A 70,651-nucleotide genomic window follows, 5' to 3' on the forward strand; every position below is an offset into this window, starting at 1 on the left:
AGGAGCTATACCCATAGTAGCTATACTCATAGGAGCTATACCCATAGTAGCTAAACCCATAGTAGCAATACCCATAGTAGCTATACCCATAGTAGCTATACCCATAGTAGCTATACTCATAGTAGCTAAACTCATAGGAGCTATACTCATAGGAGCTAAACTCATAGGAGCTAAACTCATAGTAGCTAAACTCATAGGAGCTATACTCATAGGAGCTATACTCATAGGAGCTATACTCATAGTAGCTATACCCATAGTAGCTAAACTCATAGGAGCTATACTCATAGGAGCTATACTCATAGGAGCTAAACTCATAGGAGCTAAACTCATAGTAGCTAAACTCATAGTAGCTATACTCATAGTAGCTAAACTCATAGGAGCTATACTCATAGGAGCTAAACTCATAGGAGCTAAACTCATAGTAGCTAAACTCATAGTAGCTATACTCATAGTAGCTAAACTCATAGGAGCTATACTCATAGGAGCTAAACTCATAGGAGCTAAACTCATAGTAGCTAAACTCATAGGAGCTATACTCATAGGAGCTATACTCATAGGAGCTAAACTCATAGTAGCTAAACTCATAGTAGCTAAACTCATAGGAGCTATACTCATAGGAGCTATACTCATAGGAGCTAAACTCATAGGAGCTATACTCATAGTAGCTAAACTCATAGGAGCTATACTCATAGTAGCTAAAGTCATAGTAGCTAAACTCATAGTAGCTATACTCATAGTAGCTAAACTCATAGTAGCTAAACTCATAGGAGCTATACTCATAGTAGCTATACCCATAGGAGCTATACTCATAGGAGCTAAACTCATAGTAGCTAAACTCATAGTAGCTATACCCATAGTAGCTTAACTCATAGTAGCTAAACTCATAGTAGCTATACCCATAGTAGCTTAACTCATAGGAGCTATACTCATAGGAGCTAAACTCATGATGATTGGTTTAATATGTAAACGAACAGTGATACTTAGACTATGCCATCACAGGTCCCGAATGGTCATCATTCTCTGGGGCCTTTGCAATGTTTGTCTTTCAGACTGTCTGGGTAGGAAATGACGGAGACAATAAAAAAGAGGAATTGACCTTGAGAGAGAGAAAGAGAGAGAGAGGAAGCAGAGTCTTGAGGAAAGTTACTGAGATGACAGTATTGGCCACCATGCAGTGCAGTGCCACAGGTGTGATGATGTAATCACAGAAACAACCAAGACGGTCTCCATTTCTATCTTTTTCTCTCTATCCTTTTCTTTCTCTCTCTGTCTACCTTTTCCCACCTCTGTTGATCCTATGGTAAACACTTGTCAGAGCCAGGGTGCTGCAAGTGCTGCAGACAGGGAAGTAGTTTAAATAGGACATGGATATATTAGGTTTCCCCAATAAGATCTATTGTCTGTAGGTGTCTGCATGGCTTCCTTTGTGGTGTTATTCTATTGTGATGCAAACACATTCCCTCCATTATGGTTACCATCCAAGTCCCTTCATATTCTAGGATTGGCTGCCCTGGTGGAACGACGCGTGCCTGTGTGTGTGTGAACCCATGAGTGTATGTCTATACAGAGTGAGATTGTATGCGCATGCGTACGTGTGCATGCGCATGTATGCGCGAGCGTGTGTTGGTATTGGGGTTGGGGGGAGGGGGAGAGGAGAGGAGAGGAGGGGGGTACATTTCCTTATCTGCGGGCCACAGGCGGCTTTGAGAGCGTTATCAGTAGCCACCACATTGTACTAGCACATCCTCTTGTCCAGTGGGGAGCGGAAAAACTCTCCTTGCAACGAAGTTCTCTCTCTCTGTCTCTCTCTCTTTCTCTCTCTTTCTGTCTTCTGTGTCTCTCAGTCTATCCCTTCGCTCTCTCTCCCTCTCTCTCTCGCTCCCTCTCTCTCTTGCTCCCTCTCTCTCTCTTGCCCCCTCTTTCTCTCTCTCTCTCTCTCTCTCTCTCTCTCTCTCTCTCTCTCTCTCTCTCACTCTCTCTCACCTCTCTCTCTCGCCATCCAACTAGAGCTCTGTCTCTTCCTGGCATGGAGGGAGAGGAGGGAAGAAAGTAAAGAAAGAGAGATTGGGAACTAGAGAATGACATAAGAACACGAGTACGACATGGTCAGCATCACCTTGTCAGCTTGTGCGCCTTCGTTCAACAGAATCACCACAAAGGACTCAAAAGGGCATTATGTTAATTTTGTTATTCCTTGACCAATTTTTGACTTCATCTCTTGGTCTTTTGGATTTTTGATATTACATATTTTTTTTAACATTACTGGAGTTCCCAATTTATTTAAGGAGGACGGAAAGTAGATGTGCCATGTGCTACCTTACCTATGGTACTGTAGGGTCCTGTGGGTAAACAACTGTACTGACAGAGCACGCTGGTTTTCATGCTGCGTAGGTGAGTAGGTCTGCACTGGTCAATTTAAATATTACTGTATAGGATAAATGCTATTGAGTTCAAAGCCATTTATCGTAAGTTATTGTTGTTAATTTATTGCCTGAAGCTATAGTTCATTTTTCTTTGTGCAAATGGAGGAAAACCTGTTATGTGTTTTTGCCTGTTCTTTGATCAAATAAATAATGTAGAAAACATTACAATAAAATACATGTTTTTTGTATTTACCACAGCTATAATAAACATAACATCATATACATAAAAATACATATATCTTTGCAGCCATACAGATATAAGACCACCAAATTATATTCATAATTTATGACTTGAAATGAACAACAAATGAGTGCATTGAGTTTACACAAAAATACAATATGATTTTTGTCTCATGTCAAAGGAAACAAGGAATATCAAAAAACAATTCTGAATCATTACGAACATTAATTAAACATGATAATTTGATTGCAAATAATAAAATATTACAAAAAAACACGTAACAAAAAGAAAGACTTCAACACATCTTTGGGAGTATTTCTTCCATTGTCGTTTTTTATTATTCAACTTTTCTATGAATCAAATGTTTATATTGAAAGCTCACCTTGCCTGTTCTCTCTCTCAAGATATATGTCATTTCTTACCAATGATCTACACGAAATACCAACATGTGTTGTTAGATGAATGAAAAAGTAAACAGTAATATTTCTTGATTAGATAAGTATTCACCTCCCTGAGTCACTACACGCTAGTAACACCTTTAGCAGCGATGACAGCTGTGAGGCTTCTTGGGTACGTTTCTTTACACACCTGAATTGTGCAATATTTGCCCATTATCATTTTTAAAATTCTTCAATCTCTGTCGAGGTGTTGGGGATCAAGGCTAGACAGCAATTTTCATGCAGATTTAAGTCAAAACTGTAGCTTCACCGCTCAGGAACATTCGCCGTCTTCCTGGTAATCAACTCCCGTGTAGATTTGGCCTCGTGTTTTAGGTTACTGTCCTGCAGAAAGGTGAATTTGTCTCCCAGTGTCTGTTGAAAAGCAGACTGAACCAGGTTTTCCTCTAGGATTTTGCCTGTGCTTAGCTCTATTCCGTTTCTTTTTATCCTAAAAAACTCCCCCAGCCTTTGATGATGTCGAGCATACCGTTGCCATGATGCAGCCACCACCACGCTTGGTAATACAGAGGCAGGTACTCAGTGATGTGTTGGATTGGTCCCAAACATAAGGCTTTGCATAAGGAGAAGAGACGGTTGCACAATCCAGCCATGAATAATGAATCATCCAAGTCTTGCAGAAGCAGAACCTAGAAGACAACTGTGAACTTCCTTGAAATGAGGAAAACACACACGCAGTATGATACCAAACAATGGACACCCATGACAACCATGTTGAGCCTGTCATCAGCCCGTGAGAGGGCCAGGGATACTAGATTTAGCTTTGATGTAGATTATATATGGAAAAATGTGTCATTTTAATTTCCTAATTAATTCAAAATTCTTAATCTATCTTTATTTTATATTCACCACTTCCAGAAGAAGAATTATCACTGAATTGCCAAAGTGAATTATTGTAATGTTTGTTTATGTGCCAATTAATCCATTAAGGGATGGGTTGCCAACTGGTGATTTGACAGGAAAATAACATTTAATTCATTCCAGTATTTGACCCACTAAATCATGTAAAGCAAATGTGTCTTATCTCTTTTGTTCTACAGGTTTGAAAACCGTCCAATCTTTATGCACCTGGGACAATGTGGATTGTATGGACAGTTTGATTCATATCCGAAAAGACAGACAGACAGACTGGGGGACTAATCAACAGTGTCGGCCGATGGTGACTCATTCAAAGACAACGTACTTGGCTATTCTTCAGGATGTACTATGGGAAAAAGACGTCTAGACTACTAAACTTAAAACCAGACCAACCAGTCTGCTGTGGAGCTCCAAGAAGATCCAGAGACGCCTCGGTCAGACCACTAGTAAACACTGGCACATGATTATTGATGTTAGCATCGTCTGCCCAGCCACTGTAGATTGGACACAGCCTCTTGAGTGGGGCCATGAATGCAAGATCACACTCACACGCTCTCTCCTTTTTTTCCTTCTCTCTCTCTCTCACACACACACAAACTCACACACACACACTCGCTCTCACACACACACTCGCTCTCACACATGCAACAGCCCTCAGAATGAGAGGTGACAATAAGACTGGACTGAGCCAAACCCGAGGCCATCAGCCTTAGCTTCAACACCACCCACTGACACCTGACCCCTGAAAACCCAGGACCCAGACAGCCCATCACAGACATCTCTGGACTGATTAATAACAGCAGTAGACAACCCGTCGTTCAGGAGGACCAGGGGACTAACAGCATAATAAGGAGATATTATCTGGAGTAGCCGCAGAGGACCGGGGCTGAGAGAGGTCTGTGGAGGTCTATAGGCGTCTAGCAGCAGCAGCTAGTGGCCGAGACACTATGCTGGGTGAGAGAGACAGAACAGCGGAAGGGGTGAGGGGTGCAGTGGTGGGGTGCCTTCCCACAGGTACCATGATGGAGAAACTGAACCCCCCCTCTGACCCCCTGTCGGAGTCTGAACGACTGAGCCCTCAGCAGACCCCCTCACCGGCTTCACTTGACGCTAGCAGCCCACCACCGGATAATGAAGCAGGGAGTCCGGGAGACAGGTTTGTCCCACCTAGCCCCCCTGCCTCCCCTCCTCCACCTCCAGAGTCCGCTACCAAGTTGCTTGACCACCCTGCCGCCACCAACATCGCACCTGAACCACCGGTCTCCATGGAAACAAACAACACCAAGGGAGGAGGTTTCATTCGCTCCTCTCCGAAAGCCCCCTCCTCCTCTCCGCCTCCCCTCCTCCCAGCCCCAGTGTCTACATCCACTACCCCTGCCATCCTCCCCCCATCCTCCTCCTCCTCTTCTTCCTCCTTTTCCTCTATTGCCCCCCTCCCTCCCCACATCCCTGTTATTAGTCTGGGACACAGTAAACCCCCCCACCCCCTCTCCCTCCCCAGTAACACCCCTCTAACCACCCTGCACCCCATCCCCAACCACCCCCACCACCATGACCCTTACCATCACACCCACCACCACGGGGCCATCCGCCTCACCCAGCTCACCTCTCTGTCAGAGACCAGACCAGGGGCCCCACCCATCCCCTCCCAGGGCCCCCTGCTGCCCCACCAGTACCTGCCATCACACCACTTCTTCAGCAGGTGATAGGGAAATGTTTCATATTCACATTATATTCCATTATCCAGTGGAGGCTGCTGAGGGGAGGACAGCTCATAATAATGGCTGGAATGTAGTCAATGGAATGACATCAAACACGTGTTTTCCATGTGTTTGATGTCATTCCAATGACTCCATTCCAGCCATTATTATGAGCTGTCCTCCCCTCAGCAGCCTCCACTTGCATTATCATATTTCATGTTATGACTGGCTTGCTGATACTGTATGGCAAACTGTTTCACTATAACTGACAGTTTCACTACAACAACTGACTGTTTATAACGTAGATTTCTCTTTCTGCTTTTCCTAACCCTTAAATCCTAACCAATTATTAAACTAGAACTACTACTTCCCCATAGAGCCCCATTTCCTAGAATCAGTATGATGAAATATCCTTCTTCCTCTTCATTTTCAGCAGGAACGTTGTTCTATTCTAGCAGCATGTCTCTGCCAGTGTCAGCCCTAACGAGAGAGAGCCTGCTGACAGCATGCACACTCCATCAACATCCCAAACATAATCACCATACAGATCGCTTTGCTCGCTTTCTCTCCCTCAGTCAATTTGAAATGTTTTTTTTTGCCATTTCAAATCCATTTAACAATTTGAAAACCATTTAAAATATGATTACTCCCCTGAATAGCATCGTTTGTACTTCTACAGTTTATATTATTTTATTGCTTGCATACTTTTGTTTGTTATCTTTCATTTCCAATGAAAACTCTCTCACGTTCCTCCCTCTTTGGACGCCACTATAATAATGTTTCATAATGTTTACATACTGTTTTACCCACTTTCATATGGTTATACTGTAGTCTAGTCAAGGCCATTATATTTAACTTTTGCTATACATATACAAGTCTATCCTACGTATTCTTCAGATATACTACATATTCTATCCACAGACTGTCCACAATGTCTACACGTCCCACCACGAATAAACACAGTTGAAGTCAGAAGTTTACATACACCTTAGCCAAATACATTTAAACTCAGTTTTTCACAATTCCTGACATTTAATCATAGTAAAAATTCCCTGTTTTAGGTCAGTTAGGATCACCACTTTATTTTAAGATGGGAAATGTCAGAATAATAGTAGAGAAAATTATTTATTTCAGCTTTTATTTCTTTCATCACATTCCCAGTGGGTCAGAAGTTTACATACATTCAATTAGTATTTGCTAGCATTGCCTTTAAATTGTTTAACTTGGGTCAAACATTTCGGGTAGCCTTCCACAAGCTTCCCACAATAAGTTGGGTGAATTTTGGCCCATTCCTCCTGACAGAGCTGGTGTAACCGAGCCAGGTTTGTAGGCCTCCTTCTGCCCACAAATTTTCTATGAAATTGAGGTCAGGGCTTTGTGATGGCCACTCCAATACCTTGACTTTGTTGTCCTTAAGCCACTTGGCCACAACTTTGGAAGTATGCTTGGAGTCATTGTCCATTTGGAAGACCCATTTGCGACCAAGCTTTAACTTCCTGACTGATGTCTTGAGATGTTGCTTCAATATATCCACATAATTTCCCTGCCTCATGATGACATCTATTTTGTGAAGTGCACCAGTCCCTCCTGCAGCAAAGCACCCCCACAACATGATGCTGCCACCCCCGTGCTTTACGGTTGGGATGGTGTTCTTCGTCTTGCAAGCATCCCCCTTTTCCCTCCAAACATAACGATGGTCATTATGGCCAAACAGTTCTATTTTTGTTACATCAGACCAGAGGACGTTTCTCCAAAAAGTACGATCTTTGTCCCCATGTGCAGTTGCAAACCGTAGTCTGTTTTTTTAATAGCGGTTTTGGAGTAGTGGCTTCTTTCTTGCTGAGCGCCTTTCAGGTTATGTCGATATAGGACTTGTTTTACTGTGGATATAGATACTTTTGTACCTGTTTCCTCCAGCATCTTCACAAGGTTCTTTGCTGTTGTTCAGGGATTGATTTGCAGTTTTCGCACCAAAGTACGTTCATCTCTAGGAGACAGAACGAGCCTCCTTCCTGAGCGGTATGATGGCTGCGTGGTTCCATGGTGTTTATACTTGCGTACTATTGTTTGTACAGAACGTGGTACCTTCAGGTGTTTGGAAATTGCTCCCAAGGGTGAACCAGACTTGTGGAGGTCTACCATTTTCTTTTCTGAGGTCTTGGCTGATTTCTTTTGATTTTCCCATGATGTCAAGCAAAGAGGCACTGAGTTTGAAGGTAGGCCTTGAAATACATCCACAGGTACACCTCCAATTGACTCAGATGATGTCAATGAGCCTATCAGAATCTTCTAAAGCCATGACATAATTTTTGGGAATTTTCCAATCTGTTTAAAGGCACAGTCAACTTAGTGTATGTAAACTTCTGACCCACTGGAATTGTGTCATGCACAAAGTAGATGTCCTAACCGACTTGCCAAACTATAGTTTGTTAACAAGACATTTGTGGAGTGGTTTAAAAACTAGTTTTAATAACTCCAACCTAAGTGTATGTAAACTTCCGACTTCAACTGCAAATATACATTTGTACTCCGGACTCCAACATTGCTTGTACTAATGTTTCTATATTTCTTAATTCCAAGATTCATGTGTATTGTTGTGTATGTTAGATATTACTGCACTGTTGGAGCTAGTAACACAAGCCTTTCGCTACACCTGCAATAACATCTGTTAAGTATTTGTAAGCCACCGTTAAAATGAGATTTGATTTGATTAGATTCTCTCCTTCTCTCTCTCAGTTCTCATCTTGGTCCCTCTGGTAACTATGGAATCTTTTCCAGTAGAAGCATCAAGAGACGGTCCTCCTCACACTATGAGTTGGATCTCAGTGATGGTAAATAGAAGATAAACTGGTGTGACTGTCCATGGACTACTGACCAATACCAGCATATGACAAATCAATGAGATACAGTTTATGTAGTGTATGTATGTACACATACACCACAGGAGGCTGCTGAGGGGAGGACAGCTCATGATAATGGTCGGAACGGAGTAAATGGAATGGCATCCTGGAAACTATGTATGTGATGGATTTGATACCAGTCCTCTGATTCCGCTCCAGTCATTACCACAAGCCCGTCCTCCCCAATTAAGGTGCCACCAACCTCCTGTGATATACACTGAGTATACCAAATATTAGGAACCCCTTCCTGATATTCAGTTGCGTGCATGTACATGTGCATACTAGTAGGTATGTGTATTTAATGCACTGTGCCTGTGTATCCTCATCCAGCGGGCCCTCCTCAGAAGCTGGCGAGGCGTGTGTTCACCAACAGCCGGGAGCGCTGGCGCCAGCAGAACGTCAACGGGGCCTTCTCAGACCTCCGCAGGCTCATCCCCACCCACCCTCCGGACAAGAAGCTCTCCAAGAATGAGATCCTCCGACTGGCCATGAAGTACATCGACTTCCTTGTCACCCTGCTCAACGACCAGTCCCAAGACAAAGCCAGGGGCTCGCCTGAGGAGGAGACCCAGGATGAGAGGGCCCAAGCGGGGCTGAACAACAAGGATATGCACCCACTTTTCCAGGGTGACACTCCCTCTTCAACTATGGTCTACCACGACAGAGGAGACTCCACAGACTCATCGATCATCGCCTTGGCAACCTCCCCGACCTCCAGTTGCTATAGCAACACAGACAGTGAGGAGAACCTGGGGGGCGGGGCTAAGAGCTCAATGGTGGTGCCGCGGGGCATTCCGGGAAAGGTCAAAGGTCAGATTCGGACTGCGGTGACACTTGCCAACGACCAGCGGTGACATGACATGTGACGTCACAAAGAGGACAAAATTGAATACCTGGTAGTAAATAATATCCGACAAACTGACAGAAAGGACAAAAATGTACAGTATACTTACTACTCTACCAGCAATCTATGAGACTTTTGGAATCGATGTAGTTCTTTCAATGACATGGTATATCTGCAAGGTCAGTTCTGAGTTCTTGTAGCAGTTTGTGGTAGTGTTTAACTGCCCCTTGTGTCCTGCAGTGTGGGACTGAGGCTTTCTGGGTAACGTAAGCTGTTTCATCCGAACTGAGGCTTCTATAGGGCTACCTGGGAAATGTAGGCTTGACTGTTTGTACATCCAGTCAGCACAGTGTCAGTTGCCCTAAAACCTCTGAAGGAGCCATGTTGACCTCATGGCTTTGCTTCCTGAAGTTTGAGACATCAAAAAACATCAATGACGGTAACCTTCAGCCAGTAGTTTATGTGGCAATTTTTGAAGTTTCCTATTTTCTTTCTTTAGTCAGATGAAGAAGATGGTCCCACCCTGCCTCCCTTAGAGGACAACATTGTGACACAGTTGTCCCAAATGGCACCCTATTTCCTGTTTAGTGCACTACTGGTCAAAAGTAGTGCACTATGTAGGGAATAGGGTGCCATACGGGACATTGACCGTGCTAGCTGACCGAAATAAAGAGTGTTTTAGTTCTCTCTTCCTTATTCAACATCCTCTTATTGCACTCCAGAATACATGCAGCCCTGTTATCAGCACAATTTCTCAACCCATACAATTGTTTCGCTGCTGTGTCCAGTTTGAGAAACAGACAGTGTAGTCGCTGGCAAAGTATTGTTGTGTGAATGGGTGAAGATGTGTTTTTGTGTTCAGAAAATCAACCGTGCTTATTTTATGGCTGTAAGTTGGTTTGTGATCCTATAAAAAGTGTGTTGTGAGAAAGTGCACATAAGAACATTTTGTATTTTTATTTATCTAATACGAATGAATTAATATGAACCCTAGCTTCATGTCCACATCCCAGTTCAACCCTAACCCTAACTTCCTGTCCACATCCCAGCTCAACCCTAACACCAACTTCCTGTCCACATCCCAGCTCAACCCTAACACCAACTTCCTGTCCACATCCCAGCTCAACCCTAACACCAACTTCCTGTCCACATCCCAGCTCAACCCTAACACCAACTTCCTGTCCACATCCCAGCTCAACCCTAACCCTAGCTTCATGTCCACATCCCAGTTCAACCCTAACCCTAACTTCCTGTCCACAGCCCAGCTCAACCCTTACCTCCTGTCCACATCCCAGCTCAACCCTAACCCTAACTTCATGTCCACATCCCAGCTCAACCCTAACACCAACTTCATGTCCACATCCCAGCTCAACCCTAACACCAACTTCCTGTCCACATCCCAGCTCAACCCTAACACCAACTTCCTGTCCACATCCCAGCTCAACCCTAACACCAACTTCCTGTCCACATCCCAGCTCAACCCTAACACCAACTTCCTGTCCACATCCCAGCTCAACCCTAACACCAACTTCATGTACACATCCCAGCTCAACCCTAACACCAACTTCCTGTCCACATCCCAGCTCAACCCTAACACCAGCTTCATGTCCACATCCCAGCTCAACCCTAACACCAACTTCCTGTCCACATCCCAGCTCAACCCTAACACCAACTTCATGTCCACATCCCAGCTCAACCCTAACACCAACTTCCTGTCCACATCCCAGCTCAACCCTAACACCAACTTCATGTCCACATCCCAGCTCAACCCTAACACCAACTTCATGTCCACATCCCAGCTCAACCCTAACACCAACTTCCTGTCCACATCCCAGCTCAACCCTAACCCAAGCCATAGCCCATAACCCTAACCCTACCCACTGTGCACAGATTCAAAGTCTATTCCACGTTCAACATGATTTCATTGTAATGACGTGGAACCAACGCTGATTCAAGCAGTGTGTGCCCAGTTGGTAGCTTCATGTCCACATCCCAGCTCAACCCTAACCCTAGCTTCATGTCCACATCCCAGCTCAACCCTAACCCTAACTTCATGTCCACATCCAAGCTCAACCCTAACACCAACTTCCTGTCCACATCCCAGCTCAACCCTAACACCAACTTCCTGTCCACATCCAAGCTCAACCCTAACACCAACTTCCTGTCCACATCCCAGCTCAACCCTAACACCAACTTCCTGTCCACATCCAAGCTCAACCCTAACACTACCCCTATAATACCACTCTGAGAGAATGCCTTGTCTGCACTCAATCAGTCATCCATTACATTTAGGAAATGAGCTTCGTTCAATACATGGTTTCCATCCTTCTGTTTATGGTTGTTTGTTTGTGTTGGTTAGTTACATGACTGATTTATAACCATGAGAGAGAGAGAGAGAGAGAGTACCGGTTTGAAAAAAGAAAGGTGGAAAAATGCTCCCTGCTGATGTCCCCAAGCCGGACATAGCTGACCGATGACAGTACCGTGAGAATCCCGGACGTGGAAAAAAACGGGTGGCGGCAGCTTAAACCTCCAGTCCACGATGGACAACGTGTCCATTCTGTCCCTTCAGTGCAGCTGCAAACGGGTGTGGAAATGGAGGCGTGGGTGGAGGGTAAGGGGGGTGGGGAGGTGGAGGATAAGGGGTGGTGGTGGGGGGGTAAGGGGTGGTGGTGGTGGGGAGGTGTAAGGGGTGGTGGTAGTGGTGTTGGTGGGGGGGTGGAGGGTAAGGGGTGGTGGTGGTGGGGGGGGTGGAGGGTAAGGGGTGGTGGTGGTGGGGGGGTGTAAGGGGTGGTGGTAGTGGTGTTGGTGGGGGGGGTGGAGGGTAAGGGGTGGTGGTGGTGGTGGTGGTGGGGGGGGGTGGAGGGTAAGGGGTGGTGGTGTTGGTGGTGGTGGGGGGGGGGTGGAGGGTAAGGGGTGGTGGTGTTGGTGGTGGTGGGGGGGGGGGGTGGAGGGTAAGGGGTGGTGGTGTTGGTGGTGGTGGGGGGGGGTGGAGGGTAAGGGGTGGTGTTGGTGGTGGTGGGGGGGGGGTGGAGGGTAAGGGGTGGTGGTGTTGGTGGTGGTGGGGGGGGGTGGAGGGTAAGGGGTGGTGGTGTTGGTGGTGGTGGGGGGGGGGTGGAGGGTAAGGGGTGGTGTATTATGCGTGAAATGGCGGTGGAAATGCCTTTATGCGTAAATATTGATATAATAACCATCATATCGACGTAAACTTGGAGTCACACGATGATATGATGTGTGGTCCTCTTGATACACCTTTCCAAAAATGTCTTATTCTGGTGACATGATGATTGGTGCTTGACTGCTGTTTGACAAAATATTCTCTCTCTTAGCCATAATAATCTCATCATGTAGACTAGCCTACCTGCACCGCCTGCATTACCTGCACTGTATAGCTGTTGTTGGCTGGCGCGCACGACCAGAGTAGGCACATATGCTATTTAATGCAACAGTTTTTGTATCACAACTATCGGTAAAAAAGCGAAGGAAACACGTTGAACTTTCAATTTTTATTCAGTACATGAAACCTTAACCGAAAAATACATGTTTTTGTGCACTACGTCATCACACACTGATTTTTATCCTCAACAAGTCAGTTTGGTGGAAACACACCACTGGTGGGAAAATGTGCATAGTGGATGGAAACCTAGTTATGGAAACCTGGTTATGGAAACCTGGTTATGGAAACCTAGTTATGGAAACCTAGTTATGGAAACCTAGTTATGGAAACCTAGTTATGGAAACCTGGTTATGGAAACCTAGTTATGGAAACCTGGTTATGGAAACCTAGTTATGGAAACCTAGTTATGGAAACCTGGTTATGGAAACCTGGTTATGGAAACCTAGTTATGGAAACCTAGTTATGGAAACCTAGTTATGGAAACCTGGTTATGGAAACCTAGTTATGGAAACCTGGTTATGGAAACCTGGTTATGGAAACCTAGTTATGGAAACCTAGTTATGGAAACCTGGTTATGGAAACCTAGTTATGGAAACCTAGTTATGGAAACCTAGTTATGGAAACCTAGTTATGGAAACCTAGTTATTGGAAACCTGGTTATGGAAACCTAGTTATGGAAACCTAGTTATGGAAAACTAGTTATGGAAACCTGGTTATGGAAACCTAGTTATGGAAACCTAGTTATGGAAACCTGGTTATGGAAACCTAGTTATGGAAACCTAGTTATGGAAACCTGGTTATGGAAACCTAGTTATGGAAACCTAGTTATGGAAACCTGGTTATGGAAACCTGGTTATGGAAACCTAGTTATGGAAACCTAGTTATGGAAACCTAGTTATGGAAACCTAGTTAGAAACCTAGTTATGGAAACCTAGTTATGGAAACCTAGTTATGGAAACCTAGTTATGGAAACCTAGTTATGGAAACCTAGTTAGAAACCTAGTTATGGAAACCTAGTTATGGAAACCTAGTTATGGAAACCTAGTAGAATAGTTATTCTGATAAAGAAAAAGTAACTTTTTCACAACATGGAGGCACACAAAGACAAAACAAAGGTGGTACAGCGAGGAGAGATGATAAAGTGGTACAGCGAGGAGAGATGATAAAGTGGTACAGCGAGGAGAGATGATAAAGTGGTACAGCGAGGAGAAATGATAAAGTGGTACGGCGAGGAGAGATGATAAAGTGGTACAGCGAGGAGAGATGATAAAGTGGTACGGCGAGGAGAGATGATAAAGTGGTACAGCGAGGAGAGATGATAAAGTGGTACAGCGAGGAGAGATGATAAAGTGGTACAGCGAGGAGAAATTATAAAGTGGTACAGCGAGGAGAGATGATAAAGTGGTACAGCGAGGAGAGATGATAAAGTGGTACGGCGAGGAGAGATGATAAAGTGGTACAGCGAGGAGAGATGATAAAGTGGTACGGCGAGGAGAGATGATAAAGTGGTACAGCGAGGAGAGATGATAAAGTGGTACGGCGAGGAGAGATGATAAAGTGGTACAGCGAGGAGAGATGATAAAGTGGTACGGCGAGGAGAGATGATAAAGTGGTACAGCGAGGAGAGATGATAAAGTGGTACGGCGAGGAGAGATGATAAAGTGGTACACGAATGAAGAAAACGCAGAAATGGATGAAAATGCTGAAAATAATGTTAGGATGAAGTTTGATTGAAAAGCCCCGTTGAAACCACCTAGAATGTATGTGTTGCCACCCTACCTACGGTCCTGCACTACTCATGAAGCATATTTAGAACTTTTATTATAAAAAAAGGTAAAATACTGTCAAATACCATCATACCGTCAAAAATGTTGCCGATATCTCCCAGCCCTAGTTGGTGTCCCCCTCAACCCTTTCCCCCAGGTTGGCTGCGTGTCTCCAGTTATCAGGTGGCCAGGAAATGGCTCTACAGTTAGTGCTGTCTCATCTACAGCCATTAAGTTGCTGTGGTGCAATCAACCGCTACATGCATGGAAGAGGGGAGAGAGGGAAGGGCAAAAAAAAGAGCCGGAAATAAGAGAAAATCAGCCACAAAGGCCCTCGTTCCCTCTCCCGTTCTCTCTCTCAGACCCCCCACCACACCCGGTCGCTCTGACACAACAGGAAGGACTGGTTACATAACCCTATTGCCTCTGCCTCTAGCCTCCATCTCTGACGTGCCAACCTGGCCCTGGCTCCCTCCGTGCAGGCCAACAGTGGTGCGTTCCACGGCCGGCTCCCTCCGTGCCGCCCAACAGCTGTTACCGTAAAGTAGGTTTTGGCTTTTCTAGGGCATTGTAGATGAGCATAAGCATCTGCCTGTGCTTCCAAAGGGTCAAAGGTTGCATGTTTGAATCCAGTGATATAAAGTTGTTTTTGATATTTTGTTTTAATCCTATGCCAAACCTTAATCGTTGCATGAACCATTCAGGATGAATGCCTAACCATAAGAATTTGGAGTTAACGCCTAAACTCAACCTCAAACACTTTGAAATTTGACGTTTGAGAAACATGGATGAACGTCTAATTCTGACGTGAGACTGTGAGAGCTTGTAGGGTGAACTACGGATGCCCCTGAGGATCAGATCACACAGAGGAGAGGTGGTTGGTGAGGTAGGGGCTGGTGTCCTAGACCTGCTCTATCCAGTCCTACTGATACAAGAGGCCTGGAGGGTGAGGCAAAGCAGTCTGGGACATGGAGATAATACCCCCTTGCCTCTGCCTCCCCTCTGGGTTTTATTACATATTTGCAGGACCAACTTTACATATTGTAGGCCTTCAAACCCAACTGAATGATATTATCATGCAATGTGTTTTATTAGCATTAAGAAACGGATTAACTATATGCACAATAGTAGTTTAACATTTAAAGAAACCATGTTGAATGTAATTTGAATAATAATGATGTAGCACATGTGAGTTATTTAACAAGTCATAATTGTAATAGCTGGAAAAGAAATACAACAAAACATTGAAGCAGTCAATGAGAACCGGTATTTGCCGCAAAACAACTTACACATCAGTATATGTTGTACAATGTTACCAACATTATGTTCACAGATATACAATATTACCAGCATTATTTTTAAGCAATAAGGCCCGAGGGGGTGTGGTATATGGAAAATATACCACGGCTAAGGGCTGTTCTTAGGCACGATGCAACGTAGTATATAGCCATGGTATATTGGCCATATATCACAAACCCCCGAGGTGCCTTATCGCTATTATCAACTGGTTACCAACATAATTAGAGCAGTAAAAAGAAATGTTTGTCATACCCGTGGTATACTGTCTGATATACCACGGCTGTCAACCAATCATCATTCAGGGCTCGACCAACCCAGTTTATAATCACAGATATGTACAACGTCTGCACGGTCACAGGCAATCACCTGTGGATATATATCATAGGTAGAAACCTCTAATCTCTCATAAAATGCTGTACTGTACATCCATATCAACGTGTGTGGATCTGACTCTCTCACTCGGTTTTCAACACCTTGTCCAAGATTTCTCCTTCTATTCTCCCTGTGGCATCTGTCTCTTCTGCTGAGTTCTTTGTCTGGCTAAACCTCCTTCTCCCCACCTCAGTGGCCACAGATCCAGCAGTGGCCCCTATAGCTCCCCCTATGGGCCCTCCAAAGAACACGCCCACCACCCCACCCAGCAGCGCACCTCCAGCCGTCAGCTTGGGGACCTTACTCGCTCCCGCCCCCACCTTCTCCCACACCGAGCGAAGGAGCGACGAATACCATGCAGAAGAGGACGAGAGCGAGGGAAGATTTTCCAATTCCAGGGCGCTCACACTCTTCTCCGCCTCCTCTCTCGTTCTCTCGTTCTCCTCCTCATCCACATCTTCCTCTGTCTCTCTCAAGGGCTGCATGGAGTAGGAATGAAGCGCGTGTCTCTTCACCTCCTCTCCTCTTCCCCTCCTCTCCCTCACTATCTCTTCCTGTCTCTGTCTCACCCTATCCTCCGCCTCCTGGAAGAGCGGACAGGAGAAACACTCTCCTCCTCCCTCTCTCACTGTCTGCTCCACCTTCTCCAATAACTCCCCCACACTCCTCCTCTTCCTCTCCTCCTCCTCTTTTCCTCCGCTCCCTCTCTCCATCACATGATACCGATCCCCACATCGTTTAACCAACTCCAACAAATCTCTCCTCTGGCTGGAGATATACTTCTCCACTCCTTCCACTCCCACTTTCCCGCTCTCCTTCAACCGATCGGAGTGAGTGAAGAGGACCAGGGTGTGGGTCCGGACCGCCCCAGGACCAAAGACTTTCTCTAGGGCCCCTAGAGCCTGTAGCTCTGCCTGGGCTGGTTGGTCCACGGGGACACAGAGGATGAAGGCGTGGGGGCCAGGGGCCGAGAGGGCCACACAGGACGACAGCTGGGAACGGACCACATTGGGAGGGTGCTCGGAGCGGAACCAGTCTGGAGTGTCCACCACTGCCACCTGGAGGGAGAGGGAGGATAAAGAAGAGGAGAAGAGGATTTGTTGAGGTCTGAAATTACTGGCATGTAGCTTGTCATTTGAGGTCACTACTATATTGATTTTACTGACGCAAAAGTTCAACTTGACCCCCCCCCCCACATTTACTGTGAAAGTGTTTACAGTCATTAACACTATAACATTCTTAGACAATACTTGATGGGTTTCAGTTTGAAACAGGTCAAACTGCAGACCTCAATACACCTCAATAGAAGTCAATAGAACTCAATAGAAGTCAATAGACCTCAATAGAAGTCAATAGACCTCAATAGAAGTCAATAGACCTCATATTATTCAATGATTAAGAAAATAGAAACCCAATAAAGCTGTAATAACGGTTAATCAATCACTAACCCGTCTCCCGGCAACGAGGGCCCTGCTCTTCTGACAGTCCTGAGTGACGGCTGTGGTAATGTCTGGTCGAGACACAAACTCCTCCCGCCCCAGTATGATATTACCTGCTGCACTCTTCCCTGACCCTGACCTACCCAGCAGAACCACACGCAACTCTGACTGGGAGGAGGAGGAGGAGGTGTAGGAGGAGGAGGAGGTGGTTGTCTTCTCTCCAATGCTGTTGATTCTGTGGCAGACTGACAAGGACAGACAGTATGTTTAGATCACTCCAAAGCTGTTGATTCTGTGGCAGACTGACAAGGACAGACAGTATTTTTAGATCTCTCTCACATTTAGATGAAATGGGGGAAAGTTAAAGAACACCACAATTGACATTGTCGTGTTACACTGAGAAGTATGTGACTTACAGGTATTAACAACTTTCTGGGCTGGTTTTGCTTCGAGTTCGGACAGCTGTGAGAGTATAGCGCCCTCTAGAGACAAAAAGACAGAATTACAACAAAGGAACAGTCTAGTGAACAACCCTTCATTGCCACACATTACTTTCAGTGTCAAAGTAGTTTGTTTGAGCTTGGTTTGAGTAATGGACATATATATCCATACCGAAGTGTGGCTAGCGGACAGTTTCCATACAAAATGGGTCTTTACCTTCAGTCAGATGGAAACTAGGGATCCTTGTGAACAGTGCTGGACCACCATTCTGGGGCTTTTTTGGCTGCTGCTGTTGTGTTGGTGTTGATTGAAGACAGTTAACCAAGGGTTTCACAGTCACTTTCTCTTCCATATCTTCCCTTCTTCTCCTCTCAATCTCTTCTTCTCTTTTCCTCTCCATCTCTTCCCTTCTCCTCTTGATCTCTTCCCTCTCTTCCTCTCTTCTCCTCTCTATAGCAGAGTTAGGTGTAACCTCTCTTTTCCTGTTTCCCCAATATCTGCGTGTCTCTGTGTTGGTGACGTGTCTAGATTCCAGTTCCCTCTCTCTCCCCCTCGCTTGTTCTTCCACCTTCTCCTTCAGTTCCCTCTCTCTCCCCCTCGCTTGTTCTTCCACCTTCTCCTTCAGTTCCCTCTCTCTCCCCCTCGCTTGTTCTTCCACCTTCTCCTTCAGTTCCCTCTCTCTCCCCCTCGCTTGTTCTTCCACCTTCTCCTTCAGTTCCCTCTCTCTCCCCCTCGCTTGTTCTTCCACCTTCTCCTTCAGTTCCCTCTCTCTCCCCCTCGCTTGTTCTTCCACCTTCTCCTTCATTTCCCTCTCTCTCTCCCTCGCTTGTTCTTCCACCTTCTCCTTCAGTTCCCTCTCTCTCCCCCTCGCTTGTTCTTCCACCTTCTCCTTCAGTTCCCTCTCTCTCCCCCTCGCTTGTTCTTCCACCTTCTCCTTCATTTCCCTCTCTCTCTCCCTCGCTTGTTCTTCCACCTTCTCCTTCAGTTCCCTCTCTCTCTCCCTCGCTTGTTCTTCCACCTTCTCTTTCAGTTCCCTCTCTCTCCCCCTTCTCTTCTCCATCTCATATTTTCTTCTCTTCTCCCACTCTTCCTCTATTTTTCTCTCCATCTCTTCCTTCTCTTTCCTGCTCTTCATTATCTCATCCCTCTCTTTCTTTATCTTCTCCATCTCTTCCTTCCAGTTTTCCATCTCCTCACTCTCTTCCCCTCTCTTGATCTCTTCCCTCTCTTCCTCTCTTCTCCTCTCTATAGCAGAGTTAGGTGTAACCTCTCTTTTCCGGCTTCCACAATATCTGGGTGTCTCTGTGTTTGTGACATGTCTAGATTCCAGCACAGTCTCTTTCTCCTCCTTCACTTTGTACCTCTTCAGTTCCCTCTCTCTCTCCCTCGCTTGTTCTTCCACCTTCTCCTTCAGTTCCCTCTCTCTCCCCCTCGCTTGTTCTTCCATCTCTCTCTGCAGGGTGTTTTGTCGTATGTAGCATCCTCTGTTCTTTTGTACCATGTTCTCCACCTGCAATAAAGCACAGTGCCTCAAATATAAAATACCAACAGGGTGGTTATACGTATTTGCAACATTCCCTGGACATAGTAATAAAGTATTTGAAAGTGATGTGTCAATAAAGTGATGTGTCAATAAAGTGGGCGGGTCCTACAAATTGACAGTAGAAGCACATACAGGCACTACATCAATTGGATCCACTGTCATCACTATCATTATAAGATGGGATGGTTGTCATGGTTACCTTCTCCAGCAGCTCCCTGACCTGCTCCCTGTCCTGCGGTCGGCGGTTGTTGAGGACGTGGTATTGGCCCCCACACCTGTCAATCACCTCCCTGAGCCCAGGGTCCTCTCCCTCCAGGTACTGTCCCGCCCCCTGGCCCATCAGGTAGTCTCCACAGGTGAACAGTACCAGGGTGTGTTTCAACACCCCCTCCCCAAACACCTCCTCCAGCTCAGCGGGCACTCTGTGCTCCACCTGGATCAATTAGAACGATGCAAATACATGGTATTCATAAGCACAATGTGCATCATTAAGTCAAACAAAAGGAAATAACACAGAACATAGAGACTGTTCAGGACTCACAACACCGTGGTAAAACTACATGACAAAACACCAGAGACGCAATAACAAAGAAACATAGAACTTCTCTGAACGATTAGAGAACTATCAGACCCACCTCGGTGAACTGGCCGACAGGAACCAGCAGCAGGAAGGCGTGTGGCCCCGGGGCAGCCAGCTCAAGTGCCCTCTCTGTCTCCTTCCTCACCCCAGCCTCCATGTGGCCCCCGCTCCAGTACCAGCGAGGGGCCTCCACCACAGTCAACCTCCGGCCCTCGGAGGCCCCAGGCCTCAGCTGGCAAAGCCTGGGCGAAGAACCAGAGGAGGAAGGAGAGCCGGAGGAGGACTGGCCCAGGAGGGTGTCTCCTGACAGGGTCTTGCCACAGCCGATGGTCCCTAGGAGGACCAGGCGGAGCTCTGGCTCTGGAGTTCTGGCATGGCTGTCGGGGAGGACGTCAGTCATAGCTGAAAGAGAGAGAGATTAGTTACAGATACTGAAGAGGTATTACTTACAGTATGCCTGATGGTCAAGATGATGTTCATTCGCGTAAATAAATGACTTTGTTCTCCATACCACTAGTTATCAGCGTGGGAATAACATGTAAGGGCGTGTGTCTTTGTGTGTAGCCGCAGGCTTCTCTCTCACACCCAGTCTGTCTAACTGCCATGATGAACACACCTGAAAGTTCAACTGGAAATGTGGGCTGGGTTGCCTCTTGTTTTATCATCTAACCTGGGTCAGTCATCCTGTGGCAATTATCATTCAAAGAATAATCCAGAAGAGGTGTTACAGTGTGTCTGGTGTGTGCGTATCTATCTTTCAATTGGAATGTGTGTGTATCAGAGATGCAAAGATTCAAGTTACAGGTGAGGTATTGTCTGTGTTCACTGATCTGCCTGTGTAGTGTCAAACTCCCCCCCCCCCATCTCTCTTTCCTTGTGTGTGTGTGCATGCATCATGTGCACGGGTGACCAATTTCCAGCCACACCCCCACACGCCTGCCAGGCCTGTCCAACGACATACCCCTGCCAGGCCTGTCCAACGACATTCTGTTCAGAACAACGTGTGGAGTAATACTCAAACACACAATGTACACTGCAAGCTCATAGCACCAGAACATAGAAACCGCACAAACAGTACGACACATGCAGCATATGTAGGCCTACTTCAGTTAGATATGCCCTGACGACCTGTTGTTAATATCCCGTGTTTCTAACCACAGACGAACATGTCCTGTCAACTCTTAACACTCCTGTTCTCCTAGCAGCGAAACTGGAACAGACCTGATCCTGTGCATTATGATCAGTTTAAACAACCATATTGTTTACTGCCTACACATGGCGGGGTGGCATTGCATCAGGGGTTGAGGTCAAATGAAGACCTCCGCGAGGTGTAGGAGAAACAGTACTGTAGCAACAGCTTCCCTTTCACAGGCGTCTTTGATTTAGATTAGATCATGTGAAATATGAAGAAATTCAAAGCTTTTAAATACCTTACAGTCTATGGTCCGTTTTAAGAACCCTCCTGGCTGACATACACGGTACACACATCAACCACCTAAAATCTACTGAGGTATCCCCCTTACCCAGGTAGGAGTTTGTTGGAACGGGTCGCTGGGTTTTCTGTCTGTATCCCTGTGTGTCTTCTCCTTCCTTCTCTCGGATGAACCCAGTCGCTCTGAACCGGCTTGTCTCTCCTGTGTAACCCTCCTCACCTCTATCAGTCTGTTATGGCAACACCTATCCTTGCTCATCAACCTCTAAATACGGCCAAACTACATGGATTAAGGAGTGTCGGTATTAGTGAGTCACCGGTCTACCTAGGTGCACCCTCCCTTTCTCGGTCACACGCACGCTGAAACACACCAACATTCTCTGGCTCTATTGTTCAGAGGCCACCAGGTATTCCGTGGAGAGGCGGAGTGGTAAACAGTGACACTCACGCCAAACGTTCACCACAGCCAATGAGGGGTACATGGGGGGCGATGGCCTACGCTGGAGAGAGTGGGTACCAATCTACCTTCTCATTCAAGAGTTTTTCTTTATTTTTACTATTTTCTACAATGTAGAATAATAGTGGACATCAAAACTACCAAGTAACACATACAGAATAATGTAGTAACCAAAAAAGTGTTTAACAGATCAAAACATATCCTATGCCTTGATGACAGCTTTGCACTCTTGGCATTCTCTCAACCGGCTTCATGAGGAATGCTTTTCCAACAGTCTTGAAGGAGTTCCCACATATGCTGAGCATTTGTTGGCTGCTTTTTCTTCACTCTGCATTCCAAACCATCTCAGTTGGTTTGAGGTTGGGTGTTTGTGGAGGTCAGGTCATCTGATGCAGCACTCCATCACTCTCCTTCTTGGTCAAATAGCCCTTACACAGCCTGGAGGTGTGTTCACGGTCATTGTCCTGTTGCTTCACTGTGGGAACCACACATGCGGATGTTTCCACCGGTCCAATGTCCATTGCTCGTGTTTCTTGGCCCAAGCAAGTCTCCTCTTCTTATTTGTGTCCTTTAGTAGTGGTTTCTTTGCAGCAATTCAACCATGAAGGCCTGATAGACACAGCTCCTCTGAACAGTTGATATTATGTGTCTGTTACTTGAACTCTGAAGCCTTTATTTGCGCTGCAGTTTCTGAGGCTGGTAACTCTAATGAACTTATCCTCTGCAGCAGAGGTAACTCTGGGTCTTCCATTCCTGTGGCGGTCCTCATGAGAGCCAGTTTCATCATAGCACTTGGTTTTTGCGACTGCACTTGAAGAAACTTTCAAAGCTGTTGAAATGTTCCAGATTAAGACAAGCAGGTCAGCCAAAGTAGTGACGGACTGTCGTTTCTCTTTGCTTATTTGAGCTGTTCTTGCCATAATATGGACTTGGGCTATCTTCTGTATACCATCCCTACCTTGTCACAACACAACTGATTGCCTCAAAGGCAATAAGGAAAGAAATTACAGAAATGACCTTTTAACAAGGCAGGAAAGGGTGCGGCTAGAGGTTCTTTACCATTCGGCCATCAGATTTTCCACCAATGCTCCTTATAGGACACATCACTGCACTCTATACTCCTCTGTAAACTGGTCATCTCTATATACCCGTCGCAAGACCCACTGTTTGATGCTTATTTATAAAACCCTCTTAGGCCTCGCTCCCCCCTATCTGAGATATCTACTGCAGCCCTCATCCTCCACATACAACACCCGTTCCGCCAGTCACATTCTGTTAATCAAGGCAAAGGGTGGATACCTTGAAGAATCTCAAATATAAAATATATTTTGACTTAACTTTTTGGGTTACTACATGATTCCATGTGTTATTTCAGTTTAGTCTTCACTATTATTCCACAGTATAGAAAATAGTAAAAGTAAAGAAAAAGCCAGGAATGAGTCCAAACGTTTGACTGGTACTGTATATGTGATGGTACATTATGAGCTACATTAGTTCTACAGGTGTGGTTGAATATCTGTACAGCAGGACGCAACGTTTTGGAATGTTCAGAGAAATAGGCTACGTAGAACAAACATGCCTCTTTGACATGTAGAACAAGGAATCACATTGGCTCTATTCATGGCACTTCTAGTCGATCTGCAACGTTCAACAACTTCTGGCAAATGAACGTGACCCTGGAAAATTATACCCAAGTAGCAAGATACCCACTGCAGTGTTTTACAGTTATAGAACCAGACCCACTGCAGTGTTTTACAGTTATAGAACCAGACCCACTGCAGTGTTTTACAGTTATAGAACCAGAAGAAGCACTCTAGCGCCTCCGGTATTGTCTGACATCCTGTCAGTCTAAAAACATGTGGCTGTTGTGAGAACAGACACTGACAGTCTAAAAACATGTGGCTGTTGTGAGAACAGACACCGTCAGTCTAAAAACATGTGGCTGCTGTGAGAACAGACACTGACAGTCTAAAAACATGTGGCTGTTGTGAGAACAGACACTGACAGTCTTACGTGATGAGTCAGAGCTCAACAAGTGGAAATGATTCTCTTAAATAGTCAAAGTATTTCATCTGGAACAATAATCCATGAACCGTTGATTAGAAGCTCTTGCCAAGTTGGATAAATATCAAAACGAGTGCATGAACAAAACACGTTTTAATTGAACAAATGAAACTAAAAACAAATGGTTGATCTTTCAAATTCAATATGAACCCAGATAACTTCGGAGGTAAAGTAGAGCGGGACGTACAGATTGGGACGTTCGCTTAAAAGCCCCTCTGAAAACAAACGGCGTACTTATCCCCCATCCCTTCAAAAGGCCCCAAACAGACAGGAAGGAACATCTTCAAAGTATGACAACGTCCTGTTTGCCCTGGTTAAGGCTCTTCTCCTCATCAGACAGACTTCACAAACCAGGCATCACATAGGCAATGTTGTCCAGAGTCTCTGCCTAGAAGAAAGATGGGGATAATAGAAGAGGGTGGTGAGGGTCCTAATCATTTGACAGCTACTGAATGTGTGTGTGTGTGTAAGCCTCACCAGTGTGTGTGAGTGTGTGTGTGTGTGTGTGTGTGTGTGTGTGTGTGTGTGTGTGTGTGTGTGTGTGTGTAAGCCTCACCAGTGTGTGTGAGTGTGAAGGGCAGCTGCGTAGCTCGGGGACCAGAGAGGTGAGACAGGCCAGGGGAGCCAGGGCACACAGTAGAGAGTCCAGTAACACAGACAGACTACCTGACACTGCCATCATCTCCTAGAGAGAGACAGAAAGAGACACCGACAGGGAAAGAGACAGAAATAAAGGGAGGGTCAGGGCGAAAGAGAGCGAGATTCATCAAACTATCAGCAACTTCAATCAAACAATGCTTGCATGACATGTCCGTATTCAGTAGCCTTTCAGTGTGAGGACAATGAAGCCAACAGTGTTCAACCAGCCCACCTTAGTTCCCTGAAGCCGGTGGCCAATGTGAGACAGCGATTCCCCCAGCAGCTGTAGGTGGGCCGCTGCGTTCACTGGGTCTACCTCAGGCCCTGTCAACATGGGTGAGTCTGTGGTATCAGGGGTCATGAGACTGCAACTAGCTGTAGAGGCCTCCGCTCTTATCTCGTTCTGCTGGTCGTCCAGGTACATCCAGAACGAAGGCATGGTAGACTCCTCCCTACTCTGGGAGAGGAGCAGGGGGAAAACAAGGGATGAGTAAGAAGCAGAAAAGAAGATCAGTGGAAGGAAACTTACCAAGCACTGCCCTCTGCTGTCCATTTTACACAATAACACCTAGAAGCTGCTATTTTAGACACAGATCTAGGATCAGTACACCCTCCCTATATCCTTAACATTAATCACTAGTGGGGAAATGCTAGACATAACTTAGATCAGTGTCTAGAGGGCAACTTGGTCTTCCTCTTACTAACCATCTCCAGAAAGAGGCCTTAGTCCCCAGATGAATCTCAATTCCTCTCTCCTTGACTCCTTCTTAAACCTCATTAGAGGAGAAAGTCTGAGGCTGCAAGGAATCAAGGACATAAAATGGAGACTCACCCCACCTGCTCACTCACTTCCTCAAATCTCTCCCCTTCTGTCAACCATTCGTCTGGTGATTCACAGGTCTGGTGGTCGTACTGGTGATGGGAGAGAACATACAACTCCGGTCCTGCACTGCCATTGGTCCAACTGTGGGGGTGGGTGTGGTCACCTGTAAAGAGTACAGAAAGGATGAAGCACCTATGAGATTGAGCCAAAATTACATGGAGATATGTGTCCCAAATGGCACCCTATTCCTTACATAGTGCACTAGAACTGACCATGGTCAAAAGTAGTGCACTATGTAGGGAACAGGGTGCCATTGCTCCAAATGTCATAGTCACGCTCACGATGTATCCGCGTTCCAAACCTGAATGTCTCCTCTTCTTCTTATATGACTTCTTGCATTTGCGTTCTTTGACAACAAGTTGTTCCTCATCCGCCACTAGGTCATCATCCTCATCCTCCTCCTCTCTCAGGAAATCTTTGTAGGATCTTTTCTTCTCTCTCTGACTGCGACTGGTCACAAGGCCCACCTCTCCCTCCATCTTCTACACCTGGGAATGAGAGGCAGTAATATAGACATTAAAATCGATGCACATAACATGATACAATGTATAGGTTCAAATATACTGAATAGGCTACTATTGCAAAGAAGCTGGGCACACTGACAAGAATATGCATTTGAACCTCCTAACAGGTGCATTCTACCACCTCTAAACAAACACTCTGCCTACCTGCTCCGCACAAATGTAAACGCAGTACGGAGGTGGCTCTGTTGCTCAACCACTCGCGGTAATTTCGATTATGAAATAGTTATGTGTTTTTCAACAACGAATTGGTAGCTGATCAAAAGAGCTCCGTTTTGGCTTTCCGATGTGTCGACAAAGAACTGATGGACCATCTCCAAACTTCACCCACCGCTTGTCGCCATCTTTGAAGAGTTCAAAGTTTGCTGCGCTCATAAGCGCAGGATAACGCACCCCGTGGGTGGAGGCGCATGGCTTACGTAAAATGAGACATTGGCCTATACTTTTCAAAGGGTAACAAAATCAGTATTATTTGTGAAAGTATTATTTGCAAAACATTGCAATGTATGTTACAATTTAGCCGTGTGATTAAATGCATGTGTTTTTACTCACAGACTATCAGGCTAGCCTACTCTACTCAATTTATGGGTGGTAAATCGTTGCTCCATAATTTCCTGAATTTGAAGTCTCCTTCGCTGGTGGGATGATTTCAACACCATTGGAATGCGAGTCCCTGCTGGGACAAATTCCGCGGACTCATGTTTAGGAAATGGTCGAATCGTTCTCACCCCATTTGCTCCCCCTTCCCTCACGTCCACATAGTCGCTGAATCACGGTAAGCGGTCAAAGCAATATTCTTATCGCTGAATGCTTCCGCATGAAAATCACATCCTAAAACTTCATGACCAATTATTTTATTGCTACAATTTAGCATACGCAATCTATATATTTGGCTGCATTGTTGCAGACTTGCAGGTTGCAACAAAGTTACAGTTATGGATTATTCTCCATTAAATAAATGAATCTTTAATTCAAATATTATGGCATCAAAATCGAATAATTATACCCTTATAATGCATACCCATATTAACAATATCATATATGAATCATCAACTGATATTAGACCTAAGAGGGAATTAAATAGTAATAGTTGTTTACTTCTCAGTGATACATCATTGCCAAATTGCCACTGCCATTTCCAGGCATGATTGAGAGCTTTGTTGTGACAGAGAGAGGGAGGTTGAACTTGGCAGTCAGAGATGAAGTCAAACAGCATTGCAGCACACTGTGTGTACAGAAACAGTAGAGAGTATTTAGGTTACACTGTTAACAATTAAACCAACAGGTCTATTCATCTTTCTTTACCCATGCTAATTGAATGTACTGTACAGTACATCCACAGAGACTAACGTTAGTCTAGTGGGAGGAGGGTGAGGAGTTCAACAAAATAATACTCAACTATAAAGTACAGTACAAGGTGCTATAACCTTAAATGGTTCTTCAGCTGTCCCCATAGGAGCCAAAGAACCCTTTTGGAACCCTTTGTTCTAAGTGTGTATTTGGACAGTGGACTTCGAGTTCACTGTGTCTGTGACTCTGTCTTATTTGAGCTAGACATTGCACTTGAACATCAGGAGAGTGCAATGTCAGCGAGTCCATTATGAAATGTTGCTATGTATCAGAAAATGAATGACACATAAACCACAATGTGACTTGTACATTGGGTAATTGTTCTTACCTCTTCTGCATTTAGTGTTAGGGAATTTACAGTATTTCACGAGTTTATGGAAAATGTATTCAATCACATGTATTTCATTACCTTTTTTTAATATGTATGTATATATATTTTTACCTTTATTTAACTAGGCAAGTCAGTTAAGAACAAATTCTTATTTTCAATGACGGCCTAGGAACAGTGCCTGTTCAGGGGCAGAACGACAGATTTGTACCTTGTCAGCTCGGGATATGAACTTGGAACCTTTCGGTTACTAGTCTAACGCTCTAACCACTACGCTACCCTGCCGCCCCATATACCCAATACCCATATATATATATACAGTGCCTTGCGAAAGTATTCGGCCCCCTTGAACTTTGCAACCTTTTGCCACATTTCAGGCTTCAAACATAAAGATATAAAACTGTATTTTTTTGTGAAGAATCAACAACAAGTGGGACACATTCATGAAGTGGAACGACATTTATTGGATATTTCAAACTTTTTTAACATATCAAAAACGGAAAAATTGGGCGTGCAAAATTATTCAGCCCCCTTAAGTTAATACTTTGTAGCGCCACCTTTTGCTGCGATTACAGCTGTAAGTCGCTTGGGGTATGTCTCTATCAGTTTTGCACATCGAGAGACTGAAATTTTTTCCCATTCCTCCTTGCAAAACAGCTCGAGCTCAGTGAGGTTGGATGGAGAGCATTTGTGAACAGCAGTTTTCAGTTCTTTCCACAGATTCTCGATTGGATTCAGGTCTGGACTTTGACTTGGCCATTCTAACACCTGGATATGTTTATTTTTGAACCATTCCATTGTAGATTTTGCATCATGTTTTGGATCATTGTCTTGTTGGAAGACAAATCTCCGTCCCAGTCTCAGGTCTTTTGCAGACTCCATCAGGTTTTCTTCCAGAATGGTCCTGTATTTGGCTCCATCCATCTTCCCATCAATTTTAACCATCTTCCCTGTCCCTGCTGAAGAAAAGCAGGCCCAAACCATGATGCTGCCACCACCATGTTTGACAGTGGGGATGGTGTGTTCAGTGTGATGAGCTGTGTTGCTTTTACGCCAAACATAACGTTTTGCATTGTTGCCAAAAAGTTCAATTTTGGTTTCATCTAACCAGAGCACCTTCTTCCACATGTAAGGTGTGTCTCCCAGGTGGCTTGTGGCAAACTTTAAACAACACTTTTTATGGATATCTTTAAGAAATGGCTTTCTTCTTGCCACTCTTCCATAAAGGCCAGATTTGTGCAATATACGACTGATTGTTGTCCTATGGACAGAGTCTCCCACTTCAGCTGTAGATCTCTGCAGTTCATCCAGAGTGATCATGGGCCTCTTGGCTGCATCTCTGATCAGTCTTCTCCTTGTATGAGCTGAAAGTTTAGAGGGACGGCCAGGTCTTGGTAGATTTGCAGTGGTCTGATACTCCTTCCATTTCAATATTATCGCTTGCACAGTGCTCCTTGGGATGTTTAAAGCTTGGGAAATCTTTTTGTATCCAAATCCGGCTTTAAACTTCTTCACAACAGTATCTCGGACCTGCCTGGTGTGTTCCTTGTTCTTCATGATGCTCTCTGCGCTTTTGACGGACCTCTGAGACTATCACAGTGCAGGTGCATTTATACGGAGACTTGATTACACACAGGTGGATTGTATTTATCATCATTAGTCATTTAGGTCAACATTGGATCATTCAGAGATCCTCACTGAACTTCTGGAGAGAGTTTGCTGCACTGAAAGTAAAGGGGCTGAATAATTTTGCACGCCCAATTTTTCAGTTTTTGATTTGTTAAAAAAGTTTGAAATATCCAATAAATGTCGTTCCACTTCATGATTGTGTCCCACTTGTTGTTGATTCTTCACAAAAAATACAGTTTTATATCTTTATGTTTGAAGCCTGAAATGTGGCAAAAGGTCGCAAAGTTCAAGGGGGCCGAATACTTTCGCAAGGCACTGTATATATATGATTGTATATATATATATATATATAATGGACAGTAAACCTAACACAAAGAGCCAACTAGCAAACTTCAAGTAGCAAACTTGAATCATCAAACATGAGATTACTACCACTTCTTGACAAAACACACCATAGTCATGTGATTGTGCTGTGTCGTTTACACAGTCTGGATTTCAACACTCCTCCCTCTGCTCCCCAGAGTGCTGAAGTTACACTGTCATGTTTAGTTAGTGCTGACTTCTGATCCCTCCTCCTAGCCGACATTCCTGTCACCATTCCATGTTGTTCCTAAAGTTGCTCTGTCATGATTAGTCCTAGTCCCTCCATACTCCCCAGTTGTCCATTGCTATTCCCTCACTCCTCCCTCTTCTTTCCAGGGTGGTAAAAAAGTTAGTCATGTTTACTCTCCCTCCAGTTTTCCATTTATATTCCTAAAGTTGCGCTGTCATGTTAAGCGCTGGTCCCTCCCTCCAGTTTTCGATTTATGTTCCTAAAGTTGCCCTGTCATGTTAAGCGTGGGTCCCTCCTCCCCCAGTTTTCCATTACTAGAATTCCTAAAGTTGCCCTGTCATGTTTAGTCCTAGTCCCTCCCTCCACAATGTTCCCGTAGCTGTTCCTAGCAGAGCTGTTGATGAGTCAGGTTTACTGCTTCCTGTTTCTCTCAGCTCAGCTAACTCGTGAAAGAGAAGAAAGGAGGGAGGGAGGGAGGAGGGGAGGACAGTATAAAGAGAGGTAGAGACCGGAGAGGAGGCACACAAAATAAGGATTGTACACTTAGGAAGAAAGAAAGAAAGAAAGAAAGAAAGAAAGAAAGAAAGAGAGAGAGAGAGAGAGAGAGAGAGAGAGAGAAGGAGAAGACAGTCTCTCATTGTGGGAATATAACAACAAAGAAAGGACCAACTATTGTTTAACTTGTGAACTGGTGAGTGAAAAAACTGATTAACAATTTGACTTTTGTGCCATTTCTGGGTCATAGCTTTCAGTCATAACTTTCTATAGCAACTGACATTGCAATTCCTGTTTGGGTCAAATAGCAACATGCAAGTATCTGATGTGTGATCATTGTAAAGGCTTATTGTCAACATATCATGTTTATACGGTGTACTCTGTTATAGATCAGACGGTATGACACCGTGTTATCTCAGTCATATTGATGGTTTTCTCTGTTGTGAATACAGATATGGAGACAGACAAGAAGATGCAGACACAAGTGGAGCTCACAGACAGGTAAGGCTGTTGTTACAGCCAGCAGTGTACATGCTACTGATTTCTGTGTTTTGATTGAACTTAGCAGACAGTTAACATACGCTGTCTCTGTGCTGGTCTCTACCAAGCATATGAAGATCTCAGACAAACCAAACTGTTTCTTGTGTTAGTAAGTGTCTCAGAAACATGCTGCTTTTGCATGAGGCAGCGTTTCATGGGGTGTTCTTCTGAGTAGGTGTCTATTGCTCTGATCTACTTGCCATCACCTGCAGTATCTTATCCCCATTAGCAGTTAGCCTCCATTGATAGACCCGTGTTGGTTTTCCACCTTAAAGTGATATGTCACCCAGCTGTCCTATATGTCAGTGGGCATTCCCCCTCTCATCCATATGTCAATCATCACTCAGTGTGTAAGACAGTCTTTATCACAGGTTGAAAACAGAAGTTAACATGACCCCCCCCCATCTCTCTCTCTCTCTCTCTCTCTCTGTCTCTGTCTCTGTCTCTGTCTCTGTCTCTGTCTCTGTCTCTGTGTGTGTGAACAGTACAGTAATGCTGTAACTTTACAGGTTGAATACAGGGGTTAATGTGTTTTCCTCTCTCTCTCCCACAGTGATCTGTCTGAGCAGATTAAGGCTGTGACCAAGGACAGCCATGTCAGAGCAGAGAACACTGAGCTGATGCTGGCCTACCAGAGAGGAAACGTCAGTCTGACACAGTACAAGGTAATCAATCATTAACATATCATTAACAAAGGCAAAGATTCATCTCTCTGTTTAAACCTCTGCTGCATGTTAGTAAATGGAGATACTAGCAAGTACAACGCAATTAGTCTTGTGATTCCTTATCTACACTGTAATTCCCATCAGTTGATCCGAATGTCCCGTGTGGACATGCAACATTTTCCGAGCTGGAGCGCCATGCATCATCATGCTCCTTCATTCTATCATGTGCTGCTATCAACTGTTGTGGGTCAAGGTGCTGTGTTATGTGTTATGTATAATGGAAGTATTGAGACTAACCCTAGTTTATATCCTTTCCTTGTCTCCTTTCCTCAGCTTCTCCTGTGCTCCCTCTATGAGATCTATCAAGCACTAGAGGAAGCTCTGGACAACAACTCCAACCACCCGAGTGTCGCGCCTATATACTTCCCCCTGGAACTAGCACGGCTGGAGTCAGTGGAGAGAGACCTGGAGCATTTCTATGGGCAGGACTGGAGAGAGAAGATTGTTGTACCGGCTGCCACTAAAATATATGCCCATAGACTCAGACAGGTGTGTATTAAACTGGACTGCTCTGTGGAAGTTGAATCGTACCATAATGCTTTATAACAGTGTTTCCCAAACTCGGTCCAGGGGCCTCCTCTGGGTGCACATTTTAGTTTTTGCCCCAGCACCACCCAGCTGATTCAAATAACTACCTCATCATCAACCTTTGATTATTTGAATCATCTGTTTAGTGCTAGGGTAAAAACTAAACGTGCACCCAGAATGGGCCCCAAGACCGAGTTTAGGAAACCTGCCTTATGTAACCATGAAGGGGGCAAATGAGGTTTTCAAAAATCCAATGTAAATTCAGCCAAACGTTAGAAGTTGAGATAATAAAAAAAAAAATGTAAAAAATGGGTTACTTGGAATGGGTTTATAGTGCATTCACACCAGTGACTGTACTGACTCTCTCTCCTTCCCTCCACAGATCGGCAAAGACAACCCTGAGTACCTAGTGGCCCACGCGTACACCCGCTACCTCGGCGACCTATCTGGCGGACAAGTCCTTGGCCGCATTACCCAGAAGTCTCTGGGGCTGAAGGGTGGCGAGGGTCTGTCGTTCTTTTCCTTCCCGGGCGTGAGCAGCCCCAACCTGTTCAAACAGCTGTACAGGAGTAGAATGAACAGCATCGAGCTGGAGGAAGAGGAGAGGAAAGGAATGCTGGAGGAGGCTGTCAGAGCCTTCGAGTTGAACATCCAGGTGAGGAGGATGGAGGAGAGGAGTGGAGGATGGAGGAGTGGAGTGGAGGATGGGTTGGGGGGGGGGTGTGACGAGGAATAGGGAAACTGGACAGCCATGGTTTAGGGGTGATATAAGGTTAGATATTAGGGTTGGTGTTCAACTATAAGCTAAGTGAGTGCCATTTAGTTTTTTTTATGAGCTTCTTGGCTCTTCGTACATAAGACGACTGACTTTTGACTGATGTTGTCTTGCCTCTGTCTGTGATGCAGGTCTTTGACGATCTTCAGAAGATGGTGTCTGTGACAGAGAGGGAAAGTGAGCTCATGCATACGACAACCAGAAATAGATGCACAAGACACACGTCGACACATTCCAAACTGGCTGATGGTAAGTTACGCGCACACACAGACACACACACACACGCATAGGCATAGACACACACACACACATGCATAGGCACACGTATGTGCGAACGCACGCATGCACGCACACACACACCACACGCACGGACACACACCACACGCACGGACACACACACACCACACGCACGGACACACACACACGACTGAATATGATGACGGTGATATTTAGTACTTATGCAGTTAGTGTGTTAGATAATACTCATAATTCCTCTTTTCTCAGGAGAGAAACTGACAGTTAGATCCCTTCAGATCCAGACCAGTCTGGTCAACGCATCACCCCTCTTCAGAATGGTGCTGGGGATCTGTGTCGCCCTGGCAACGGTTGGCATGGGAATCTATGCTTTTTAAAGTTGTAAAGAAGTGTTTTCAGCAAAGTTGTATCCGTCCATAACAGAAGATTACCCTGGACCTAGATGATGGTGGCAGTATTTTTGTACTTTAAAGACCTTAAAGAGGATGAAGGATGTTTAGGATGTTGTTGATCCTAAATAGTTTTAAAAGTTGTTAAAAAAAACTAAATACTGTACAGAAGTAAGTAATAACTTAGTAATATAAATTCTCATAGTTCCTGTGTTGTATGTAGCCACATTAAACTATGAGTTAGGATGTGTATGATATTGATACATGTCCATGTGTCTGACTGGCTCAATGTTCACCAGTATAAAATCACTAGTACACTAGAAATAGACTAGTACTCCTGAACATTTAGCAACATTTCTGAATCATTTATCAATGTCACTGTGAAAATGAGAGCAAAATGAAATCTATCCTTTTTCATTTACAATCTCAAGATTTAGCCATTACTACTGTCATATTTCTACCTGTCAAATCCATTTTTGTAAAGTCAGTTATACTGTTTGAAATTTGTTCAACAAAAATATTTGTATATATTGTATATATTTGTACATTTTTTTTAATAAAAAGAGTATACCATGTGGGGTATAAAATACACAGATCATTTCTTCATCGTCTACATTATTTCAAATCCTTTCCTCTATCAACATCCAACCACAGAGTAACAATGTAGATTGAACATATAGTTTTATCTCAATCAGTGTGCATAAAAAAGTTAAATGACTGTACTTTAAAATGAAGAAAACAACAAAATAGGAACAAAAAATATATAAATATCAGGCTGTTCTGTTCTAGTAGGAGTCTTGTGGGGTTTCTAATCAGAAATGCTAAGGCCCACATCCCATCATTCTATTTCCCAAATAATAACAGACAAATTAGATAACAATGTCAGGCTGTTAGAATTCTCTTCTAGTATACGAGTCTTGTGGTGATAATAGGCTTTAGAAGCCCCTTCATTACATTTCCTTCTGAAGATGTTGCGAATCCTCCTCATCTTCTTTGGCTTGTCATGCTCCACTTCCTGTCCAGCGCAGTCCTCGAAGACTGAGAAGGCTGGTCATCTTCTATGGTGGTCTGGAATGTGGTGCTGGTGGCAGAACGAGGTGCTTCTCTAGCCTCAGCCTCCTATACCAGCTGTAGATAGTTCTGTGGTAGGATGGGCTCCAGGTCTAAATGCCAGTCGGAAACAGCTTGGGAGGGTTCCGATTCCGGGGGAAAGGGTCACTAACTTCCTCATTCTGCTGTGTTTCTGCTCTAATGTCTCCTTGGTCAGGTGCCGAGCTAGAGGTCAGTGGCTCAGAGTCTGACACAGCAGCGTTGCTTTTACCTTGCTTCTTCAGCTCTATGTCTTCTTTGAACAAGAACTTAGAGCATGGTTCTCCATCATACTCTGGGTAATATGTCCCTTCTCCTTGTTAGCAGCAAACCGATCAGGTACACTCTTAGCAATCCACAGAGCTACAAGGCAAACCACGTAGAAGTTGAAGATCTTTGATCCCAGTCCAAGTGCTCTCGCCAGCACCGTTCTGGGGCCTAGTATCTCCTCCAGGTTCTCCATGATGTTCGTGGCCACTGTTGGTCAATTTCTTCAACAAATGATCAAGTCTATATAATTATCAAACATACATTAGTAATGGAAAGGAAACACAGACTCTGTTTAAGCATCAAAAAATACTCCTTTACTAATATAATTTCTAGGCAGATGTTGGTACGGAGAACAATATCACAGTATATGATTGTTTCTCCCCAAGTTCTGCAAAATGTCTAAGACCTCCTGTAACTCATATAGCCTCTCACAGTCCTCCTTGCATGAGTTTCCCTGGCAACAACATTTTAATAAATCTAACCTCCCCTGACAGCAGTAACCATCTTATCAGCAATTAAAAGCTCAGAAGTGGGTTGGACCAAAACGTGACCTTTCATCACAAGTACAGGGTCATGACAAGGTGAACGAGTGTAAGTATCTTCTGACAGGTGGCTGGTTTCATCAGGTCTGTGCCAGCCTTGTGTTGTCGGACAACCAGACAACCACGGTGGGATCCAGACAGGAGGAGTCTGAACGTAGACACCTTCTGATAGTGTCTGAAGGTCACAACACTCAAAACAGGTTAACACACACACAGAGGTCTCCTGACGAGGAGACCCTTACAGTTTATCATAACACAATGTATTAACCCTTTAAAAGGTATAAGGCCTTGGTTTATCACCACCTGTGGATCTGTGGACTGCTGAAGAGGGTTGACCAGCTGCCCCCCCCCCCCCCCCCCCCCCCCGTGGCCTGGCCCATAACAAGGACCATAGGAGAGCTTCTGCATCCTTCAAAAGAGGGGTGACCTTCAGAGAAAGTCAGTTCCGAAAGAGTTTGTAAGTCACTTGAAGAATTACCTGGGAGATAATGTCCTGACGGTTTAACTGAGCACCACGACCTGCTTCGAGAAGGTCTTGGAGGCAGCTCGTCACCTTGGTCCCGATTTCAGTGAGGGCTCTTTGAACGATGTCCCTTGTGCTGTCTCTTCCTGCTGCCATGTCCACCAGGCTCTCCCCACGACCTCCCTGACTTCCTGTGGAATCTCCACCTGGAGCATCTCCTCTGACCTGATGTCAGGTTGGGCATGTTTCTCTGCGTTGTCAATGAAGAGCTGCTGCTGCTCCACAATGAACTTTTCCATGTGGAAAATGTCTCTCTTTTCCATGTGATCTCTGAATGCTCCTCTTATGACTATGGATAGAGGTTAAAACAGCAGTCTATAATAAGATATTTATATATTACATTTTCAATACATGTCAACAATCCTGTTTTGACTTCGTCATTATGGAGTATTGTGTGTAGATGGGTGAAAAAAAACCCCAATTTAATCAATTTAGAATTTCGGGCTTTAACGCAACAAAATGTGGAATAAGTCAAGGGGTATGAATACTTTCTGAATGCACTGCATGTATTTCTTATGAAACACACAGCATGCCTCTATTACTACAGTATTACACTGAACATAGTCACAAACAGGGATAAGAGAAGCTGGTCATTCCTTTCCAGTAGACCGGAGAGACGGGCATCGTTCCACATTGAGCTCTCTCCAAACATCCTGCTTGATGTTAACGAGCCTGTGCCGACTCCTCACCTTCAATGTCTGTCCGTGAGTTTGAATTTAGTGGAATATTGAGTTTCATATTAGCAGTGGCAAATGTTTATACGAATGAAAGCATTTACAACTCATTTTGAACACCTGACACACTTGACAATGTCATTTTGATCAGGCTGTTATGGATCTTTCACATCTCGCTGGTTATAAAGTGAAGTATATTTCTTACCAGCTCAACGAGGCAGGGTTTTCTCCCCTCTCTCTTCCTGAAATCTACAAATGAAACACAGAACGCATATCAGTCACTTTGTGTCATATATTCGGCAAAGAGACTATTTAGCTTCATTATTAGCTAAACAGGAAAGTGTTGGACAGGTTGACTGCCTGTGGACCTTGAGGTTGCTCTCACTTTTTCAGGAAGGCTTTCTGAACATTGAAGATGATCCATCCCCTCATGTGATTGACAGTGATGTCGGTTGACAGTGCTGCCTGCCCCTGAAGGGTCAGGAACTCTCTGATGAGCTTCTCTGTAAGACAGGCCATCATTAGCTCTGGAACTAGTGAGCAGAGCTCTAACTGGCCATTCATTTGAACTCATACAAACTTATAAGGGATATGACGGGCCACGTTTGACCTGTTATTTATCACTTCCTGTGTAGTCAAACAAAATGGAGAGAGATGTGTATGCCACAACGCCAGATATAGGTTATAAAGTGATTTGTCTTCATGAACTAATATTGAGGTGTTTTACACAGTGACGTCACTTGATGGCGCTCAATGTCAAGCGATGTTTTTGTCATCATACAATTGAATTTGCCATGTGTCCTGCGGGCTGCTGTAAACCCATAGAGAGCCTATTGAATTACTAGAGGGACATTGTCAAATGTTAAGCGGAGCAGCACAGGAGAACCCAAGAGCAGACTCAGACCAGGAAACAGGGATGAATGAACCAAGATATTTATTGCAACACAGGGAGAGATGAAGTACAGATCCAGGGAAGCTTGGATGAGTTGTAGGAAACCCGACGTGGAGGCTGAGGTTGGAGTGAGCTGGGTTGGGACAGGGCAAACAGGTCTGGAGGGGAATCCAAGGGAGTGATGATGAGCTGAATTCAGAACAGGGTAGCAGGGTGGTGAAATGTGGAACAGGAGACAGGACCCAGAGTCAGAGCGACAAAATGAATGGAGATTACGATCTGGCAGAGTGGAAGTGGCAGGATTGAGTATTTGTAGAGATCTTGATTATGGAACGGGTTGCAGCTGGTGGGGAACTGCTCTGACTCCAGCACACCTGTCTCCAACCACAAAATCACAGAGAGAGAGAGATAGAAGAAGAGCGAGAGGGAGAGAACTGGGGAAATGGCTGCAGGTCAAGGAGACACTGAATGTCCACTAGGGGGTGTAGCAGGAGCACATGTGACAATAAACCCTCCAATATCCATAATTGGGCAAACACGGCAGCCATCTTGGTCAGGGATGAATCCTATACCAGTCTAATTACAATGAATGGCAGGATAGGCATAGGTAATATACAGCTCTGGAAAATATTAAGAAACCACTGCAAATGATCACTTTCTCTGGTTTTACAATTTATAGGTATGTGTTTGGGTAAAATTAACATTTTTGTTTAATTATAGAAACTACTGACAACAGTTCTCCCAAATTCCAAATAAAAATGTAATTTAGAGCATTTATTTGCAGAAAATGACAATTGGTCAAAATAGCAAAAAATATGCAGTGTTGTCAGACCTCGAATAATGCTAAGAAAATAAGTTCATGTTAATTTTTAAACAACACAATACTAATGTTTTAACTTAGGAAGAGTTCAGAAATCAATATTTGGTGGAATAACCCTGATTTTCAATCACAGCTTTCCTGCGTCTTGTCATGCTCTCCACCAGTCTTTCACTGTCATGTTGGGTGACTTTATGCCACTCCTGGCGCAGACATTCCTCCACCAAATGTCACAGTGGGTGTGAGACCTGGAGAGACCTACAAGCCACAGTGTCTCGCACCCATTGTGAAATTTGGTGGAGGATCGGTGATGATCTGGGGGTGTTTCAGCAAGGCTGGAATCAGGCAGATTTGTCTTTGTGAAGGACGCATGAATCAAGCCACGTACAGATTGTCCTGGAAGAAAACTTGCTTCCTTCTGCCCTGACAATGTTCTCCAACTCTGAGGATTGTTTTTTCCAGTAGGACGATGCTTCATGCCACACAGCCAGGTCAATCAAGGTGTGGACGGAGGACCTCCAGATCAAGACCCTGTCATGGCCAGCCCAGTCTCCAGACCTGAACCCTGACTCCAGACCTGAACCCAGTCTCCAGACCTGAACCCTGACTCCAGACCTGAACCCAGTCTCCAGACCTGAACCCAGTCTCCAGACGTGAACCCAGTCTCCAGACCTGAACCCATGACCTGTCCATTTTCTGTAAATAAATGCACTAAATGACAATATTTTTATTTGGAATTTGGATGTTGTCAGTAGTTTATAGAATAAACCAAAAATGTACATTTTACCCAAAAACATACCTATAAATAGTACAACCAGAGTAACTGATAATTTTGCAGTGGTGTCTTCATTTCTTCCAGAGCTGTATATGAAATTTGGCAGATGCTTTTATCTTAAGTTAACCAACTCCCTGACCAACTTGACTGACCTTTGGCTCATCATAAGAAGGTTCAATACCATTCCAGTATTCTAATTCCTAATGTTACCAAAAAGACTGTTCTGAATGCTTAAATAATGTCATGTCTACAGGATAGTTTCACTCAAAATGCTAACTTATTTATGAAGAGCTTTTCAAACATTTTGTTCAAATGCAACATGCCAACAGTGTCAATAAGTATTGAGAGAAACTTTTGTTATTGACCAAATATTTATTTTCCACCATAATTTGCAAATAAATTCATTAACAATCCTACAATGTGATTTTCTTGATTTTTTTTCTCATTTTGTCTGTCATAGTTGAAGTGTACCTATGATGAAAATTACAGGCCTCTCTCATCTTTTTAAGTGGGAGAACTTGCACAATTGGTGGCTGCATCCCCAGCCGCGCCCTCAGAGCATGCGCAGACCAGCTGGCCGGTGTGTTTACGGACATATTCAATCAATCCCTATACCAGTCTGCTGTTCCCACATGCTTCAAGAGGGCCACCATTGTTCCTGTTCCCAAGAAAGCTAAGGTAACTGAGCTAAACGACTACCGCCCCGTAGCACTCACTTCCGTCATCATGAAGTGCTTTGAGAGACTAGTCAAGGACCATATCACCTCCACCCTACCCGACACCCTAGACCCACTCCAATTTGCTTACCGCCCAAATAGGTCCACAGACGATGCAATCTCAACCACACTGCACACTGCCCTAACCCATCTGGACAAGAGGAATACCTATGTGAGAATGCTGTTCATCGACTACAGCTCGGCATTCAACACCATAGTACCCTCCAAGCTCGTCATCAAGCTCGAGACCCTGGGTCTCGACCCCGCCCTGTGCAACTGGGTACTGGACTTCCTGACGGGCCGCCCCCAGGTGGTGAGGGTAGGCAACAACATCTCCACCCCACTGATCCTCAACACTGGGGCCCCACAAGGGTGCGTTCTGAGCCCTCTCCTGTACTCCCTGTTCACCCACGACTGCGTGGCCACGCACGCCTCCAACTCAATCATCAAGTTTGCGGACGACACAACAGTGGTGGGCTTGATTACCAACAACGACGAGACTGCCTACAGGGAGGAGGTGAGGGCCCTCGGAGTGTGGTGTCAGGAAAATAACCTCACACTCAACGTCAACAAAACTAAGGAGATGATTGTGGACTTCAGGAAACAGCAGAGGGAACACCCCCCTATCCACATCGATGGAACAGTAGTGGAGAGGGTAGCAAGTTTTAAGTTCCTCGGCATACACATCACAGACAAACTGAATTTGTCCACTCACACAGACAGCATCGTGAAGAAGGCGCAGCAGCGCCTCTTCAACCTCAGGAGGCTGAAGAAATTCGGTTTGTCACCAAAAGCACTCACAAACTTCTACAGATGCACAATCGAGAGCATCCTGGCGGGCTGTATCACCGCCTGGTACGGCAACTGCTCCGCCCACAACCGTAAGGCTCTCCAGAGGGTAGTGAGGTCTGCACAACGCATCACCGGGGGCAAACTACCTGCCCTCCAGGACACCTACACCACCCGATGTTACAGGAAGGCCATAAAGATCATCAAGGACATCAACCACCCGAGCCACTGCCTGTTCACCCCGCTATCATCCAGAAGGCGAGGTCAGTACAGGTGCATCAAAGCTGGGACCGAGAGACTGAAAAACAGCTTATATCTCAAGGCCATCAGACTGTTAAACAGCCACCACTAACATTGAGTGGCTGCTGCCAACACACTGACACTGACACTGACTCAACTCCAGCCACTTTAATAATGGGAATTGATGGGAAATTATGTAAATATATCACTTGCCACTTTAAACAATGCTACCTTATATAATGTTACTTACCCTACATTATTCATCTCATATGCATACGTATATACTGTACTCTATATCATCGACTGCATCCTTATGTAATACATGTATCACTAGCCACTTTAACTATGCCACTTTGTTTACATACTCACCTCATGTATATACTGTACTCAATACCATCTACTGTATCCTGCCTATGCTGCTCTGTACCATCACTCATTCATATATCCTTATGTACATATTCTTATCCCCTTACACTGTGTATAAGACAGTAGTTTTGGAATTGTTAGTTAGATTACTTGTTGGTTATTACTGCATTGTCGGAACTAGAAGCACAAGCATTTCGCTACACTCGCATTAACATCTGCTAACCATGTGTATGTGACAAATAAAATTTGATTTGATTTGATTTTGACGAAATACTTTTTTGCCCCACTGTATAAGACATTCACGTATTTAATGATTCTAATTTGTGTGTATCTAGAATTATGAGCCTTTAGGAATAAAGATGCCTGCTGTTAAGCAGAGAAAACATGTAATGAAATAGGCAGTATCAACCTATTAGGTAAATTAAATAATGAAATAGTCAGTATCAACATATTAGGTAACTGAAATAATGAAATAGTCAGTATCAACCTACTAGGCAACTGAAATAATAAAATAGACAGTATCAACCTATTAGGCAACTGAAATAATAAAATAGGCAGTATCAACCTATTACTGGCCAGTCTGGCCTGCATATAAACCCAGCAAAAAAAGAAACCTCCCTTTTTCAGGACCCTGTTTTTCAAAGATAATTTCGCAAAAATCCAAATAACTTCACAAATCTTCACTGTAAAGGGTTAAACACTGTTTCCCATGCTTGTTCAATGAACCATAAACAATTAATGAACATGCACCTCTGGAATGGTCGTTAAACTAACAGCTTACAAATGGTAGGCAATTAAGGTCACAGTTATGAAAACTTAGGACACTAAAAGAAAGATGCCCAGGGTCCCTGCTCATCTGGGTGAACGTGCCTTAGGCATGCTGCAAGGAGGCATGAGAACTGCAGATGTGGCCAGGGCAATAAATTGCTATGTCTGTACTGTGAGACGCTTAAGACAGCGCTACAGGGAGACAGGACGGACAGCTGATCGTCCTCGCGGTGGCAGACCACATGTATCAACACCTGCACAGGATCGGTACATCCGAACATCACACCTGCGGGACAGGTACATGATGGCAACAACATCTGCCCGAGTTACACCAGGAACGCACAATCCCTCCATCAGTGCTCAGACTGTCCGCAATAGGCTGAGAGTGGCTGGATTGAGGGCTTGTAGTCCTGTTGTAAGGCAGGTCCTCACCAGACATCACCGGCAACAACGTCGCCTATGGGCACAAACCCACCTTCACTGGACCAGACAGGACTGGCAAAAAGTGTTCTTCACTGACGAGTTGCGGTTTTGTCTCACCAGGGGTGATGGTCGGTTTCACGTTTATTGTCAAAGGAATGAGCGTTACACCGAGGCCTGTACTCTGGAGCGGGATCGATTTGGAGGTGGAGGGTCCATTATGGTCTGGGGCAGTGTGTCACAGCATCATCGGACTTAGCTTGTTGTCATTGCTGGCAATCTCAACGCTGTGTGTTACAGGGAAGACATCCTCCTCCTTCATGTGGTACCCTTCCTGCAGGCTCATCCTGACATGACCCTGTAGCATGACAATGCGTGATTTCCTGCAAGACAGGAATGTCAGTGTTCTGCCATGGCCAGCGAAGAGCCCTGATCTCAATCCCATTGAGCACGTCTGGGACCTGTTGGATCGGAGGGTGGGGTCTAGGGCCATTCCCCACAGAAATGTCCAGGAACTTGCAGGTGCCTTGGTGGAAGAGTGGGGTAACATCTCACAGCAAGAACTGCCAAATCTGGTGCAGTCCATGAGGAGGAGATGCACTGCAGTTCTTAATGCAGCTGGTGGCCACACCAGATACTGACTGTTACTTTTGACCCCCCTTTGTTCAGGGACACATTATTCCATTTCTGTTAGTCACATGTCTGTGGAACTTGTTCAGTTCAGTTGTTGAATCTTATGTTCATACAAATATTTACACATTTGCTGAAGTTTGCTGAAAATAAACTCAGTTGACAGTTAGAGGACGTTTATTTTTTTGCTGAGTATATTAGGAGATAGGACTCTTAAGATGACATAAAGAAACCCTCCTTATTTGCTCCCTGAACATGGCCAGGGCCCTTGTCTAGCAGGGGACAGAAGACCTCTGTGTCATCATTGAGGTGGTCCTTGTCTAGCAGGGGACAGAAGACCTCTGTGTCATCATTGAGGTCATCTCTCTTCCATTCTTAGCAGGCAAAAAAACATCTAAATAGGGTCTTTCTTGATGACCTCACTGTAGCGGACGATAGATGGTTGGACTATGATGGTGAAAGCATCCTGTGGGTGGGATATACTGGAATCACAAGACACCTCAATCTAGCTAACCTGTTATGCCAAAGATGGTGCACTTGCAATTCATTATTACAAATTGCTAAAACAATGTAACAACTATGACGAAACAGATACAAAATTAGAATATGGTAATAAGAAGCCATATATGAAGAAGGTTAGATTTGGCATCCACTTTTTATTGTAGTTTTTCCTAAAAGCTGAGCCCTCATTGCACACACACATTACAAAACCCAGAAACAGCAGCCAGGAACAGTCTGACTAATCATATTCTTCTTTCAGTACACACACTCTCCATCTCCGGCTTCAAGGAGCACTAAAACAATGACACAAGTATCAGAAATGATTGTACTTCACAGGAGTTGGCTCACGTTCACCTAAAAAGGGCATAGGTCTAGGACTGAACTGAATAGCAGCCATACTTTCCCCACTTTCACCTGAAGAGAGTTGGTGATGAGGGTACATTTCAAATACGCTCCTGGTTTTGACTTCATCACAGTAATGTCCACGATCAGATAGTTACATTCAGAATGGGTTCAACTCACAATCCATTATATTCTCCTCAGTTTGAGTCTGTACCCTCTCTCACTTGTCCTTACTTTGTTAGTATCAAACCACAGTCAATCAATAAGAGTTTCCTATTCATTTTAGTCCAATAATCAATCAACAAAACAGTTTAAAAAGCCTCTGGAATTCAATCATGTAGAATAGATCCTCACTACAATACAAAAAAAACAGATCTATATTCACAAACACATTTTCTGACAACATTGGAAAAAACACTCTAGATACAACCTTTACACAAAGTATCCAAAACAGTGTAAATTATATTTTGACACGTATTCATTCTCTTTCTCTCTTGTCAAACACTTCTACAATAAAGTTATTCAAAGAGACAATAGAGTGAGTAGTAGGAGAAATAGAAGAAGGAAGAGGGAAAAGGAGAACAAAAGATGTTTCCTCTGTCCTGATTCAAGGCCTGTCGTCACAAAGACTAGGAGTCCATATAACTGATCCAAAAGGCAAAACGGTCTCCTACTCTAAGACTCTTTGTGAATACAGTCCCAGACCTACACGGTACCAGAGGAGATCCCAAGGTGCATAGAATTCGGGGATAGATAATGGCACAGCATTTTGGGCCACGTCCAAAATGGCACCCTAATCCCTACATAGTGCACTGCTCTTGACCAGTTCCTGCATCGTGCTTTGCTCAAAAGTAGTGCATTATATAGGGATTAGTTTGCCATTTTGGACGCAAAAGTCACTCACTAACAGTAAACATAAGAATGAACAACAACAACAAGCCATGATCTCATAAGAGTAAGACAGCACACAGTCAAGGCAAAGCTTTGTAAGGAAAAAGATCCAAGGTGAAAATGCAGTTTAAGGTACTAAGAGCTAGCCCAGTAAGGCTGGCCACCTTGGCAAGACAGCACAAATAGATCTGGACTAACAGCTACAACAACCCACCCTGTAAAACAACATACATACAAATCCAACATCTCCAATAAAGGTATGAGGCCAGTAGTAAGTCATGAGGTAACCTACTAGACCGGCATGGGATGGAGACCTCATAGCTTATTCTCATATCTCATTACTTTGTGAACTTTTCTCTCTCTCTATGATTGCCATTTAATGAGAAAAATGTTTGCATTCTAGTCAAGAGCCCTGTGCTTTTTTGAGAGACATTCAAGGCCATACCCGTCTTAAAGCTAATTGGCCGAGACAGCAGTGTTAAGGTCGGGGGTCACCTTCTTTTGACCAATCAGAACGGTGCAATTCTAGCACTTCCTCACATCATATTGCACATTTTAGTCTGGAGGGGGATGATTGAAAAGGGAATTAAAATAAACCAACCACATAAACAAAGATATAGATCTGTTTGTGCCATCAGTTGCACTAACAGATCCAAGACCAGCCTACATAAACTAAACTAATGGGCCAATCTCTAGTCTACCACCCTCAGATCATCCAAAGGTGAAATCAGTTGTCAATAATATCGCTCATCATGACTTCTAAAGATCTCCATCTATATCCTTCACTTCACATGTATTTGAAAACAAGTCTGAAAAGGCGAAAGACAGACGTTCCTAATTCCAAAAGCCCCAATACAGAGTAGAACACCCCACTTTCAACACACTCAGTGTGGTACGCCCTACATATGGAGCTTCCAAGTGGCGCAGTGGTCTAAGACACTGCATCTCAGTGCTAGAGGCGTCACTACAGACCACCTGGTTCAAATCCAGACTGTATCACAATTGGCTGTCCCCATAGGGCGGCACACAATTGGCCCAGCGCCGTCCGAGTTTGGCCGGTGTAGGCCGTCATTGTAAATAAGAATTTGTTCTTAACCGACTTCACTAGTTAAATAAAGGTTACATTTAAAAAATATATATATTTTGATATCCTCCCAGGGCTGTGTGACTAGGACATCCAGGTTAAAGAGGTGATGTGTAAGGGCGTTTGGCAGGCACCTCTGTTAGAGGGGAAGTTTCTAGGATTGTGTGCACACTATTCCCTATTTAATGCACTACTTTGGATCAGGGCCTATAAGGCTCTGGTGAAAAGTAGTACATTAAATAGGGAATAGTTTTGCAACTGAAAAAAAATTGAACAAGCACTTCTTATTGGACAAGTCCAGGGCAAGTCCCTCCCTGTTTTAATCAGTTTTCTTCTGTTTGGCCTAATGAACAGGACCCAGCCAGAGACTGCTCAGATGAGTGAACTGGTCTCCTATGAGACCAGTTCAGTTGGTCTCATAAGAGGAGAGCAGGGCGGCATCCACAGGCTCCATACAGGAAGGACAGGTGAAGGACCTCATCAGCCAGGTGTCGATGCAGTCCACGTGGTAGATGTGCAGGCAGGGAAGGAACCGGATGGGGTCGCCGTACTCAAAGTCATTCATACAGATCGCACACCTGGAGAGAGTGAGGTGCACGACATGACAGATAGCATTTAGTCTAAATTTGGTTTCAAATAATAAGAGGCCTACAGCTAACTTACATACACTTGGTAATGGATGAGGTGAGGACCCACTAATATCCTTCTGGGCCATGGCTCAAGATAATGTGGCTAGAAATAGGACATTGCTAGTAAATTAGTGTCTAAATTGGTTGAGCTACAAGAAAATTATATGGTTGGTCACAGGGCAGAAAAATACATACTCTTTGACTTTCTTGTCAGAGGGCTCAGAGCCGGGGTCGAAGATGCCTCTGGGGAGGTGGTGGATGAGGCCAATCCGCTGGGCGATACGGACCTGCTCCTCCTCTGTCAGCTGGCTGGCCAGGCACGTCTGACTGGGGGTGGGGTGGTACACTGGCGCCTGAACACGCTCCTGTATGGAATGTGGGGAGAGGGGTACAGGGTAACCCATGATACAGTCATCGGGGAGTCTCTGGACCCCCCCAAAACTACATGTGGATCCTCTACTATCTCAGTCAGATTTTATACCATTGACTTGATGGGGAAATGGACAGAAAGCATAGGTGTTGGTAAGCTAAACCATGCCAGAATTTTTCACATGACAGTTATAGCTTACTAGTGAACCCTAAACTTCTGACATAATACGAAATGAGCAACAAGATACAAAACACAGCCCATGCAACATACCACTAGGCTAACTTAACAACGTGGACAGTTAGTTGACATTGTTATCAATGAATCCCCGGTATAGATGTGATCCATCTCCCCCTGAATTTACCTGGTAAGGCGGTGGGGGCTCCCCTGGAACACTGGCTTCCTGGGACTCGTTGAGGAGAGACAAGTCGTCGGCGCCTTGCGAAGACAAACAGTTCCCCATTGAACTGGACCAGCACACACAATCCCCACTACGAACAGGACAGCTAGCTAACAGGACAGCAAGATAAGCAACAAAAACAAATATTTTTACGTCTTGCTAAATAAGTTGTCTTTTTAGCTAGCCTGCTGGGTAGCTAGCGAGTAGGAATGAACAACAGCCCTCCAACGTCGATGCAGAAAAACAATTCTAATCGCTGTGTAACTTAGAAATAAAAGTCAATATCGCTCGAAACAACGACATGTAAATGCTGTCTCTAATTATACCAATACCTAAGTCAGTGAACTGTAAATGACACCGATTTCAATTTGTGCTATTTGGTTATTCGATCTGACTATATTTTTAGATTAAACCTCTTGATGAATCCATCTTTGTTTTGGCTTTGTTTACAAACTGTATACACAGAAGTGACGTAGATAGTTAATAGGAAGTTGGGAGATCCGGAAGTTGCCTTTCGAAAAAATGGCGGGTAGGTGGACGAGAAAATATGCCTAATAAGCAGTAGTGTAAAGTAATTAAGTAAAAATACTTTAAAGTACTACTTAAGTCGTTTTTTGGGGCCATCTGTACTTTACTATGTATATTTTTGACAAATTTTACTCCGCTACATTCCTAAAGAAAATAATGTAATTTTTACTCCATACATTTTTCCCGACACCCAAAAGTACTCGTTACATTTCGAATGCTTAGCAGGACAGAAAAATGGTCCAATTCAAGTACTTACCAAGAGAACATCCATGGTCATCCCTACTGCTAAGGGAGGAGGTGAGGGCCCTAGGAGTGTGGTGTCAGGAAAATAACCTCACACTCAACATCAACAAAACTAAGGAGATGATTGTGGACTTCAGGAAACGGCAGAGGGAACACCCCCCTATCCACATCGATGGAACAGTAGTGGAGAGGGTAGTAAGTTTTAAGTTCCTCGGCGTACACATCACAGACAAACTGAATTGGTCCACCCACACAGACAGCATCGTGAAGAAGGCGCAGCAGCGCCTCTTCAACCTCAGGAGGCTGAAGAAATTTGGCTTGTCACCAAAAGCACTCACAAACTTCTACAGATTCACAATCGAGAGCATCCTGGCGGGCTGTATCACCGCCTGGTACGGCAACTGCTCTGCCCACAACCGTAAGGCTCTCCAGAGGGTAGTGAGGTCTGCACAACGCATCACCGGGGGCAAACTACCTGCCCTCCAGGACACCTACACCACCCGATGTCACAGGAAGGCCATAAAGATCATCAAGGACAACAACCACCCGAGCCACTGCCTGTTCACCCCGCTATCATCCAGAAGGCGAGGTCAGTACAGGTGCATCAAAGCTGGGACCGAGAGACTGAAAAACAGCTTCTATCTCAAGGCCATCAGACTGTTAAACAGCCACCACTAACATTGAGTGGCTGCTGCCAACACACTGACTCAACTCCAGCCACTTTAATAATGGGAATTGATGGGAAATTATGTAAAATATATCACTAGCCACTTTAAACAATGCTACCTAATATAATGTTTACATACCCTACATTCATCTCATATGTATACGTATATACTGTACTCTATATCATCTACTGCATCTTTATGTAATACATGTATCACTAGCCACTTTAACTATGCCACTTTGTTTACATACTCATCTCATATGTATATACTGTACTCAATACCATCTACTGTATCTTGCCTATGCCGCTCTGTACCATCACTCATTCATATATCCTTATGTACATATTCTTTATCCCCTTACACTTGTGTTTATAAGGTAGTAGTTTTGGAATTGTTAGCTAGATTACTTGTTGGTTATTACTGCATTGTCGGAACTAGAAGCACACGCATTTCGCTACACTCGCATTAACATCTGCTAACCATGTGTATGTGACAAATAAAATTTGATTTGATTAGATTTTTGCCTCTGATCTGGCTGACTCACTAAACACAAATTATTTGTTTGTAAACAATGTCAGTGTGTTGGAGTGTGCCTCTGGTTATCCATAAAACAAAAGAAAATCATGCCGTCTGGTTTGCTTAAATAAAGAATGTGAAAGGATTTAAAATTTTACTTTTGATACTTAGTATATTTTTGCAATAACATTTATACTGAACAAAACATTTCAAAGATTTTTTTACTGAGTTACAGTTCATAGAAAGAACTCACTTAATTGAAATAAATTCATTAGGCCCTAATCTATGGATTTCACATGACTGGAGAATAGCATCAGGTCTGGTAGATATTCCTGCAGTCAGCATGCCAATTGCACACTCCCTCAAAACTGCACATTTTTTAGATTGGCCTTTTAATGTCCCCAGCACAAGGTGCACCTGTGTAATAATCATGTGGTTTAATCAGCTTCTCGAAATGCCACAGCTGTCAGGTGGATAGATTGTTGGAAAAGGATAAATGCTCACTAACAGCAATGTAAACAAATTTGTGCACATAATTTGAGAGGGAAGCTTTTTGTGCATATGGAACATTTTTGGGATATGTTATTTCAGTTCATGAAACATGGGACTAACACTTGTTGCATTTACATTTTTGTTCAGTATACTTTTAATACTTCAGTATATTTAAAACCAAATACTTTTAGACTTTTACTCAAGTAGTACTTTACTGGGTGGCTTTTACTTGAGTCATTTCCTATTAAGTATCTTTACTTTTGCTGAAGTATGAAATTGGGTACTTTTCCCCCCACTGCTAATAAGACTAACAATAGTTACAGTGGGGGGAAAAAATATTTAGTCAGCCACCAATTGTGCAAGTTCTATCACTTAAAAAGACGAGAGAGGCCTGTAATTTTCATCATAGTTACACTTCAACTAGGACAGACAAAATGAGAAAAAAAATCCAGAAAATCACATTGTAGGATTTTTAATGAATTTATTTGCAGATTATGGTGGAAAATAAATATTTGGTCACCTACAAACAAGCAAGATTTCTGGCTCTCACAGACCTGTAACTTCTTCTTTAAGAGGCTCCTCTGTCCTCCACTCGTTACCTGTATTAATGGCACCTGTTTGAACTTGTTATCAGTTTTAAATACACCTGTCCACAACCTCAAACAGCCACACTCCAAACTCCACTATGGCCAAGACCAAAGAGCTGTCAAAGGACACCAGAAACAAAATTGTAGACCTGCATCAGGCTGGGAAGACTGAATCTGCAATAGGTAAGCAGCTTGGTTTGAAGAAATCAACTGTGGGAGCAATTATTAGGAAATGGAAGACATACAAGACCACTGCTAATCTCCCTCGATCTGGGGCTCCACGCAAGATCTCACTCCGTGGGGTCAAAAGGATCACAAGAACGGTGAGCAAAAATCCCAGAACCACACGGGGGGACCTAGTGAATGACCTGCAGAGAGCTGGGACCAAAGTAACAAAGCCTATCATCAGTAACACACTACGCCGCCAGGGACTCAAATCCTGCAGTGCCAGACGTGTCCCCCTGCTTAAGCCAGTACATGTCCAGGCCCGTCTGAAGTTTGCTAGAGAGCATTTTGATGATCCAGAAGAAGAGGGAGAATGTCATATGGTCAGATGAAACCAAAATATAACTTTTTGGTAAAAACTCAACTCGTCGTGTTTGGAGGACAAAGAATGCTGAGTTGCATCCAAAGAACACCATACCTACTGTGAAGCATGGGGGTGGAAACATCATGTTTTGGGGCTGTTTTTCTGCAATGGGACCAGGACGACTGATCCGTGTAAAGGAAAGAATGAATGGGGCCATGTATCGTGAGATTTTGAGTGAAAACCTCCTTCCATCAGCAAGGGCATTGAAGATGAAACGTGGCTGGGTCTTTCAGCATGACAATGATCCCAAACACACCACCCGGGCAACGAAGGAGTAGCTTCGTAAGAAGCATTTCAAGGTCCTGGAGTGGCCTAGCCAGTCTCCAGATCTCAACCCCATAGAAAATCTTTGGAGGGAGTTGAAAGTCCGTGTTTCCCAGCAACAGCCCCAAAACATCACTGCTCTAGAGGAGATCTGCATGGAGGAATGGGCCAAAATACCAGCAACAGTGTGTGAAAACCTTGTGAAGACTTACAGAAAACGTTTGACCTCTGTCATTGCCAACAAAGGGTATATAACAAAGTATTGAGATAAACTTTTGTTATTGACCAAATACTTATTTTCCACCATCATTTGCATTAAAAATCCTACAATGTGATTTTCTGGATTTCTTTTCTCATTTTTCTGTCATAGTTGAAGTGTACCTATGATGAAAATTACAGGCCTCTCTCATCTTTTTAAGTGGGAGAACTTGCACAATTGGTGGCTGACTAAATACTTTATTACCCCACTGTATATCCCTTCATCATATTAATTTCCAGTCATTATAATGAAGACAACACAGATCCAACAGTCAAGAACATCCTTCACTGTATGGCTACCTTTCCACATCAAACTACCTGAAGTTGTCATGAAGGTATGAGGTTCCACTATCATCATTTCCATTCTCAGTCATGATCATAAATAAAGACACAACACAGTCAAGATGCTACAGTCAAGAACATCCTTTTATTCAATCAAGGTGCTGCTCTGCTCAAACTGTGTTTTTCTTCTTATGGAAAAGAAACTGTAATTAACACATGCATTTCACCTATAGAGCTCTGGGGGTGTTTCTTATACACAAAGACATGGGATACATTTAAAATGGCACCCTATTCCCTACATAGTGCACTACTTTTGAACAGGGCCCTATGGGAATAGTGAAAAAGTAGTGCACTATGTAGGGAATAGGGTGCCATTTCAAACAGAGCTACAGGCATGAGTGGGGCTCTTCTGCTCTGAGGGCGTAGGGTCGGGGGTCAAAGGGCGTACTGTCTAGACACCACGAAAAAAATAAAAAATAATCTAAAAACTGAAGTTTTTAGAGCCTGGCATTCAAACTGATATCTCTACGTTTCACTTGAGAGTATGCCTCAAGCCTGGTTCATGCTGGCTCTATATGGTGGGTTGTGGTGTGTGTTTTGCCAATGGCTAATACTGCTCCTGGCTTCACTAGATAAAACCTCACAATAATAATACAAGAGTTTAGAGTATTTGATACATGACTAGGTGTGTGTGTGTGCTGGTAGTATTGCAAACCCCCTTTTCTCAGCCAGTAGTTATAAGGTGCTTGTAGCATTTCATTTACAGTCCAAGACTCTCTTATAGAGTTTCAATGACGGCATACCCTGATAGTTAGGAACTATGAAAGCAAAAATCCAAATTAAGTCAAAAATAAAAAATAAAGGAATAAAATAAAACAAAATAAATAAAATAAAAACTCTTAACTTGTCACAGCAGAAGAGCAGCCCCCCCCAACACCCAAAAGGTACCCCTATAATTTCTCCTTTACCCCAACATTATTGACCCCCTAAGACCTTTACCCCCATAACCCCTAACACCCAGTCCTACCCTACACTGGGCAGGCGCACCCCCAAAAGCCCATTGGTGTAATTTGTTCACTTACATTAGCTGTTTGAATGGAGAAGCTGAAGAGGATGGGCAATGGTATACAATGTGAAGAAGAGGCAATACAGACAAGAATAACGTGAGCTAACTGCATTCTGCTCAAGACAAAAAGTTTCGGCCATTTTTTTTTCAACAACCCCTTCCATCAACGGAAGGAAGGAAGGGAGGGAGGGGGAAGGAGAGAGAGAGGACACAGTTACAGACTACTCCGGTGTCTACGAGAGAACAGATAGACAGAGGAGAGGAGAGGAGAGGAGAGGAGGAGACGGAGGGAAGAAGAAAAAAGCCAGAGAGCAAGGGGGAACGAGAACAAGTTTTTTTTGCCTTTTCAGTATTTTTTTTTCATCATTTATCAATAAAAAGTAAATAACTAATTCACACCAGTTTCCTTTTGTACTATATATATACGGATTTTGAAAAGGGAAAGGATTTATGGGAAGGTTGATACAATGGAGGGGGATCATTTTTCAAAGGTTGAGGTCGGATGAAGTTGCTCACTAAGCACTGATCTAAGATCAGTTTTGCATATCCCCTCCTAATGGTTCAGGTCAGGATATACAGTAAACTGATCCTAGATCTGCACTTAGGGGCACTTCCACCTCTACCTTGAATTATTTCGAATGAAAGGAGAGCGATCTGGATTACAAAATGGAGTCTGTGAACAAAAGGCACTTTTAAGGGACAACCTTTAACTGCTGGGAAACTACACTACAGCACAAGCACTAGTCAAGGTGAATTTACAGGGGAATGAGGGAGAGGGTGGAGAAGGAAGGGGTGGAGGGAAGCTCACTTTGCATAGGCCTACTGTATTTCTATCGTTACGTCATGGTTCTGACAGACTGGCTGGCTCCTCAAATGAAACAAATTCTAAGCTGCCATTTTCCTGTTTTTTTTCCCTTGCTCAGACTCAGAGAGAGGAGTATAATAATCTGGGAGAAATCAGAAGAAGTAGTTGTGGGCATTGATAAGCCTACAGTACAGCTCTCGTCCTATCTAAAGGTTGAACCAAAATGCCTTTTGTTTCACAACCTACTAGAGGAATATAGGAAGGAATAGGAACCCCTCCCTCCACTCAATATTAAAACAGGAGAAGGAATAGGAACCCCTCCCTCCACTCAATATTAAAACAGGAGAAGGAATAGGAACCCCTCCCTCCACTCAATATTAAAACAGGAGAAGGAATAGAAATAGAGAAGAGGAGTAATAAATGAGGTTTCCTAAAGGTAGTCATTATTTTGTTCATTATCATTCATTTTGTAATAGTTTGAATGTACTTTATAGTGTGTAAAAGTGGCGTTTTTTCATTTCACCGGTTTTTCATTCCATGTTCAATTTGTTTTTAAACGTTTTGTAAGAAATGTTTCTTCCTTCAGCCCCTCCAAACATTTTTTCTAAACAAATGATTACACGTTAAACATTAAAAAAGAGACAATAAAGGAAAATAAAAACAAATACCCCCAACTTACAAAGACTAGGATATGGCTCTGTTAGTTTAGAGTCCAGGAGCACATCGGACTTGAAACAAATAGATTTTTTTTCTCTTTTCTTCTTAGCTTTCTTAAAAATCTCTAACAGACAAAACACAATGAATCTACCCAATGCATTGCACGTGGCTCAATCGACACATATTTTTCAATAATAATACTTTCCATCAAAAAACAAACACTTTTTTTCTTCAATTTTTCCATTGTCGATTTTGACATGTTTCATCTATTTTGCATCATGGACATTTTTGTTTCGTTTTTTTTGAATGTTGCACTGTAGATTTGTGGAGGTTGGGTGGGTGCTCATTGAATTGTCATGGTGACAGTGAGGTGCTGTCCATCATGGAATTCTGCTAGCTCAAGAGTTCAGAAAATAACTAAACTGCCAACAAGCTCATTTTAGTCAAGTTTAAAAAAGGAGCATATACCATAAATATATATGTTTAAGATCTCTCTCTCTCTCTTTATAAAATTTTGCAGTCTTCTACAAAGATTCTGTCCTATAGCCAATGGTTTCCATATAGGAAGAAACATCACCATTCTTTGTAGCTTTAGCATATATGTGAACAAAAACATCAACCTGAATTTGAACTAATTGCATGATAGGGGAGTACAGAGGCACTTCCATAGATTGTTATAGTTGTGATATATGATTTGAGTACATAGAGCTAATTTTACTATAAACTCAGAGTGCCTGGGCTGTCAGACAATTCTATCCCTGCACATGGAAGAAACCAACAGCTAGGCAGTCCAGTTATTTTGTGAGGTTTGGCTTTTTTTTGTTTGAATTATTGTGTCATGATAAAAAAAAAAAAAGTACAATATCAATAACAATTTAATAAATCACATTTACAATAGAAAAAAACAAGGTATCTCAAATTAAAAATGACAAATGTCAAAATGAATGAAAAACCATTATCAAAGGCAGTTTGGAGAAACTCGTATATAAAGGCTCACCTTTGTGTTTGGAATCAGGGTGACGGTGTTAGTAGTGTGCATTTTGATACGGTGGTGTGTCCGCGTGTGTTCCTCCGGGCGCTACTGTGAATGGACTGTGGTTACAGGGTGAAGCAGGGCAGGGGTTGTCGCAAGTTCCTGTACTGGTGTTTGTGAGAGATTTCAGAGATGCCTGTTATTGCAAACGAAGATGATATTTTTTCTGCAAAATAAAAAGCGGATGAAAGAAAAAGATCTTAGGGAAGAAGGTCAAACATAAGCAAAAGAATCCAAGTGAGACAAAACCAAAACCAATCCGGCAAACAAAATGAAATGCAAGAAAACGGCTACAAACCAAAAGAAAGCTAGTTATTACATGATGATGTTGATCCTATGCATGTATTATGTTACTGTGAAGGACACACAGACAAAATGGTATTGTCAGTGAATCAGTTGTGTCTGCCAGACGTGTGGGTTCTGGAGACAATGATCTGTGTGTGTGTGTGTGTACGTACTTTGAGTCTGCATGAGTGCGTGTATGTGTGAGTGCCAGGATGCCAGAGCCACAGCCCATTGCCCACACACACACACTGCCTTCAGCGACCTGCTGGATCGCTCTGTTTCCTCCCTTATTTGTTTCAGTAGTGCATAGGTGAGGGGACGAAAGAGGGCATAGTGTTGTATGACTGTCTGTCTGTCTGTCTGTCTGACTGTCTGTTATGTCTGTCTCTTATGTCTGTCTGTCTCTCTGTTATGTCTGTCTGACTGACTGACTTTCTGTCTGTTATGTCTGACTGTCTCATGTCTGACTGACTGACTGTTTTGTGTTCGCTCTCGGCTCATGCTATTGGCTATCGCTCTTCACAAGAGGGTAAGCTAAAACCAGCCATCTAGTGCAGATGGTATCACACCATTGGATGGTCTCCCAGTGTTTGGCCAATCAGAAGAAGGGAGGAGGGAGGGGATTCAGGGCTGAGTACATTAAGCGGCAGTGAGGCCAGTCGGATGTGGTTGTGTGAGGCTGTGGGCGTTGCCGGGGCAACCCTGGACACCTGGTTGACAGATGAGAGAGGGAGCAGGGACGTAAAGCACCGTCAGGAGGAGAGACTAAAGGATTACAGAATGGGTTCTTTTGGGCGGTGACAATGTTTATAGCTATAGCTCAAATGACCAAATTCTGCCAACTATGTGTTTTACACTGTTGTGTGTGGGTGGATCTCCCAGCCATTGCATGGAGTTTCATTGTGAAAATAAAATATAAAAACAACAATAAAACGAAATTGGTCAGTTAGTTGTCAGGTTGCATATTTTTGTTTGCTTTCTGACATGTTTTGTGTGTGACATTTCCTCATCTTTCTTCCTCCTCTTCTTCCTCGTTCTGTCGTTCGTTCTGAGTCTGTCCACTTCAACCGATCTCTTTTCAGCCTTCTGTATAAGGAGATGGTTGTTCCGGTTCAAATGTTCAAATCGTGGAAATGGGTATTCTTCTGGGGGGTTATTTTCTGTTTTTGTGTTGTTGGTTGTTGAGCAAAAATACTTTAGTGTCAGCAGTTTGTTTGTAGTCAGTGTTGGTTTGTTTTGTGTGTTGTGTTGTTTTTCCATTCCCAATTTTCTCATGACACAATTCTAGCGGTTGAGTCGGAGGCCTTGTCAGAGGAACCAAGACTGTAGAAGAGAAATAAAATACAGGAAACATCAGGTTCATCTTTGTCATGTGGTAACATCACTAAGTTCAACAGTTACACATTTATAAGTAAATAAATGGTTCAGGAAAATAATCGATTAAAAAAATGTTGTCATGCAAAATATTAACTAGCCACTAGAGGGCCATCCTTCATAGCAAACTTTTCCCTTTACTGAGCTGAGCCTCGATCATACCCCAATGCCTAGGAACCTTAAGTTGATCATTCCTCACACAGTATGTAAGTAAGTCATTTCAAGACGACAGTTTGTAAAAGTACTACTTTCACGTTGTAGTTTTTCAACCGTCAAAGTCTCCAATAAGTACAACGTTTAGATGTAACATGATTCACAAGACTTTCTTTACTGTTTCAAATGACACCATGAAGTCAACTACTGTAGGCCATGCAGCTACTCCCAGGATCAGGTTTCACAGTTTGATAAGACTCACTGAGGGTGCAGAGTTATAGGGTTGGCATTTGATTCTGGGAGCTGGGTTCCAATACTATTGGAAATAGTTTCTTGGCTGGATTGAGCTTGCCTGGCACAATTGAAAATATTTCAAATAGTATTTGAACCCAGGTCTGGTTAAGTGGCAGCTCTGCTCAGGCTCCAGACAACATTCCACAGAGTAGACCCAGGGAAAGGCAGCTAATCACTGACGGCCCTATAGCTACGCTCTGCTCTCTATTCTGTTACATTCCTATAGGACCCCGGAGAGAAAGTTTCTCTCCCCCCTTTTCCCCTCTCTTTCCTTCCTCCTTTTCCCTTTCCCAGGATCCTTTTGGGCTTCTAACTCCTCCTCTTTTCTCTCCCAACTTCCTCTCTCTTCTCTCTCTCCCCCAATGTAATCCCTGGCAGGACTGACCACTCCCACTTCTCCTTAACTCCCTTCAAGGCTAAGTTAAACTGCCTATGACATCATGTCTGGTTGCCACGGGCAACCAGACAGTCAGGACGTGACTTTGCCTGTGGAGCACAGAGCTTGAACTAACTCTCTTTCTCTTAACCCCCTCTCTTTCTCTCCCGGCATGACTTGTGTTTAGCCACCAGAGAGCTCCTCAGACCAGTTATTCACTGAGTGTAAAAAACATTAGGAACACCTACCCTAATACAGAGTTGCACCCCCCCAGTTCATGACACAAACCGTTGTGCCAGGCACCCAGTACCATACCCTGTTCAAAGACACTTCAATCTCTTGTCTTGCCCATTCACCCTCTGAAGGACACACATACACAATCCATGTGTCAAATGTTTCAAGGCTTGGAAATCCTTCTTTAACCTGTCTCCTCCCCTTCATCTACACTGGTTGAAGTGGTTTTAACAGGTGACATCAATAAGGGATCATAGCTTTCACCTGGATTCACCTGGTCAGTCTGTGTCATGGAAAGAGCAGGTGTTCTTGTATACGCAGTGTATGTCTCTGCTCTCAAACTACACTAGTAAGTCAGTTGAAGGTGTGTGTGTGTGTATGGCGACTCCCTCTGTGCCAGGGTTACATCTGTGGATGAGGGAGTGTGTGGGGGAAGAAGGGAGGGTTGAAAGAGATAAGCGAGAGAGGGGAGGTAGAGGAAAGGAAGGGAGAAAGAAGAAGACCCAGAGAGAAGACAGAGAGAGAGCAAGAAGACCCAGAGAGAGAGAAGACACAGAAAGAAGACAGAGAGCGAGAAGACCCAGAGAGAGAGGAAAGACACATAGAGAGAAAAGACAGAGAGAGAAGACACAGAGAAAAGACCCAGAGAGAGAGAGAAGACAGAGAGAAAGAGAAGACACACACACAGAGAGAGAGAGAGAGAGAGAGAGAGAGAGAGAGAGAGAGAAGACAGAGAGAGAGAGAAGACAGAGAGAGAGTGAGAGAGAAGACACAGAGAGAGAGTGAGAGAGAAGACAGAGAGAGAAAGAGAAGACACAGAGAGAAAATACACAGAGAGAGAGAGAGAAGACAGAGAGTGAGAGAGAAGACACAGAGAGCGAGAGAACAGAATAGGAGGTATGCAGATTGTTTCCATGTGTGTCTGTGGGAGGGATAGCTGAGTGGTCTGCAGGCAGGTGCGGTTAGACCCTAATGAGAAAAGTAGTGTAGGTAATGGAGGACAACCCAACACACTGCAGCCCAGTGGCACAACACAGACAGCCAGGGAGACACCACAAGTGGACTGTACTCTGAGGAAGGAGTCTGATACGCCAAAACCTCAGCCATCTACAGTATACATGTACACCCCTGAAGTTAATGTTGTTGATGTGCAGATTTCTGTGTGTCCTCTGGGTAAGACCACAAGTTTACTGTCGCAAAGACTGCAAACCAATACTGAAAACTAGTCATTTAAAAAAAACATGTCTGATTGTTGTGTTTTGTCGTGTTTACAATTGTTTGGCAGAAAATGTGAGATAGTGTGTGGAAGCGGAGAGAGGTGGTAGCTACCTGAGACTGCTGGGGGATGTTCAGAAAGTTGTCCCGTGCTCCGATGCTGACAAACCTGTTGGGAGCTGTGGAGCCTGCCGTGGAGTATGCTACAGAGAGAGATACACACACCGTCACACACACACATGCAGAGTCAAACACATAGTCACACACACATGCATGCACACACACACACATTCACACACATACACATATTCAAACCCACACATATTCAAACCCACGCATATTCAAACCCACACACACACACACACAGACAGACATAGCCACACGCATACGCGCACACTCACACACGCACTCACACACACAGGCACACACACACACACACACACACACACACACACACACACACACACGCACACACACACGCACACACACAATTGTACAATATGTGCATGTTACTGTGTTATTACTGGATTCTGGGAAATGATGTTTAGAATGAGCTAGAATTCATAAGACTATACTGATAATTGATCAGTCTTGATCATTGATAATACTGCATATAAACTGTAGTCCCAAAGTCTCCTAGATAGATAGACTGGGAAAAATGGAAGCCCTTTATGAGGGTCAGACAGGGATAGATGGGAGCTCTTTATGAGGGTCAGACAGGGATAGATGGGAGCTCTTTATGAGGGTTAGTTACTGTGGGGAAGTGAAGTAAACTGGGCTGAGCCTCCTCCTCCTGTTAGTCCCAGATACACCTTGCAGCCCAGGGCCCTGTGTCTGGATCTATAGGGGGAACCAATAGGAAATAAGCTCTATAGGGGGGAACTAATAGGAAATAAGCTCTATGGGGGAACCAATAAGAAATAAGCTCTATGGGTGGAACCAATAGGAAATAAGCTCTATAGGGGAAAACCAATAGAGAATAAGCTCTATGGAGGGGAACCAATAGGGAATAAACTCTATGGAGGAGAACCAATAGGAAATAATCATAATTTGTGTGCTGGCCAATGCTCCATTCTGTTGATAAGGAGCTCATGTTACTCTGGTGAAGGTACTCAAGACCAGAGAAGGGGTCCAAATGTAGGGCAGTTGTTGTGCTTACTGGACTCCAATGATAGGCAGCTGAATGACACTGCCATTCTGACCGAGTGAGGGCGGAGTGAGGGGGAGGTTGGAGTAGTTTGTGGGAATTCATGTGTGTGTGTGTGTGTATGTGTGTGTGTGTGTGTGGTGAAAACTGGGAACAAAATGAATAAGATAAATAAAGACAAGGAGGTGGAGGAGGGAGAGAAGAGGTGTAGATTTATTTATATAAAAGTATATTATATAAATAAAGTGATACAGATAGGCGATAAACTATAAAAATGGGGTGGGAAAGTAGGAAGGACAGGACGACGAAAGAGACAAAGAAAAATAACAGGAAGTGACCAAAGCAGCTCCGTCCAGTGCCCCCTCTCTCTCGGTGTGCCTCTCCCGTGGCCCGACTCTCAACGCACCTCGCCCTGCCTGCCTAGAGGAACCAAGCCAGCCAGCCAACGGAGGTAAAGCATGCACACCCCCACGAGCGACACTCCTTTCTCCCCCCATTTCCCTAATTAGACCTAGCGGTATATGTTTAATGATGATTGATATTTATTGTTTATGTATGTGATTTTCAAGTTGTTTTTATTTTATTCTCATTTTTTTCTTTTATTGTTGTGAGATATAATGTGGAAGGAAGGAAGCAAGGGAATTGTGGGTAAAGTGGGGCATCATGGGTAAAGTGGGGCATCGTGATGTTTTATGGAGTCCACGCCAACTGCCCTAATTTTGTTCCCTTAACAAAGAAAAACAAGAATGAAAGGAAAAAAGAAAGGAAATAAATGAGTATATCAAATTAAGCAAAGAAAAACAAGAAATGAGAGAGGGGTCAATTTAGTCTTCTGTTGTCATAGACAGACCATGCATAGTCTGGGTTGAAAGGATAGCAGTTAGCCAGACACTAGGACCTACTCTATAGGACAGAATACAGGGCACTGGTCCCCCCCCACTACAAACACTTCAACCAGAAGAAGGGAGAAAACCTAGCTACACTGCCTCCTGTGGTGCTAGCAGGAAACACAGATAGAGAGAGAGAGAGAGAGAGAGAGAGAGGAAAAGAGAGAGGAACTGAGAGAAAGAAATAGGAAAGTTAGGTTGGAATAGAGAGAGCAAGAGAGAGAGATTGATAGGGATCTATGGCATAGGCGTGGCAGTCTGCTCTACAGGAGTGGATAGAGTACTGCTCAGGGAGGGGACAGTGAGGACTGCTCAGGGAGGGGACAGTGAGGACTGCTCAGGGAGGGGACAGTGAGGACTGCTCCAGGGAGGTGACAGTGAGGACTGCTCCAGGGAGATGACAGTGAGGACTGCTCCAGGGAGGGGACAGTGAGGACTGCAGGGCGCTCAGGATCCGAGGAGGCTGGTTGGAGGAGGATGGAAGGATGGAATCAACAGTGTTTTGGCTCTGTTCCATTAATTAATTCCTTTAACTCCTCCCACCAGCCTCCTCTGGCCAGGAGTGAGGAGGTGGTGACTGGGTTTGGGACTCTAACCAACTACCCTTGGTTGGGGAGTGGGGTTTCTCTACCTAGAGTTAACCTACATGTACTCATTTTGATTTAGGATTTGATATCTCTAGATATCTCAGGGGGTCTGAGGGGCGAAGTGGTTGGAGGTGAGGGCGAGAGCGGGGGGGGTCACTTACACGGAGATGCGGGCGAGCTGAGTCCGCCGCCGTCGGGGGGTGTGTTGATTGGTTTAGAATCGGGCATGGGGAGGGGCACGGGGCGCGCCACTGGGGGCGGCGGGGGCAGCAGGAAGGAGCCTGGCATTTTGCTCTGGCTGTGACCACCTCCGTTAGGCTGCAGAGACAGCAGACACCACACAGGACAGGGTGAGCACTCAGCACACACACCACCCAGGACAGGGTGAGCACTCAGCACACACACCACCCAGGACAGGGTGAGCACTCAGCACACACACCACCCAGGACAGGGTGAGCACTCAGCACACACACCACCCAGGACAGGGTGAGCACTCAGCACACACACCACCCAGGACAGGGTGAGCACTCAGCACACACACCACCCAGGACAGGGACACACACATACGGCTGATGGAAGCACCAGCTAGCCACCAGTCAGTCTCACACAAACACACAGAAACCATGACGACAATGGAAATAAATACTGGAGGACACTAGAGCAGGAAGACAGACAGAATGTGGGAGTTAGACTGGGACATACAGAACTTAAAAAGGGAGGGAAAAATATACATCTGGGATCTGAGATTGTGGACCATAAGAAGGTAGAATCCCAGAAGAGCAGCAAGATAACATGGCTGAATATTCCAGCGTTTTTCTATAGGGAGTCAATCCAGTACAACGGATCGTGTGGAAGTGCAAGGGTCTTAGTCCGTTTGTGTGGCGTGAAACCCTAACAGTCTGTGTGTGTCCCATGTCCCCTCCAACCCTCCCTGACCTCTCACCTGTCCCCCGGACTGCCCCGAGCCGTCGGCGCAGACGAATTGGACAAACTCCTTGAGCGGGTCCTGGTGGTGGTGGTAGCGGATGGTGGGGTGAGTGAAGTAGGGACTGGACTGCTGGATGATGGAGGAGGAGGGGAAGTGGAGAGCTGACGCTGAGGCACGGGGACTCCCTGAGAGAGAGGGGGAGGAGAGGGGGAAGAGTGAGAGCGTGAGAAGAGACAGAGGGAGGAGAGTTAGTTGGGTCCATGTAATCCCACTCCAGACACAATTCATATAACACATTCAGAGAAGACAAGAAACACAACAGTGACACAAACTAGACAGAATAGAATAACTGATGTAATCCAACACATTAGACTGAATAGAATAACTGATGTAATCCAACACATTAGACTGAATAGAATAACTGATGTAATCCAACACACTAGACTGAAGGGAGTAATTGATGTAATCCAACACACTAGACTGAAGGGAGTAACTGATGTAATCCAACACATTAGACTGAATAGAATAACTGATGTAATCCAACACACTAGACTGAAGGGAGTAACTGATGTAATCCAACACACTAGACTGAAGGGAGTAATTGATGTAATCCAACACACTAGACTGAAGGGAGTAATTGATGTAATCCAACACACTAGACTGAAGGGAGTAATTGATGTAATCCAACACACTAGACTGAAGGGAGTAATTGATGTAATCCAACACACTAGACTGAAGGGAGTAATTGATGTAATCCAACACACTAGACTGAAGGGAGTAATTGATGTAATCCAACACACTAGACTGAATCCTTACTGGGTTGAATACATCTGTTAATTCATCTGATGGCAGATTGGTTTATCAGTGTGGTAATTTCAGAGCGTTAGAGAGTGGACATCACATGATTTTCTCCAGGGGTTTATTATAGATGTAAATGCGTGTGATTTATTAGTGTGTTTATCAGTGTGGTGATTAGAGAGAGTTAGAGAGTGGACGTCACATGATTTCCCCCTGTGGTTTGTACTACAGGGAGTCTAATGCTACTTGTGTATCTAAATGAACAGAATCATCCAAGGCTGCAACATCTGGTCCTGTTCATACAAAACATCTCTTCTGTATTCTCTGTATATCTACAGTAAGCACAGCTTGAACACACACACATACATAAATGCAGACACGTATTACGCACACACACATGCATACGCACACACACACTGAAGCATGACAGTCAGAGACACACACACACACACACACACACACACACACACACACACACACACACACACACACACACACACACACACACACACACACACACACACACACACACACTTTCCTGTTGGTAATGCTTGTTGGGAATGTGTAATCAATCATAGCCTATCATTGCTGTGTGGTTCGGCCCAGTAGTATGAAGCCTGGGAGAGTTAAATCCCACCGCTAAATCCCTTATAGACATTAGTCATTGTGTGTGTGTGTGTGTGTGTGTGTGTGTGTGACAGTGTCTTCTGAGATTCTGTGGCCTTGGCGATTTGGCACTGAAAACAGGCAAGCTGGTTGGTAGACTGCAAGGGGACTTGCATCTGTGAATGTGTCTGTCTGTCACCCTCTATCTCTCCAGTGTATGGAGATGTGTGTGTCTGTGTGTGTGTACGTGTGTACGTGTGTGTGTACGTGTGTGTGTACGTGTGTACGCGTGTGTGTACGTGTGCGTGTGTGTGTGTGTGTGTGTGTGAGAGAGAGAAAGTGGGCTCACTAGACCAGACTGACTACCAGAATAAACAGACAACAGTCACACCTGGCATCCAGGCCCTGCCAACAGGAAATAAACTAACCCAGACAACATCTATGCCGATAGCTCCATCCCAGCTACTGATGTCAAGCCTCTCCCTCACTCCTTTCCCTCAGTCTATCCCTCTCCCCCTTTTTCCCTCACCCCTTCTCCAGTCTCTCTCTGTCCCTCTTGGGGCGGCAGGGTAGCCTAGTGGTTAGAGTGTTGGACTAGTAGCCGGAAGGTTGCAAGTTCAAATCCCCGAGCTGACAAGGTACAAATCTGTCAGGCAGTTAACCCACTGTTCCTAGGCCGTCATTGAAAATAAGAATTTGTTTTTAACTGACTTGCCTAGTTAAATAAAGGTAAATCAAATCTCTCCCTCACTCCTTTCCCTCACAGTCTCTCCCTCACTCCCTTCTCCAGTCTCTCTTTATCCCCCTCACTCCCTCACTCTTTATCCCTCCCTCCCTTTCATTGGTTTCTTTATAGCAGTGTGGCCTCTGAGGGACTTTCTATTTGGACGGCGGCCATCTTAGCAGCCCCCCTCCTCTTCCCCTCCTCCTATGGAGCCTAAACACTGTCTCAGTCTCACACTACAACTCTATTACAGACTAACCTCTTAGCAGTTTGTAGACACATTCTAACTGGGAGAAGGGGTCAGCTATGAATCAGATATACCTGAAGCTGGTCTGACACATCTTCCCGCAACACAAGTAACAGAAAGTCAATAGAATAATAGAATGTACAGCTCTTCTAGCACTTGGACAAGCTCTATATACTTAAACCAATCCTTCACTGTTGTTATACTAGGAAATGAAAATGAAAAGTATAACATATCTATATCAAATGTATACCAATCTAAATGTACAATTCTTAAGCTATTCTAGTGAAACGTGAAGGGGAGAGCTGTAAGAGTCCAAAGGACCTTTACATGATAGGGCTGCTTTGGCTGCGGACCAGGCCAATCCTCAGAGAAGAGAGAGAGAAGAGCGAGAGAAGAGAGAGGGATGGAGGAAAAGAGAGAGACAGAAAGAGGGAGTGGGGGATGTATTTATTCCATTGGAAAGTAAAACTCAACAGGGACTACAGTAGCTGGCAGGCTCATATCTCAGAGGGAGAAGAGGAATTCTCAGACCGGAGGCCTGGAGACCATTTTGCTATCCTCACAACGTTCTTCTATAAGGTGAGGAGGCGGGCCGTTTGAAACAACTAGTGTGTCTGTGTGTGTGTGTGTGTGTACGCCCGTTACACTTGTGTGTGTTTGCCCTGTTTGAAACAGAACTGGCTCGATCACATTACTGGCATGAAGACACACAAAATAAAGAAAGCGAGAGAGAGAGTGAGACAGAGTGTGGAAAACAGTGATGAGAGAGAGAGAGATAGAGCTGAACTGTTGCAGGCCATGGTAATAAATGTCAAGAGATCTCTGGATCTTATCGCTAGTTCTCAGATCAAAGTGGGTTAAATTCTACTACTGCTTTCAATGATGACCTGTGGGGTGGGGTCTGGAGATCTGTATATCTATAAGGGGGTGGGGTCTACAGATCTGTATATCTATAAGGGGGTGGGGTCTGGAGAGCTGTATATCTATAAGGGGGTTGGGTCTGGAGATCTGTATATCTATAAGGGAGTGGGGTCTAGAGATCTGTGTATCTATAAGGGGGTGGGGTCTGGAGATCTGTATATCTATAAGGGGGTGGGGTCTAGAGATCTGTATATCTATAAGGGGGTGCGGTCTAGAGATCTGTATATCTATTAGGGGGTGGGGTCTAGAGATCTGTATATCTATAAGGGGGTGGGGTCTGGGGGCAGGGCTTGGTCTCACCTGGACTCACCCCTGCCATTGTGCTGTGTGTGAACGCCATCTATCAACCATCTCTCTCTCTCTCTCTCCCTCCCTCTCTTTCTCTATAAGGGTGGTGAGGGACTTTAGGGGTTGGGGCTGGGGCTCACCTGGTCTCACTCCTGCCAGCACGGGCAGCGGGTGGTGTGTGAACGTCATGCGGGGGGACCTCGTCTGGGGCGACAGGGCGTTGAAATCAAACTTCCCCGGCTTCTTAAGAGAACCAGGCGAGGACAGTCCTGGCAACAACAAATAAATGGGATCAATATAAAAAGAATATCAAAATGGGGGAGAAGAGGAGTTGGGTTTAATGTACAATGTTTTGGACTGGCTGCTACACTTAAATCAAAACATGTAAAAGGGAATTCATGATTAGAAATGTTTTATTCTTTGATTGATTGGTTTTAAAGCAATTTGATTGGCTGATGACAGTGCATTGTTATGAGTCCTGTTGGATATTGGCCATTCTCCTAACCAATCCCAGCCTGGCGGGCTCAGGACTTGCAGAATTCTCAGTATAAACAGTGCCCTCAAAAAATATAATGGGTGAATTGAAGTTGTGGCTTCGGGGTGGTCAGGGTGGGGGAAGGGTTGATGTAGGGTTGAATCAAGGCAGTAATTAAATCTACAAGCATTTTTAAATCTACATCCATTGTCTTCCAAGATTGGCTGAATATTCTCCTCTTTCCAAAGCTCCACAGCCTACCATAAGCTATATGAAGCTCCTTTCAAAATAGAAACACTGTATATAAACTACAGTATAGAGCCTGCAGCTGCTCAGTGAGAAAGACAAGCAGACGGAATGTTAGAGAGGGAGGGATGAAGGGAGGGAGGGAGAGAGGCGAGAAAAGCGTGGGAGAATGTGAGTGAAGGAAGGAGAGAGTGAGTGATGTCAGAGTGGAACCTGTGAAAATGTAGCAGTATTTTTCGTTTTGTTTCTTTTCCTTTCTAGGAATGTCTGAGATGGACATGTCATAAGATAGTAAACATGGTTCATTATCTTCATCTCACACTCACTCACATACACACACACACAACAACCCTCACACACTCACCGATTACCACACACACTCACCGATTACCACAAACCCTCACACACTCACCGATTACCACAAACACTCACCGATCACCACAAACACTCACACACTCACCGATTACCACAAACACTCACACACTCACCGATCACCACAAACACTCACACACACTCACCGATTACCACACACACTCACTGATTACCACACACACTCACCGATTACCACACACACTCACACACTCACCGATTACCACAAACACTCACACACTTACCGATTACCACAAACACTCACACCCTCACCGATTACCAAACACACTCACTGATTACCACAAACACTCACACACTCACCGATCACCACAAACACTCACACACTCACCGATTACCACAAACACTCACACACTCACCGATTACCAAACAATCACTGATTACCACAAACACTCACATACTCACACATTCATCGATTACCACACACACTCACCGATTACCACAAACCCTCACACCCTCACCGATTACCACACACACTCACCGATCACCACAAACCCTCACACACTCACCGATTACCACAAACCCTCACCGATTACCACAAACCCACACACACTCACCGATTACCACAAACACTCACACACTTACCGATTACCACAAACACTCACACACTCACCGATTACCACAAACACTCACACACTCACCGATCACCACAAACACTCACACACTCACCGATCACCACAAACACTCACCGATTACCACAAACGCTCACCACAAACACACACACACTCACCATTTACTACACACACACACACCGATTACCACAAACACTCACACACTCACCGATCACCACAAACACTTACACCCTCACCGATTACCACAAACACTCACCGATTACCACAAACACTCACACACTCACCGTTCACAACAAACACTCACACACTCACCGATTACCATAAATACTCACACCCTCACCAATTACCACAAACACTCACACACTTACCGATTACCACAAACACTCACACCCTCACCAATTACCACAAACACTCACCAGTAACCAAAAACACTAACACACTCACCGATTACCACAAACACTCACACACTCACCGATCACCACAAACACTCACACACTCACCGATCACCACAAACACTCACCGATTACCACAAACGCTCACCACAAACACACACACACTCACCATTTACCACACACACACACACCGATTACCACAAACACTCACCGATTACCACAAACACTCACCGATTACCACAAACACTCACACACTCACCGATTACCACAAACACTCACACCCTCACCGATTACCACAAACACTCACCGATTACCACAAACACTCACACACTCACCGTTCACAACAAACACTCACACACTCACCGATTACCATAAATACTCACACCCTCACCAATTACCACAAACACTCACACACTTACCGATTACCACAAACACTCACACCCTCACCAATTACCACAAACACTCACCAATAACCAAAAACACTAACACACTCACCGATTACCACAAACACACACACACTCACCGATTACCACAAACACTCACCGATTACCACACACACACTCACCGATTACCACAAATGCGCATCGATTACCACAAACACTCACACACTCACCGATTACCACACACACACCGATTACCACAAACCCTCAACGATTATCACAAACACTCACACACCCACCGATCACCACAAACACTCACACACTTACCGATTGCCACAAACACTCACACCCCCACCGATTGCCACAAACACTCACCGATTACCACAAACACTCGCCGATCACCACAAACACTCACACTCACCGATTACCACAAACACTCACACACTCACCAATTACCACAAACACTCACCGATTACCACAAACACTCACCGATCACCACAAACACTCACACACTTACCGATTACCACAAACACTCACACCCTCACCGATTACCACAAACACTCACACACTCACCGATCACCACAAACACTCACACACTCAACGATTACCACAAACAATCACACACTCACCGATTACCAAACAATCACTGATTACCACAAACACTCACACAGTCACCGATTACCACAAACACTCACACACTCACCGATTACCACACACTCACACACTCACCGATTACCACAAACACTCACACACTCACCGATTACCAAACACTCACCGATTACCACAAACACTCACACTCTCACCGATTACCACAAACACTCACTGATCACCACAAATACTCACACACTCATAATTTACCACAAACACTCTCACACTCACCGATTACCACAAACACTCACACACTCACCGATTACCACAAAGACTCACACTCACCGATTACCCCAAACACTCAAACACTCACCGATCACCACAAACATTCAAACACTCACCGATCACCACAAACACTCATCGATTAACAGACACTCACTGATTACCACACACTCAAACACTCACCGATTAGCAGATACTTACTGATTACCACACACACACAAACACTCACCGATTAGCAGACACTCCCTGATTACCACACACACACAAACACTCACCGATTAGCAGACACTCACTGATTACCACACACACAAACACTAACCGATTAGCAGACACTCACTGATTACCACACACACAAACACTCACCGATTAGCAGACACTCACTGATTACCACGCACACAAACACTCACCGATTAGCAGACACTCACTGATTACCACACACACACAAACACTCACCGATTAGCAGACACTCACTGATTACCACACACACACAAACACTCACCGATTAGCAGACTCTCACTGATTACCACACACACACAAACACTCACCGATTAGCAGACACTCACTGATTACCACACACACACACACAAACACTCACCGATTAGCAGACACTCACTGATTACCACACACACTCAAACACTCACCGATTAGCAGACACTCACTGATTACCACACACACTCAAACACTCACCGATTAGCAGACACTCACTGATTACCACACACACTCAAACACTCACCGATTAGCAGACACTCACTGATTACCACACACACACAAACACTCACCGATTAGCA

General features: G+C 44.4%; 6 protein-coding genes across 30 annotated transcripts in view; 2 read left to right on the plus strand and 4 right to left on the minus strand.

Moving 5' to 3' along the window:
- The first annotated feature begins 1,949 nt into the window (after nucleotides 1-1,949).
- LOC118938211 (T-cell acute lymphocytic leukemia protein 1 homolog) lies at nucleotides 1,950-10,300 on the plus strand. Its single transcript, XM_036940255.1, has 4 exons — nucleotides 1,950-2,391; nucleotides 4,103-5,622; nucleotides 8,357-8,451; nucleotides 8,851-10,300. The coding sequence occupies exons 2-4, from the start codon at nucleotides 4,868-4,870 to the stop codon at nucleotides 9,372-9,374; spliced, it is 1,374 nt and encodes a 457-aa protein (XP_036796150.1). The 5' UTR covers nucleotides 1,950-2,391; nucleotides 4,103-4,867; the 3' UTR covers nucleotides 9,375-10,300.
- Nucleotides 10,301-15,165: 4,865 nt separating this feature from the next.
- Nucleotides 15,166-21,866, minus strand: LOC110485521 (zinc finger CCCH domain-containing protein 13). The gene is made up of 7 exons (XM_036940256.1): nucleotides 21,725-21,866; nucleotides 20,257-20,603; nucleotides 19,821-20,054; nucleotides 18,295-19,588; nucleotides 18,054-18,119; nucleotides 17,647-17,882; nucleotides 15,166-17,256 (listed from the first exon to the last, which is right to left on the minus strand). The coding sequence occupies exons 2-7, from the start codon at nucleotides 20,599-20,601 to the stop codon at nucleotides 16,282-16,284; spliced, it is 3,150 nt and encodes a 1,049-aa protein (XP_036796151.1). The 5' UTR covers nucleotides 20,602-20,603; nucleotides 21,725-21,866; the 3' UTR covers nucleotides 15,166-16,281.
- Nucleotides 21,867-24,228: 2,362 nt separating this feature from the next.
- LOC110485520 (HMG domain-containing protein 4-like) lies at nucleotides 24,229-26,588 on the minus strand. Of its 5 annotated transcripts, none has more exons than XM_036940260.1 (6): nucleotides 26,345-26,588; nucleotides 25,978-26,164; nucleotides 25,631-25,779; nucleotides 25,026-25,250; nucleotides 24,711-24,839; nucleotides 24,229-24,538 (listed from the first exon to the last, which is right to left on the minus strand). In XM_036940260.1, exons 2-6 carry the CDS (start codon nucleotides 26,153-26,155, stop codon nucleotides 24,512-24,514), a joined length of 708 nt encoding a protein of 235 aa, XP_036796155.1. In that variant the 5' UTR covers nucleotides 26,156-26,164; nucleotides 26,345-26,588; the 3' UTR covers nucleotides 24,229-24,511. The 5 variants fall into 5 exon arrangements, with proteins under 5 accessions (XP_036796155.1, XP_036796153.1, XP_036796156.1 ...); XM_036940258.1 differs by having other exon boundaries at nucleotides 24,229-24,542; nucleotides 25,026-25,245; nucleotides 25,626-25,779; nucleotides 26,345-26,584; XM_036940261.1 differs by having other exon boundaries at nucleotides 25,643-25,779; nucleotides 26,345-26,583.
- Nucleotides 26,589-30,585: 3,997 nt separating this feature from the next.
- Nucleotides 30,586-34,360, plus strand: LOC110485518 (heme oxygenase). Its single transcript, XM_021556607.2, has 7 exons — nucleotides 30,586-30,748; nucleotides 31,005-31,053; nucleotides 31,646-31,757; nucleotides 32,091-32,306; nucleotides 32,728-33,000; nucleotides 33,252-33,369; nucleotides 33,625-34,360. The coding sequence occupies exons 2-7, from the start codon at nucleotides 31,007-31,009 to the stop codon at nucleotides 33,750-33,752; spliced, it is 894 nt and encodes a 297-aa protein (XP_021412282.2). The 5' UTR covers nucleotides 30,586-30,748; nucleotides 31,005-31,006; the 3' UTR covers nucleotides 33,753-34,360.
- Nucleotides 34,361-43,902: 9,542 nt separating this feature from the next.
- Nucleotides 43,903-47,962, minus strand: LOC110485643 (RING finger protein 11). Its single transcript, XM_021556748.2, has 4 exons — nucleotides 47,822-47,962; nucleotides 47,454-47,599; nucleotides 46,918-47,087; nucleotides 43,903-46,671 (listed from the first exon to the last, which is right to left on the minus strand). The coding sequence occupies exons 2-4, from the start codon at nucleotides 47,550-47,552 to the stop codon at nucleotides 46,500-46,502; spliced, it is 441 nt and encodes a 146-aa protein (XP_021412423.1). The 5' UTR covers nucleotides 47,553-47,599; nucleotides 47,822-47,962; the 3' UTR covers nucleotides 43,903-46,499.
- A 4,080-nt stretch (nucleotides 47,963-52,042) lies between these two features.
- LOC110485647 (nuclear factor 1 X-type) overlaps nucleotides 52,043-70,651 on the minus strand; it is a 175,121-nt gene continuing 156,512 nt past the window's right edge. For 10 of the 21 annotated variants that reach the window (XM_036940274.1, XM_036940268.1, XM_036940270.1 and 7 more), the window contains 5 exons: nucleotides 66,682-66,810; nucleotides 62,973-63,142; nucleotides 62,191-62,347; nucleotides 59,523-59,611; nucleotides 52,043-57,085 (listed from right to left, as the gene is read on the minus strand). In XM_036940274.1, the coding sequence (XP_036796169.1) occupies nucleotides 57,071-57,085; nucleotides 59,523-59,611; nucleotides 62,191-62,347; nucleotides 62,973-63,142; nucleotides 66,682-66,810 (560 nt within the window). In that variant the 3' untranslated portion in view covers nucleotides 52,043-57,070. Of the gene's footprint in view, nucleotides 57,086-59,522; nucleotides 59,612-59,885; nucleotides 61,282-62,190; nucleotides 62,348-62,965; nucleotides 63,143-66,681; nucleotides 66,811-70,651 lie in introns of those variants that run through there. The other 11 variants (XM_036940278.1, XM_036940281.1, XM_036940276.1 and 8 more) reach the window with 5 other exon arrangements.

Source organism: Oncorhynchus mykiss, chromosome 13 (assembly GCF_013265735.2).
Source record: "Oncorhynchus mykiss isolate Arlee chromosome 13, USDA_OmykA_1.1, whole genome shotgun sequence".
Lineage (NCBI taxonomy): Eukaryota > Metazoa > Chordata > Actinopteri > Salmoniformes > Salmonidae > Oncorhynchus > Oncorhynchus mykiss.

Bases quoted from the DNA above. Each gene is read 5' to 3' on its own strand.
- LOC110485520 (XM_036940258.1), bottom strand. From the start codon at position 26,155: ATGGAGGGAGAGGTGGGCCTTGTGACCAGTCGCAGTCAGAGAGAGAAG. The intron at 25,246-25,625 runs GTGAGTCTCCAT...CTCCCAGAGTAG, and splicing joins GAAGTGAGTGAGCAGGTGGG to GGAGGAGTCTACCATGCCTT. The intron at 24,840-25,025 runs GTGGGCTGGTTG...GTCTCTCTCTAG, and splicing joins ACCGGCTTCAGGGAACTAAG to GAGATGATGGCAGTGTCAGG.
- LOC110485518 (XM_021556607.2), top strand. From the start codon at position 31,007: ATGGAGACAGACAAGAAGATGCAGACACAAGTGGAGCTCACAGACAG. The intron at 31,054-31,645 runs GTAAGGCTGTTG...TCTCTCCCACAG, and splicing joins CAAGTGGAGCTCACAGACAG to TGATCTGTCTGAGCAGATTA. The intron at 32,307-32,727 runs GTGTGTATTAAA...TTCCCTCCACAG, and splicing joins ATGCCCATAGACTCAGACAG to ATCGGCAAAGACAACCCTGA.
- LOC110485521 (XM_036940256.1), bottom strand. From the start codon at position 20,601: ATGACTGACGTCCTCCCCGACAGCCATGCCAGAACTCCAGAGCCAGAG. The intron at 19,589-19,820 runs GTAACCATGACA...GCTTTATTGCAG, and splicing joins TCAGGGAGCTGCTGGAGAAG to GTGGAGAACATGGTACAAAA. The intron at 17,883-18,053 runs GTAAGTCACATA...TGTCCTTGTCAG, and splicing joins CCAGAAAGTTGTTAATACCT to TCTGCCACAGAATCAACAGC.
- LOC118938211 (XM_036940255.1), top strand. From the start codon at position 4,868: ATGCTGGGTGAGAGAGACAGAACAGCGGAAGGGGTGAGGGGTGCAGTG. The intron at 5,623-8,356 runs GTGATAGGGAAA...TCTCTCTCTCAG, and splicing joins TCACACCACTTCTTCAGCAG to TTCTCATCTTGGTCCCTCTG. The intron at 8,452-8,850 runs GTAAATAGAAGA...ATCCTCATCCAG, and splicing joins TGAGTTGGATCTCAGTGATG to CGGGCCCTCCTCAGAAGCTG.
- LOC110485643 (XM_021556748.2), bottom strand. From the start codon at position 47,552: ATGGGGAACTGTTTGTCTTCGCAAGGCGCCGACGACTTGTCTCTCCTC. The intron at 47,088-47,453 runs GTAAATTCAGGG...CATTCCATACAG, and splicing joins AGCCCCCACCGCCTTACCAG to GAGCGTGTTCAGGCGCCAGT. The intron at 46,672-46,917 runs GTATGTATTTTT...CACTCTCTCCAG, and splicing joins TCTGACAAGAAAGTCAAAGA to GTGTGCGATCTGTATGAATG.